At 34.4% G+C, this 72089-nt stretch overlaps 2 protein-coding genes across 2 annotated transcripts; one reads left to right on the forward strand and one right to left on the reverse strand.

The window, feature by feature from the left end:
• The first annotated feature begins 6776 nt into the window (after positions 1–6776).
• On the forward strand, positions 6777–12866 carry CSN2 (casein beta). The gene is made up of 7 exons (XM_042936713.1): positions 6777–6830; positions 8832–8894; positions 9610–9636; positions 9733–9759; positions 10801–10824; positions 10921–10965; positions 12306–12866. The coding sequence occupies exons 2-7, from the start codon at positions 8844–8846 to the stop codon at positions 12864–12866; spliced, it is 735 nt and encodes a 244-aa protein (XP_042792647.1). The 5' UTR covers positions 6777–6830; positions 8832–8843.
• A 10708-nt stretch (positions 12867–23574) lies between these two features.
• CSN1S1 (casein alpha s1) lies at positions 23575–52946 on the reverse strand. Its single transcript, XM_042936714.1, has 12 exons — positions 52905–52946; positions 36873–36935; positions 34798–34818; positions 30515–30547; positions 29683–29706; positions 29510–29554; positions 28471–28512; positions 27090–27107; positions 26612–26653; positions 25455–25613; positions 24797–24838; positions 23575–23958 (listed from the first exon to the last, which is right to left on the reverse strand). Exons 1-10 carry the CDS (start codon positions 52944–52946, stop codon positions 25455–25457), a joined length of 489 nt encoding a protein of 162 aa, XP_042792648.1. The 3' UTR covers positions 23575–23958; positions 24797–24838.
• Positions 52947–72089: the final 19143 nt, after the last annotated feature.

The raw sequence follows: 72089 nt of genomic DNA on the forward strand, positions 1-72089 counted from the left end.
ATCTTTCCTGGGAGATACTTCTGACCTCACTTCATGCCTCATCCATGATTTTCCTGAAAATATCCTATAATTTTATGTCTTCAAGACTTGCAATGTACCACTGACAGAGGATGCCTTCTGCTCACATCCTCTGATTAATGAACTTCTGCATTTCCAAAACAAAGTTGAAATTTCAATATTTCTGTGGAAATATCCTCCAAGCCTTAAAAAGGTATAGTCATTGCTTATTTGGTGTGTTCGTTAACAGAGTATTTGCAGTGATGCTGTATTTTAGTCACTAACATAGATTTATTCATTCATTCACTCATGTAACAGTTATTTAAACTATTTAATTATACATATTTAAATTCATTACATAAACTGTTTAAATATTCAAACGAAGATACATTATTCTAGGCTCTTGAGATAGAGCCCTCATGAAAATACATTTTCTTAAAGGGGATACAAATTTATAAGTATACAGGTTTACACAAACACATAATTGGAGACAGGCAGCAAAAAAACCACATGATTAAAAGAGTAAAATGTATAGTATTTACATTGTATTGTATGCTAAGAAGAAAAATAAGTAAAGAAAATGGAGTAGGCAGTATCAGGAGGAGTGTTGTGGAACATGGCCAGGAAAAGCCTCATGGAAAAGGTAAGTAAGGACTTAAGGTACAGAAAGAGAAGAGAGTGTGGTCCATGTGTTCATCTGGGTTAAGAATTCCAGACTGAGAAAACAGCAGGTGGAAAGCTCTTAGGTGGCAGCTTGTTGCAGGGAGTATGGCGAGAGTCTCAAAAGATGAGTCTGCAAACAAAGTGCAGTTAAGTGAAGGTCCTCATACTCCAGTGGAAATGAGGCCCTGACTCCAGAATGAAGCTTCTTTTTATTAGGATGATTGCTAAAGACTACGTGCATAAAGTCAGCTAAGCAAGTGTGTTAATCAATCTAGTGGTTTAGCTTTTCAAGGTTGAATTTTGAGTTAATTGGTTTTTATAACACCAGGAAGGGTCACGTGTGAAGGAGGATCTGGCCCTTGAGAATGTTAATGGCTCTAGGAGTTCCTTGTGAGCCGCAGCCATGTTCAACTGTGTAAACATGTCCTAAGGCCTTGCACATTCTCCAGCCCTTCCCTTTTGAAGTCTTTTCCTTTGATGCTTCTTTCCTCCATCTCCCACAGCAGCTCGCTTAGAGAGCTCAAGGAATAGCAAAGAGGCCAACAGGACAAGAACAGGAAGTACATGAGGAATATAGAATGTAAGATCAAAGAAGCATCAGGGGAGGCTGATGAAGTAAGATATCTTAGGAAATTTTAATGATTTTGGATTTTAATCTGGGAGTGACAGGAAATCAATGGAAGAATGTATGGTAATAAAGTGAAATACTATGAATTGCATTTAAGAGCATCACCCTGACTTCTCATTTGAAAATAGCAGAAGGGAAGAAGCAGTGAGACCAGTTGGAAGGTTACTCCTATAAAGCAAGTTATAATGCTGGGTTGAACCATAGTGGTAACAATGAAGGTCATGAGAGTGTCAGATTCTGGATACCATTTGAAAATAGAGCCCAAGGGATCTGCTAATGGATCAAATGTAGGTGTGAAAAAAAAAGAGAGATGAGTCAAAGATGACTAGCAATTTTTGGACCGAGGAATGGCAGAGAAGCATTTGGAATGGGAAGCTTTTAAGAGCAGAAAGTTTTTTGGAAGGTCAATAACTCAGTTTTAGATATGTTGTTTAACATTTCCTATTAAGACATTCAGGGAGATGGGTGATTAATCCATTGCATATACAAGTATGGAATTTAAGGGAGAGGTTGGACTTGCAGCTAAATTTGGGAGCTTAATAAGCTTAATAATGGGAGCTTGGATAAGTTCAACAGAGAAGTGAGTACAGACAATAGAGAAGTCCAAGAACTGATTCCTAGAGCCTTTGTCCATCATGTGTCCTGTAAATGAGAAGGAACCATCAGTAAATCTGAAAAAGGGTTGCCAAAAGTTAGAAGAATGAGAAGAGTGTAGTGACCCAGGATCTAAATGAAGGAAGTGTCGCAAATGTCAAATGCTGTTGATAGCACGTGTAAGAGGAAGCCCTAGAAATGGCCATGGGGTTTAGAAAAACAAATGTCAATTCTGACCTCGCTAAGAGTCTTTGTGGACTGGTAGATGTGAAAGTCTGATTATAAGGAAACAAAAAAGATGAAGGAGAAGAGCAACTGGAGATACCAAGTACGGACAAATTTAAAAAAAAAATTATACCCTGAACCCCTGAAAAGAAGCGGGAAAGAAACAGGTAACGTTACCAAGGAATGGGGTCAAGAGAAGGAGTATGTTCTTTTTAAGATGAAAGAAATGGCAGAAGGTTGGCAAGGATGTATCAAAGAGTGGAGAATGGGGATGCAATGCTATTTCCTTGAGTTAGTAGGAGGGGTTGGTCTAGTGAGCAAGTGTAGTGTTTGGCTTTGCTAAGAGCAAGAATAACTACTCAAGAGTAACAGACAAACAGGGGAGCCCCAGTAGCTCAGTAGGTTAAGCGTCTGACTTGAATTTCGGCTCAGGTCATGCATGATATCATAGTTCCTGAGATCCAGTCCCAACGTCAGGCTCCAGCTGATAAGGCGGAGCCTGCTTGGGATCCTCTCTCTCCCTTTCACTCCGCCCCTCCTCTCTCTCTCAAAAATAAATAAATAAACTTAAGAAAAAAAGAAGAGTTATTCTGTCCAGAATGTAAAGTTAAGAGTGATTAGAATTAAGAATATGTTTCGTAAAAAAAAAAAGGATATGTTTTGTGAATCAGCACCTTGGGATTTATGCTTCCATGATGTCTGCCAGCTTAGAGAACATTGTTCTTATTTTATGATTCTTGAGTAACTTTTTAAAATACATTTTAATAACTATATTTCAATTAAATATTTTTTTTTGTTATATTCGAATAATCTCATGGGGAGAATTAAAATACTGCATCTAAATAAATAATGCTAAGATATCTATTTTTACCTAATAAATTGTCAGGGTTAATCAATTATATGTTATATTGTGCATAAGCCTGGATCATTATACAAATCTGCACTATTTATTTTATTTCCTTCCCCCATCCCCGACCGTGTTTTGGAAGTTATTAAACAGTTTCTCAAATATTACTCAGGAAAAAGTTTTTTAGTACCAGCTCTATCTCTAAATAGTTGTAGTATCCTCAGCAAATAATGCAAATTCTCAGATCCTAAGTATCCTTGTTTGTAAAATATATTTAAAATATCATATGAATGATATCTAGAGTCTCTCCCAGTTCTTACTTTCTGAACATTTTTGGTCCCTTTACTGTACTCTTTATCCTCTTGTTGTCGTTGTTGTTGTTGTTGTTGATCTGCTTTCTTTCTTGAGGATGTTATTTACATGGCTTCAGCTATCGACTTTTGTGCCTCACCCAGATCTCATGCTTGCATATTTCAGATTCATTGCCCAATATAGGAAAGAACTTCAGCTGAACAAATTCTGTTTATAACAAATAGTCCTAGAACATCTTGTTTTTATTATAGCTTGCTCTTCACTCACGGTTGCTACATCAGATTTCAGTGGATGAAATTCTCATTTTACTTTAAGTAACTGGCAATTGTTAAATTATGCATTGGCAAGGTTTGGATCGCCCACATGATACTTGGCTCCTTACTTGTCCTTGTGTTCTGATGCTTACCGGCTAGTGGCATCAGGTGTTATCTTACATCTATGGCTTTTCAATTTTCCCTTGGGCAAGCCTCTTTCTCTAGTGTATTGTTAGTGATTTCCTTGATCACTTGCCTACTTTTCTGGTCCATCTGAGTCCATAACTATACTGACTAAAGTAATTCAAAATTGGTGAGGAAGAGTTATAAGAAAATGCTGTATTTATTGCATAATATGTACAGCATATTGCTGAGAAAATAAAAAGGAAATGTTCAGTGGGTATGGCATGCTTGCTTTTTTATTCCTTTTCTTAGAAATTACACATTTTTGCCTATGGCCTTGGCAACCAAGGACTAACACATAAGGGCACCCTGGGCAGCCAAGGCCTTTTTCACTTGGACCTATGACAGTGGGGACCTTTCATTATTTCTTTCCACACCTTCATCCTGGTTCAATATGAACATAATCTTAGAATGAATATTAGCTAAATAATTCCAATACACAGTAGATGTTGACTTAAGTTTTCCAAGCAATATAAAACATATATGACAATCAGGAGTATTTCCCTCCCTCGTACATGTAGCATGATATGAATGTGTGTTAGAGTTATGCTTATATTCTACTTGTTCACTTTAAAAAGCATCTGTCTGTGCTTAAGTCCTGATTATATCTATTGTTGGCAATGATAAGAAAACAACACTGTAAAAATAAGTAGCGTTAAATACAATTAGACAATTACATTATGAACATCAACCACTAAAGAGGCAAAGAAACCTGAAGACTGCTCTTGTAAGTAGGTGCATATTAAATACTTTCGTGGTGTGCCTCAGACTATTGCAGTGCAAACCCTGCTCCTCTCTGTGCTTCACTTTCCTTTCTGCCTTCTATCTTCTGTTCTTCCACAAACATTAGCTGACAAACATTGGCCTACTGCCAAAAATATGAACCCAAAACCTGAGCAGTCCTATTTGAATAAATGTGTGCTGTTAGTGTTTGAACTCTGGGAGTAGTTACTCTCTGAATGTTACTCTCCACCCCATTGTCTACAGAATAAAATTCATAATCCTTAGGAGCCCAGGATGTTTTGTCCTTCTTTATCTGACCTCTTCCTCTCTTTCTGTTTCATCTCCATTTATTGCCTTCCTTGGCAACACATGTACTTATGACTATACCTATGACTTCTCTGAGCATCATATTTAACTAACAATACCTTCTGGACACCTTCAAGCTTCATTTAACCTTCTAATTTAACCCTCTAATTTCAGCTTGGTTTCTTATCTTGGTTTACAACGGAGCTAAATTTTCAATCACAAGGCATATTCTGTTCATTTCCCTGATTTCTCACATTTCTCATATTTTAACAACACTTTTGTCTTCTCGTTGCCTAAGATACCCAGTACCATCTTTCTAGTTGGCATCGTCGTACTGTCTGTCTTAGACTACTGTAATAACATGTTACTGTAATAACCTCCTTTACTGGTTACTGGAGATATTGTCATAAAGTTATAAAATTCAAGAAATTTTACAATTCTTCCTTGTTTCCAATATCTAGTATCTTCCCTCATTTCTAGTGAATTGTGTCACACTGCATGATTGAAATTCAAAGACATTGTGGTCTGACTCCATCAAACCCCTTCAATGGTAACTTATATTCTATACCTTCTGTGTAACCTGAAGTACAGAACCTATCAAAATTGGTATTTTTCTCTTCAAACTCCTGTCTTTCCTTCAGCCAAAATACTTTATTCCCATTTAATCTCTCTTAAAATTCTACTTATTCTTTTAAGGTCTAACTAAAATAGCAGCTCTTTAGTAACCAGATCCTCCTGTCCACACTCAGCTCCGGTGCCCCATTTCTCCAATTCAGGCATAAATAAATTCTACATATTTAACCACATATGCTACATTCATAGCTAAATTTTATTTATTTATTCAAATTTTTATATTTATTTATTTTTGAGAGAGAGAGAGAGAGAGAGAGCACAAGCAGGGGAGGGGCAAAGAGAGAGGGAGACACAGAATCTGAAGCAGGCTCCAGGCTCTGAACCATCAGCACAGAGCCCTATGCTGGTCTCGAACACACAAACCGCAAGATCATAATGGAGCCAAAGTCTGACTTTTAACAGACTGAGCCACCCAGGAACCCCGATAGCTAAATTTTATAACAGAATTTATAAAGGGAGTTAAAACATGGGCACTACATATGATCAAATAGAAATAAATGTAGTCAGACAGATCTAGTAGTTTTAAATTATACCTTTGCCATTAACAAGCAATATTATTTTGAGAAAGTTACTCAATCTTTTGTTGTCTCCATTTCTTTAATCAAAATGTGAAGAGGAGAACTACCCCATGAAGCTTTTGTAGAGATTATACAAGATAATGTCTGCAAAATGCACAGTGCCTGGACTAGGGGTGATACTAAGTATAAAAATAAAGGCTATTATTATGCCTGAAATAGAAAAAGGTAATCAATATTTATCAGGTAAATAAGTCTCCATGACATTTTGTAATATTTTTGTTAACAGATTTGCCAAGCTGTTCAGATAGATTCTTTTTCTGAGATGTTTCATTACAGAGGAAATTTTATTCCTCTTGTGTATGGAATATTGGTTTGAAGTGAATGATTTGTTTTTCCCAAATCAAGTAGTCCTGGAGTTTGCCTTACATGACCAAGCTATCATCATGGACTTGTATCTTGTCAGTTTCTCCACTGCAGCGTAAAACACTAATAACTGTTCAGGTTAGCATGAAATTATGGCCTTTGTGAAGACCCTGAATATCTCTGATGTTCATATAGAATTCCCCTACAAGTGAGATCATGAGGACCCACCAAGTGCTAAGTAGATTTAATTGCATCCACAATGACTTGTGAATTGGGCCAGAGACTCACTGTCTTCCAGCTTTTGTTTCAGTTATTAGACAATTACATTTCCTGGACAGATTTCCTTTATTGAATTGTGAATTGCTCCCTTGTTAAGATGATCCCCAGAATTTCTGGGTATAGATAATAGGCAGAAATCATTTTCCAATCATGTGGACTACTTGGAATTGAAGCTCACTATTGATTTTATCTCAAACCACAAAATTAGCATACCACTAAATACAGTATATAAGCCACCACAGAAGCAGACAGACCATCATCCACTGAGCTTCCCCTTCACTTCCTGTCCTCCACCTTGGAAAAAGGTAAGAATTTCAGATATAAATTTGATATATCCTCTTTTCACTTTTATTTCAAAGTAGGCTGAGATATATGAAGAAAATAATTGCTTAAAATATAGTCTTTCAAATAAGCATATTTAAAGTAGTACTGGCACTATTTCCAACACTTAGGTTAAAAAAAAAGTAGAAATGTCTATAAAGATTTGGTAAAAATTATGACTGCATAAGCTCTATGAGTCTAAAAAAATGTAGTAATGACGATTACTATTTTTTTGGTACAAAGGCAGTTCACAGGCTACATTAAAAAATCTATTTCTTGAATTAATAAATCTTCTAACCACAACAATAAAAGAAAATATATTTAAATTATTTTAGGGGGATCTGAATAATTAATGGGTAACCTTTATCCAACAGCAATTTTAGAGGTGGCACATTGAGTCAAGAAACTTCAGGAGTTGTTTGGGGATGTGCACTTCTTGAGATGTTTATAAATCTTTTTTAGAAGTGGGTGTTCCTCAAACTTATGTAGAGTAGCCAACTTTCTCGTTGATCATTTAGTCTATAATAGTTCAAATATTATTAAAATAAGCATATGAAATACAGAATTAAGTAAAGAAAGAAAATGTTTTATTTTGTAAGAAAATTCTAAATGGGACAGAGATGACTTGGAAACAAAAACAAAGAGAAGATTTGAATAAGATTGGTCAAAATGAAGTTCTGGCTAAAAAATTGGTATATAAAATGTTAATTATAAAATACAGAAAATGAAATGAGATCCTTCCTATACATAATGATCTCTAATGGAGTACCATATTCTTTTTTGAAAATTAAAAAAAAATTATTTGGAAACTTATGGTGCTCTTAGGCAAGGTAAAATTATGAAGATTTATATAGTACCCATGAGCAATCTCTAGAAAAAAATATTTTTCCTGAATAAAGAGAATAATTTTCAGCCTTCAAATGTTGGAAAGGATATTTTGCAGATAAATTAGGGAATTTTTTCGTGAAATGTTTTTAGTTCAGAAGTTTAGTTTAAATAACTGAGATTGAAGATTGTATGTCAAGCTATCTTAGTAGCACAAACATTGTTTTGTACAAGAAATTATAGAAATGCAGCAAAATCAGGCATTTAGTACATTTTGGTTAAAAGTGTTAACATACATGTTGTATTATAAGAAGAGGTAGCCTGGAGTGGGGATTGGGCAAGAGGACCTGATACTTTGGTAAATCATCAAGAAATCAGGGAGAAAAAAAGCATAGTGTATTGTCTCTAAAGTTGTGTGTCACAAAGGAGAGGAGGAATTATTGGATATGTAGGGATGAAGACTGAGTAGTGGGTATAAATCGAGAAGAAACAAACCAATCAGTGGAGCATCTGGATAAGTGGAGGAAATAAAGGAAATGCTCAAATGAAATCTCAGTCTTATTGGAAATGAGATATGATTAAAACAAATATTCATGGGAATGGTTTGGTTCACTAAAAAAAAGTAAAAACTAAAATATGATCTTTGTATATATTTTCTTTGATCAGTTTCCTCCCAATGGAACTGAGGATCTATCAGGGTTGAGATCTTAATATTTTGATCACTGATACAATCCCAGCACCTAGACAGTATCTGGCAATAAAAGGTGTTAAATAAATATCTTTGAACAAATGAATCAATTAATAAATGTTTCTGTAATTACTTATAACTTTTTTCTAGTATTTATAACTTTTTTCTGTCTTTCAAAAAAAAATGCAAGAAAACCATAGTACTGTGAATGAGATGAAAACGAGTGAGAAAGGGTGGAGGTGATACCTGAGAAAATCTGAACAGTTAGCCATGAAGTATAAAAATAATATGTAAGAGTAAGGAGCCATGGGAGATTTTGACCTTGATAAAGTTTTTATTAGTATTTTTTTCCTAAGATGCAGAGATTCTTATTACATATTATCTTTAGTTTCGTTAACAGGAAAGTAACCCTAGCTAAATAAGAAAATAGATTGACCAATCTATTACCATTCCTTCATTTCCCCATTGACAGGACTTGATAGCCATGAAGGTCCTCATCCTCGCCTGCCTGGTGGCTCTTGCTCTTGCAAGAGAGGTAAGAAAGTGTCTAAATAATTAAGATTGCAATGGACTATCTGCCTATGTGTAGAGAATAACATCAACAACATTTTTAAAATACAAATAAAGCAGAATTCCAACAGATTTGTTTTGACATTCACCCAGTATTTCAGCAGTGTGCAGTAGGGGCACAAATCTGGGCCAAATGCTTTCTTTATCACTGTGCCACCGCTTCCTTAGGGAAAAGCAAGTGGACTTATTAGCAAAGAGACAAAATGAAAAGAACCAGATATAAAAATGACAATAACAATATTGCACAAATATGATGGCGTGCATGTACAACCCAGATAAATATATCTTATTCCAGTGATAAAATACGTGTAGCTCTCGTCTTAGGGCACTGGGTCCACTTCTACCTGTATCTATCCAAAGACAATGATAGGATGGACTATCAGGCAATAATCATAATCGTGAATGTATTTGTAATCATAATAAAGTGTTTAAAACAAACGAAAATTACTTTTTTCTGTTGCCCATCAAAAACTGTTGATTCATGTAAAATAAAAATGTGTTAACAAAGTTACTAAACATAAAAGACAAAAACAATGGCCTTCTAAGTCTCTCAATATAGCATTTTTTATTTCTCAAATTTGTGAAATAGCTGCATAAAGAAGATAAAAATTAGATAGGAAAAATGTTTAGCGATGAGTTACATATGGAAACCAAAGTAGTGTTTTATTTTTCCTTTACAGAAGGAAGAACTCACTGAATCCACTGAGGTAAGATATTTTTATTCAGAAAAAAATTTCCAACCATAAATTATTAACATTCTGCAATAGTTATTGATTGTTTTATTTTTTGTTTTTCCTTTACAGACTGTGGAAAGTCTTTCAAGCAGTGAGGTAAGACAATGTTTTCAGAGGAAATTTCCCAGTCTTGGAACAGTAAAATGCTGTTATCTTTCTATTTGGTACATTAGGACAGTTAGGTTAATAATGCAGCTATGTTCTGACATAAGTTTTGAAGTAAATTTCCATTGTAAATGTTTATGGACAGAATAAATGTCTGGAAAATTCAGTATCCTACTAGCACTTTCTAAGTTGGCTGACTACTTGAAATTATGTCATTGTGACCCCCTCTTTTTTTTTCAATGAACTTTACAGGTTTTTTTTCTGTCTTGAGCTCTTTTTACACTGACCTGATTCACTGTTCTGATATTTATTGAGCGCCTTATTCACTGTTCTGATATTTATTGATATTTATTGACTAGGAGCTGTGGTCCAAAACAGGGATGTCCATAAAAAAGAGCTTGCAACATAGTGTGTGAGCAGACATGCAAATGGACATATTTTGTAATGCAATAGTCACTATATTAAGTAAAAGGCAGTGAGAGGTAGTGTAGTCCTAAATCTGCGTGGAGAGTCAGGTAGGTATTTACGCTGATATGTCATTACCTATTAGTTAAATAGTATACGTGGTGTCTCTACAAGGTTAACGGACCCTTAAGGGGGGATATTTATTTCTTATGATTAATTTGAAGTGTAAACATAATAAGTAAACTAAGAATGATTAAAACAATTAAAAGATAAAATTCATATTATCAATGAATATGATTCTTTTAGACTCAGATAGAGTGACAGAGATCATTTGTTGTCCTAGGAAGGGAGTGTGGTGATAGAGAGAAATTAGCATCTATTAAATACCTCTTTTTGCACTATGTTCACTAATTTTCTTTTCTTATTTAACTGCATTCATCTGTCTTTTATACAACAAGCTTATGCAGAACAGCAAAACATACAAGTTTCAGCAATTACCCTGAGTTTTTACTATTATCAAACAAGGTGTACACGTTAATCTATTACATGTTGTCATTTTCTGATTTGTATTGACAAACAAGAAGCATTCATGAAACTAAACCTAATTTTATTTTTATCTTTCTGAAGGAATCTATTACACACATCAACAAGGTAACACCTTCATATTTAAGTGTACTTATTTTCAAAATTTCCAACATTTAATTTTTATAGGTGGTAACATTTCTTTACATGTGATTTGGTTTCTAGCAGAAACTTGAGAATCTTAAACGTGAGGAGCAGCAGCAGAGACAGGTAATTTATTTGTGATAAGTATATTTCTAAAGTTATTATGGAATCTAATACACACAAAATATGTATGTGTTCACTCTAAAGACTGATAATAAAATAAATGCCAATGAGGAAATTAAATTCCGACAGTCAATATATTTTGAAGACATAAATGCATTTTTTCAAACTCAGAGTTAATATGCAGAGTATAGAATCAAAACCTAAGGGTAATTATTGATTTACTCATATTTCCAAGTGGGGAACTAGGTTCCCCTTAGTCTCAAGATGGATATTCGGATGAAAGAGAACAAGAAGGCAATATGACACATTTATTAGTTGTATACCCTTGGCCTCAAGTTTCTCTGTACTTAATTTTCTTATTTGTAAACCAAGAACATTCATAACCCCACAGTATTGATGAGCTGACACACAGTGTCACTGACACACAGTGACACAATATTCACTGACACACTGAATATTCACTGATTTTATATAACATTTTGTATGTTTTATATTAACATTTATGAATGGTGAAGTTCTTCAAAGAATTTCCATTACACAGATGAAAGGAGTGAGGTACAGAACAATTGAGTACACAATTATCTGACAATATCACACAGTAATTAAGTAGTAGAGCTTGCTTAAAATTAAAGATTTTCTTAGACAACATAAAATTCTTCATTTAATTAAATTACATATGGTAACATATTTGGTAACATATTTATCTAATAATAATATTTCATCTTCTCTATTTTATCAATGAAGTTGTATTGTTTGGAACTTACACCAAATATTTTTAAATCAGAATGAATTCACAAATTGATGCCTCTTGAAAGACTCAAAATAACTACCTTCTACCAAGGGAAGTAGTGCTGGAAGGTGACTAGTGTAAGAAACTCCTTGAATTAAGCCATAAATTAAGATTTCATTTTCATTAAAACAACAACAGCAAATAAACGTTGGAGTTATCCCTCTAAGTCTTTTTAAATAGATCTTTCATATGTGAAAACAATTTGCTCTATTATGAACACATTATGTTGAAAAGTCCATACTTATGAAGACCAAAGTGGATAGCTATCTAGGCAATTCAGAAAAAAGGTGAAACGGGTCTTGAAATCTCCAAAACTTGATTTCAGTTTGATCTGTGGATTCACCTATGAAAGGGAGTAAATGAGAAATACCTCAATGAGCGTTGTACTCAGTAGTCTTCACCTGACTGAAAATACTTTCTTAACCAAGACCCGTAAAAGATTTTCTTTCTCTTTCCACTCAGTTATGAGTGTTCAAAAGACAGGAGGTTAATTCATCACAAATGACAGTTATAGCTGAATCATGGACTCAAAGATTCTTTTCCTTCTTTCCAGGAGGAACGCCAGAATAAAATCCACCCCTTTTTCCAGCCACAGCCTCTAGTCTATCCTTATGCTGAGACCATTCCTTCCCCTGTCCTTCCACAGAACATCCTTCCCCTTGCTCAGCCTGCTATGGTGCTGCCTTTCCTTCAGCCTGAAATAATGGAAATCCCCAAAGTTAAGGAGACCATCTTTCCCAGGCACAAAGTGATGCCCTTTCTGAAATCTCCAGTAGTGCCCCTTTTGGACAGCCAAATCGTGAATCTCACTGATCTTGAAAATCTGCACTTGCCTCTGCCTCTGCCTCTGCCTCTACTCCAGCCCTTGATGCACCAGATCCCCCAGCCTCTTCCTCAGACTACCATGCTTCCTCCTCAGCCACTGCTGTCCATCCCACAGCCCAAAGTCATGCCTTTTTCCCAACAAATTGTGCCCTATCTCCAGAGAGACATGCCCGTGCAAACCCTACTGCTGTACCAGGATGCCACCCGTGAGGCCCAACCTGTGACTGCCCCAGTTTACAATCCTATTATTGTAAGTCCAAACTTAATAATTCTGCTGTCTCACTTATGACATGAATAGAGTGATAGAGGAAATGAGAGCTCTACAATGAAAGAATAAATGAATAATGAATAGGTCTAAACTGCACATTGTTTAGATCAATGATTCTCAACCCTAGCAACACAATAGTACTATCTGTAGGACTGTTTCTTTCCAAAATCCCAATGTCTAGGCCTACCCACAGAGATTCTGATATAATTGTTCTGATCTTTGATGTAGAAGATACCATCGGGAACAAATTATTTTGGAGATTCTGATTTAATCGATCTGTTGAGAATTTAGGTAGAAGATTAAGGTTTATTAAAGCTGGAATTAAATCTGATAATCTGATTAGGCTTGGAATAAAAAAGGTTTATTATTTTCTACAATTTTGAAGTTTTCCTTGTGCACATCTATTCTGCAGGTGCCTTTTTTTCACATCTTGTTTTGATATATGTACATATGAGGGTAAACAATTGAGATGCTTATTTTATCACTCAGAATTCTTAGGAAAAGCGTCTGTTTCTTTGCATAAATGTGAACTTTTTATTTAATTATTTTGCTTTCTTTAATTTTTTTTTTTTAATTTTTAAGGTCTAAGAGAATTTCAAAGTTAATGTCCCCTCCTTACTTTTGGTAAGTTTTGGGAGTTTGCAGATTAGACTGATTATTTTCATTAATATCTTTTTATATTTCATTCTACTGTCTAAGTCCAAGATAGTGACAAACTTCATCAATATGCTTACTTATTTATTAATGATAAAAGCATCATGGATGCCTCGACGGTTAATCATTATCTACTGACCTGAAATTTTGTATCTTTTTTATTTCAAAGAATTTGAAAGTTTCATTATGTGCTATAGACAGATTTGACTGGTTTGTGTTCAAGTGCCTATATTCTGATGCTTGGTTATCAGCATTTTTATAAAAACTGAAAATAATTTCTTCTACTTCTATGTGAATATATTTGAGATTATTTTAAAAGATCTCTTTCATTCTCATTTCTAACTTAGGCGTTGTAACTTCAATTGTTTTTATCTCACTTAAAATTTACATATCATCCTTTAATTCATGAATCAAAATAAAATGAATTTTTCCAGGTGTGAGGTTTAAAAATGGGTGAGAATATAGCTCTGGGATTCTTAAAATATGAATATTTCTGTGATCATGGTAGACTAGTCTAGTCTAGTCTAAGTATCAGTGGGCTGATATTTAATCATATCGAAATTTTTATATGCCTCCACGGTAGGCCTTAATATTTTGCATTTGTAACAAAATTTGTCTTATAAATTAATCACACCAAAATTACAAATGAGGAGGGATGAATAGTTATGTCATATAACATAACTAGTTCTATATTTGCTTTATATTCTACAGAATTGACTGCAACTGGAAATGTGACATCCTTTCAATCTTTACATCGTTACCAAAAGTGAATAATTTTGAATCTACATGGAAAAAATGAAAATTTATTCTTTTATTTATTTATGTATTATATGTTATTCATCTTAATTTGAATTTGCTCATAAACTCTACATTTTCCAAATTTTAATTCACTAATACCATAGAAGTTTAATTTTGAGTTGGAAATACCATAAGTATGTGAAAAACATGTGTAAAAATAGTTTCTGGAATTGTGCTTGTTATTTGAGACTCTATTTCCTAACCAGTCATTTCAATAAATTAATCCTTTAGGCATATTTAAGTTTTCCTGTCTTTATTATAATTTTTCAAGCCTTAATTGCCCTTAAGATTGTTATTAATTTAAGATTTTGGTGTTAAGAGGCAAGTGGGTGGCTCAGTTGGTTAAGTGTCAGACTTGATTTCAGCTCAGGTCACGATCTCATGGTTTGTGAAATTGAGCCCCCTGTCAGGCTCTGCCCTGACAGCAGAGTCGATTTGGGATTCTCTCTCTCTCTCTCTCTCTCTTTCTCTCTGCTCTTTTCCTGCTCATGAGCGCACATGCCCTCTCTCTCTTTCTCTCAAAACAAAATAAAACACAACAAAACAAGGATTATTGGTGTTAAAAATAGCCATGGGAAAATTGAAATTGAATAGAATGCTTTGAATTGAATGGTAAAGAATATCAAAAAGTAGAGGAAAAGATAGTGTGATCATACCCTATTTTGGTTCTGGAAAGTCTTGGTTTACACTTAGTGTCCCAGTTAAACTAGTACACCTGTGACTTTCACTATCTAAAGTAACCAACATCGAGTGTTAAATTTTATAGTCACTCTAAGCAAAAAAACACTTCAAATGAGAAAGCTGATTCACAGCTTTGCTGTTAATGGTAGCTAAGTGGGACTGTGAAAGTTAGTCCTTCAGAGCTTCAATTTCCACATCTGTAAAATAGACAACTCAAAGGTTTTTAATGAAGTTTTAATCTGATCAGTGTACTGCACAGTCACAGGATAATTGTTCTGTATGGTTCCACATTACTGACTTCATTTACACCAGAGAAGCAAGAGCCAGTATCACAGTCAGAATGAGCTGGGTTACATGGTTTGGGCCAGTAATGCCCAAGAAAGTAAGACTTATATGAAGGTCTGATATCCACTTTCTCTGATCGCAGAGTAATTGTTTCATTGCAATGAATTTTTCCTTTACCAACAACTACACTTTTATGCTCAATTCCATCCCCTTTAGTTTACACAGTGACTCATTAGCAATTGTTTTCCTTACCTAAGGATCAAATGTAAGTCAAACTTATGCTATATCTTTCATTTTTAAAGAAAATTCCATCTCGTAACAATATACCTCCAAACTCCTCCCAGTTCTTTAGACTACTCTGTGACAATCTGAATATGTTATGGTCTCATTAACCTGCCCCCGTCAAGGTTTTGTCCCTCTAGAAATCACTTTTTTCCTAGGTTGCCAACAGCTTTCTTCTTGCTACTCTTGTGTTCATTTTACCCAACCTCGTAGAGCTGTTTAGTAGAGTTGATCATTGCTTTTTTTTAAAATATCATACTTCTCTTCGTTTGAAATCTTAAACTCATCAAACCCTTGCTTTCTTTCTTAACTCACTAGCCTTTATTTATTTATTTATTTATTTTTTTGCAGTCTCCTTTCCGGCATTTCTTTTTCCAAACTTTAAGGGTTGGAGTACCCTAAGGGTTAGCCTTAGTCTGGCTGATAGTGTTTGGTTCCATGGCTTTAAGTCCATCCATAGGTTGAAATCTTCTAAATGTACATCTTCAAAAGCATTCTTTGCTGAGCTCCAAATTCATGCACTCAACTTCCCTTTTTGGTCTCCACACCTAATTATATAATTAATATCTCAAATCTGGCATGGACAAGCATAACTCTTCAGCTGGATCCAGTCTCTGACTTGCTCAAATTTCACTGGGCATATTTCAGTAAGAGAAAAAAATGATACACTAGTACAAAGGAAACAGACTTACTTGAATAAGCACTTCACCAAAAGAAGGTTTCTTAATAGCCAATAAACATATTAATAGGTACTCAAAATCACCAGTCCTCAGGAAAATGCAAATTAAAAGCTACCATGCAATATCACGATACAGCCACCAGAATGATTAAAATGAGAAAAGAAATTTGGCCATATCCAGTGTTGGCAAAAAACAAACTATAGGAACGCGAAGCAATGTTGATGTAAATGTAAACTGGCATGAGCATCTTGGAAACCTGTGTCAGTCTTTGTCAAAGGTAAACATCTTTATATCTTATGACTAGAGATTTTATTCTTAAGTATATACCCAACAAAAATACATATGTGTGTGTGTATTTACACTAAAAATACATATATATACATATGCACTAAAAATATGTACCCAATATTCCTAGCACCATTGTTCTTAATATCCAAAATTCAAATCAACACTAATGGGAATCAACACTATTTTGTATAAATTGTGATATACATAGAATGGAACATTGCAATTAACATGAATGAACTGCTACTACATGGCACAACATGAATGAATTTTATATAAGGAAGACTGGATGATAGTAGACAGACACCCCATAAATATTATATATTAGAATCTACAAAATATTGATTTCTAGTGCAACAAGTTAGGATAGTAGTTATCTGAGGGGAGGCAGAACTTGATAGGGAACATTAAGTGGTGCTCTCAGATGCTTAGTGATATTCTTTTCCTTAATCTGGATGATGAGTTCTTTGTGATAATACATTTTGATGTGTGTGCTTTTCTATATGGCTGTTTGTTGCTTTAAAAATTTAAATGTACATTAAATGTAAAATCATGTATTTCTTTATTAGTGTCTTGCCTACCTTCTTTTTCCCTAAAAGTGGGGGTTTCTCTGGTGCAGAATCACCTCTTTGCCTCTGGACTTAAATACCATTCCATTCTATGGCAATAGACCTGGTTTCCTCCGAAGCTATGGAGTGGCTGCATAATGATACTGTAAAATGTGTTTTAGACCCTACTATGGTGAAATTTGAAAAATGGAATGCAGGAGATGGGAGAGAACTTGCAGATTAATTCCTGCTTTTTTTCCCTCTGTATATTATTCAGTGGTGTGGTTCTTTACAGCCTCTGTTAATTACATAATAATCATGTGAAGTTTTTTATTGCTGAAAGGATTTAGAGGACTCAAACAGTTTCCAGTGTAATAAAAACAGATTTATTACAGGGAAAAACAGAAGACAACAACACAGGGAAAGGATGTGCAGTGAAAAAGGTGCTAAGATCTGGGGAGCAACTTATTTGTCCTTCCACTGCTTGATACAGGATATGCTTTATCTCCAGATCTTAAACCACTAATGGAGGCTGTGCAAAGCATCTCAGTACCAGGAAGCTCAAAACCACTTGTCGTGAGGGTCTTTTACAAAAAAACTTGTCCTGCAGGCACATTTTGGCTACATGACTAGTCATACCTGTTGAAAACCAGCCCCATTTCACTCCCCAACTCCTAGATTCCACTGAAACCTGGTGTAAACCATATGCAATTATTAGTAAACAATCCTGACAGGCTGATGTATCCTGCCCAAAGCAACTCACAGACATATCTCTATAGTATCATTTGCCTTTCGTTATTAAATACCATAGTGTTGGCCAACAGCCAGTGACTCTAGAGATAAGCATACAGTCATCCAGACCAACTGGGATTAATCAGTGTTATACACAGTATTTCTGGAGAAAAATTTGTGCTGATGAAGCATACCTGCTGAATAGCCTTCAACTTGTAGTGAAGTGGTGCTTGAATTGCTTTGCATCTTTATTCACCTCCATTTACTTAAGGTGCATATATTTACATAATTTATAATTGCTTCCAAGCAAACTCTTCTTATAAGAAAAGGCAAACTTGGTCACAGAGGAAATATAGCTGTGTGAAGATGAACACAGAAATTGGGGTTAAATAGTTACAAGATGCAGCCACAAGTTAAGGAATACCAAGGATTGCCAACAGCCACCAGAAGAAGCTGGAAAGAGCCAAGGAAGGATCTCCAGGGCCTTCAGAGGAAGCATGGCCATACCAACACGCATTGATTTCAGACCTCTAGACTCCAGACTAGGAGAGGATAAGTTTCTGCTATTTTAAGGCACCCAGTTTGTGTTCCATTGTTATATAGCAGGAAACTAATATAATGAGGCATACAGATTTTGGTTACTTCTGTTCAGAAATTATTTGAAAAGCTTTGACAGAATTATTTCAAAAATGGAGAACCGAAAAATTTCTGCATTACTGAAATTATGGAAAGCAAAGTTTGCAAATGGGAAGACATTGGAATCGAGCCCCCCCAGGGAAGAAAAAAGTTTTTAAACGATGAAAGCCCGAAGAATGTTCGAGACTTAATTCTCAACTTCTACAATTGCAATTTGGTGTATCTTAGTGTGCAGGAAGAAGATTTTTGTAAAAAAAAAAAGTGAGCATAGGGGTGTCTTGGTGTCTCAGTCAGTTGAGCATCCAACTTTGGCTTAGGTCGTGATCTCATGGGCCCCACATCAGGCTCACTGCTGTCACTGCGGAGCCTGCTTTGGATCCTCCGTCCCCTTCTCTCTGCATTTCCCCTGCTTGCGCTCACTCAAAAGTAAATAAACATTAAAAAAAAAAGTGAGGATATATTCCAAGCCAGGAGTGTCATAACACTCAAAGGGAGAGGTCCTTGTTCCAAGCAGAGCCAATTAACATTCTTCTGCTGATGTGTGAATACTCAGGGAAGCTACAGTGTAGTCATTTCCAGATGTAGGACCTGAACAACCATGAAGCTCTGAGATGTGAGCAAACCGTCTTTTTTATCTCCTGCAAAGTAAGTCAGTCCAAAGAAGAGTGAAAGTGAAGGATGAACAAAATGGTGAGTGACCACCTTCAAGTTCCTAAATACAACTATACTTCACTCTTGGAATTTTTAGTTACATGAGCTAATAAATTCCTTTTTTTTTTTTTCATTAATTTGAGGTAATGTTTACATATGTCACTGGCACCATGATATTCCTGACCAAACAGAACAAAATTCCTGTATATCATGGTTCTATGATAGTGGGTCTTTTATAGTTCTATAAACTATAGAACAGGCCTTCATAACAAAATACCATATACTGAATGGCTTAAAAAATAAAAAAAAAATTGCTCACAGTTCTGGAGGCTGGGAGTTCAAGTTCAAGGTGCTAGCAGATCCTGCATCTGGTGAAGGCTTTCTTTCTGGCTTGCAGACAGCCACCTTCTTGCCATATCCTCATATGGCAGAGAGAGAGATAGAGAGCTCATCTCTCTCACATCTTTTCTTATAAAGGCATTAGTCTCACTCATGAAGTTTCCACCCTCATGACCCAGTTGCCTCCAAAGACCCCTCCTCCAACTACCATCACATTGGAGATTAGGGTTTCAACATATGGATTTAGGGTAAACACAAACATTCAGTCTATAGTAATTAAAATAACACAAATTCACAAGCTTGTAGGTCTCATGTGAAATTTAGGAAAGTGAAATACCAATTATTAGGAAAAATGAAATCTACTGGAAGATATGAAAGATTTAGACCCCTAACTCCTAAATGATCCTGAAGATCTGTGTTTCTTTTTCATGATAAAATCATGATTTCTTTGTTTACCATAGCTGATGGTGGCCTTAATTTTCTGCTTCTCACTGTTGCTTCATCCTTGATATGGCCTGTCAGTAAGAATAAAAAAAAACTTAGCAAGTTCTTTCCTTAATGTACAGTAGAGTACATAAACTAGTGTTGTAGGGGCTGGATGTGGCCAACAAAGAAAAGGGGACCGTGTGTTTTGCATTTAAAAAAACTAAGGGAGCTTAGGTGTCTCAGTTGGTTGAACATCCAACTCTGAGCTTTTGGCTCAGGTTATGATCCCAGGGTCATGGGATCAAGACCCACATCAGGCTTCACACTGAGCATGGAGTCTGCTTAAGATTTTCTCTTTCACTCTCTCTCTGACCCCCTCCCCAACTTGTGCTCTCTCTCTCTCTCTCTCTCTCCAAAAAGAAAAAGAAAAAAACTATGCCATATTAAAAATCAGAAAATTTTACACAAAATTTATATCTCTAGTTTCTCTTATGAGTCTCAATATCTGGTCACACTTGATATATGCCTGTGTGACATATATCACACAATGGATTTGAAGGAGTAGCAAAAGAAGACATATACTCAGTTCACAATTAGCATCATTTTTCCCCTAACCTTTTTCCCCACTTATTTGTGTCATCTGCAGTGTTCCAGAAGGTTTGGTAACCATATTACAGGAAACATTAAAAAAATATCTGTAGATAGATATGCTTAATTCTAAGGACCTACCACTTACCCATTTCTACAGACAATGCATAGATGACTGTTTTTTAACCTTTTTCTTAAAGAATGGACTTTTATGGGGTGCCTGGGTGGCTCAGTTAGTTGAGTGTCTGACTTCTGATTTTGGCTCAGGTCGTGATCTCACAGTTGTGGGATCAAGTTCCACATTCAGCTCAACACTGAGAGTGGAGCCCACTTAAGATTCTCTCTCCCAATCTCTCTGCCCTCTGCCCCTCTCCTCCGCTTGTGTGTGCTCTCTCTTTCTAAAATAAATTTAAAATAATAAAGAAAGAATGGACTTTTATAAGTCTTTTTTCCCTAACTATAGTGGACCGAGCATTCTATTAGGAGGCTCACAGTAATTAAAATTGGATTTCTGACCTTAAGGTAGATGAAAGGAGCCCAGTCACAAAACAAAGTGATAGTAGGTAAGTTCCTGAAGCAAGGAGATAATTAACATTTTTAGAGATTTAGTCAGGAAGTGGTGGTGGTGATAATTATTGTATGAAAAATGGTCAAACCAGAAGTGATGGCTGTGTGAAGCTAATCAATATATCCCTAGGAAAAATTTAATAGCAATTTCATCAGGGTTATTTTTGATATATAAATATAAAAATATTTTGGTGAACAGAATATGTCTGGTAAACAGATTGTTGGATAAGCTACCAACAGAAAGTGATGATCCACCCCAATTTCTGAATAAGAATTAACATGGATCTATAACACTTGAAGTAGGAAAAGTCAAAGTTCTGTAGGGACTTTACTATAATATCATATTTCCAATCCTAGTCCTTGTCTTTGATCTATGAGTTTTGGGCACTTACATAAAAAAAGGGAACTAGTTGATCTTCTTCCAGACTCTGAGATCCATTCTGTGTCTTACCACTCATTGCTTACAATGGAGAATCTCCTGATGATCCGTGATTCATATTGAAATTTATTTGAGTCAAATAATACTTGATGTTGCCCGCACAGTTTGTCTCCCTTCAAACCTAGTCCAAACCATTAATGGTAAGTCCTCTGCTCAGAGTGTATATTTAGAATAGATATACTTAGAAACTGGTTTAATCTCTATATTACCTCCCTGATGTATGGAGTAATAAGGCAAAAAAAGTACTGAATAGAAACCATTCTAACTTCTTCTATAATAAAATAATGATTTTGCATCTCTGGGGAAATTGCAGCAACTATTAAAGAGTAAAAAATGTGGATGGGGCACCTGGATGGCTCAGTTGGCTAAACGTCTGACTTGATTTTGGCTCAGGTCATGATCTATCTCATGGTTTGTGAGATGGAGTCCTGCATCTGGCTCTGCGCTGATGGTACAGAGCCTGTTTGGGATTCTCTCTCTCCCTCTCTCTCTGCCCCTGCCCCACTTGCTCCCTCTCTCTCTCTCAAAATAAATAGATGAACTTAAAAAAAACACTAAAAGATGTTAGGATAGTGGATTGTTTCATTATTTGATTTCCCATTTGGCCTTTTCAATAGCTTCTTGGAAAGTAACAATGGATTATAGCAAATTTAATAAGATGGTGACAATTCATTTTTAAATTATTATTATTTTTTATTGAAGTACACAACATAGTGTATTTTATTCAGGTGTACAACATAGTGATTGGGCAACTTTATATGTTATGCTATGCTCACCGCAAGTATAGCTACCTCCTGTCACCATACAACACTATTACAATATCAGTTATTATATTCTCTGTGTTGCACCCTTTGATTTATTCATTCCATAACTGGAAGCCTGTATCTCCCACTCCCTTTCACCCATTTTCCCATCCTCTCCACCTTCCTTATAGGTGGTATTTTAAATATGGTGTCACATAAATCCTTGATATTCACATTTTTCCCCTTCATTTTGCCTTTAAAACCAAAGAAGAAAACAATACCAGCAACAGTTTGCTTTAATCTTATAGAACAGAGGCTTCTACCTCATAGGACAATTTTAAGGACAAGTCTACTCTAGTTTTGTACTACAATTTAGCTTGCAGGAAACATGATTGTCTTATTCCATGGTTCACTGGGCATTCATTAAATTGATGACTTTATTTCCATAGGATTCATGACATGAGAAATATCAAGCATCCTTGAAGCGTTGGGAAATAACATGACGAAAGAAGCTGGGAGACACATTTTATGAAAACACAAGGGCCTGTACTCTCCACTAATTTCTTGCAGGTTCAGTAGTTGGAGTAGGTTGGCAAACCTCCAGATAAAAACAAAATGTTTCACATGTACTTCTTAACACAGAGAGAAGTCAGAAGAATCGATGCTAACTGGTTTTCTTTTCATTTTCAAGGCAAAAAATTCATCTTTGGGTGTTATGCACATAAAATATATATTATTGGTAGGATGCCGAACAGTTGATGGCTTAGGGCATGCCACAAGAGGCCTTATCTCTTGTATGTTAGGATCTTATAGATACAATAGTTCCAAAAGGGTCATGACGTGTTGGGTTGGCTGTAAACCTGGAATATACCCTGAAAAGTAAATCTCACCTGGGGCTTTTAGGATATCAGAGCAAGTAACAATTGTCATTTCAAGAAATAACTCCTCATTGGGCTCTGAAGGATATTGAACAGGCCACCATGGCTACTAGGTGACCGTGTGTACTAAGGTGACCTCTTAAATGGTCTAATCTACCTACATATAAACTCAGCTATAATCAGGTGGGTTGAGCACAAACAGGTCCTGGTGGCATAAATTAATTGCATCACCAGGTTGTTCAAGTACCCAGTTGACACACAAATGCCACACTGCTGTTCCTCTCTGCAGCCACACCTCATGGGAAATATTCTACAAACAACTGACTTCAAGTGAAAGATTTTGGACCTCGTTTATAATTTGCCAGAATCAGAAGTGACATTTTAACCTTTTTCATTAAAATGTGATTGCAAGTATCATAGAAAAATTTAGTGAGAACAAAATATTATATACATACTCTGAAAAGGATTATGTAAATGTTGCTGAATGAAATAATGACAGAAAGTATGGACTGTGCCTTAAAAGTATAATTTATTGAAAAGAAAAAGAAAAATCTCAGTCACTGCACACAATTACATGAAATGATGGCACTTACAGAAGAAGCAATTCAAAGACTTTTTAAACAAAATTTCCATCACAGAAACTTAGTAAAGACTTCAATACCCTCTGATTCAGTGGCCTTCACACCGGCATGATGTAACTGAAATTTAGACAATAAACTGTTAGGAAAATTTAGCTTAAGGAAAATGATGATATTCTATCTAATGCACAGTAGAGAACTCAAGAAGAAAAGACTGCCTTCAATTTGGGATTGTCCTGTTCTAAAATAACAGTCGAATCCTTTGGCTAGGATGGTTTTACACGATAGAGGCGAAATTTAGAGAATGGAATTTTCAGTCACATCTGTAAAGAGAAAAGGAAATATGTGGTTAGCCATACTACATATTTTGAGTTAAAGACACACTTTTATGGTATGCACATTTTAATTTCCATTTTTTCCATTTTAAGATAAAGTTTACAATGTTATTTGTGCTTTCCTGTGGCTGACATATATATCCATTGTTCCTGATTTTTACGTTTTGAAAATAATTTATTACTAGATAGTATTTTCTTTTGAAGTAATATAAAAGATATGGCAAGGCAACTGGAAGAAAAAGTTTTCATGTGGGTCAGAGTTTTATCATTTTCTTTAGTTTGATCTTTTGGAAAGAAAGTTGCCACCATTGTAAAGGGAAGTGCACAAACACACATACACACACACATTTAAAAGCTCCAATCAAGTGGGAGAAGGTAATTAAAACAAATCTGTTGACTTTTCAGTCCGTTTGCCTATTGACAAGCAATCATTTGGTTTCACTAGGTGACTTGCTAAGGATTTCTTCTGTAGTGAGCACAAGGAACAGGATACAACTGTTGGGTTCACCTGAGTGAGTCTCAATGTCACATCTTCATAGAACGTTAGTAACATACAAACTCCTATACTTGTATAGGATTTCCAATATTGTAAATTATATTAGTTAAAGTTAGGTAACTTTTTAAGTTGCCGTTTAAATACAGTATGAGCAGGAAACAAAAATTTGCACATTACTAAGCCAATTTAATTCTTTAAGTGCTAATGTGTTCTGAAGGAACTAGACTTCAGCAGAAAAAAAAAAAAACTTACAGCCTACAATCATATCTTTTTACCTTGTCTTCAAATGAAAATAGGATTAATGGTTAGACAAGTAATTTGCAAACTTACCAAGTACCATAATTGTGGAGTTTCTGAGAATTTTTAATTTTTCTGGAAGAATAAAAATTGTTAAAATTATGTGATCAAGGTAGTCAGCAATAAAATTTTCTTAGCCCTGCCCCCAAAATGACCACTACTTATTTGCTGTGTCTATTTTCCCAGCACTATACTTTGCAAAGATGATTATATTTAATCACATTCAGAGTTATTAAAATAAGCATTGTTATACTTATTTCAAGTAACCAAAAGTCAGAATTTGAATTTAGAACTATTGGATACCAAAATCTGTGCTCTATTGTTATGTGTATTATGGGTATAACCCAAAGGAAGGCATTTGAAGATTAGTAAAAGTGCAAAAAGAAAAAAACTGAGTTCTATATCAGAACCCTTTATAGTTTTAATTTGGAGAAAAGTTTTTTTCTACCCTTATCAAGAATGAATTTCACTTATAGAATAGATAACGCTGCTCCAAATGTTCCTGACTGTTGGACTGTTAGCCATAGATACCTGAAAGTATTGTCAGTTTTCCATTTCAGAAAACTCTCACATGAGTCACTAAACACTGATTTTCCATGAATATTCTAAAACTGTTTCTATGGTAGGTTCTGTAAGTGAATTTCTTTTATTTCCTTTGGTAGAACATCAATATTTAGGTAAATGAACTTACCTACCACTCTGGCACAACACCAACGTTTTCAGTGTTCTCAGGGGCCGTAAGTTTAGTGACGTCATAGAATGGTGTGTAAGCAATATACTGCATGACTTGTGGAGGGTAATACCACACAGCATAGGGATAAGCATCAAGTTGGTAGAATTGTTGGAAAGGCTAGAAGGAAAGACCATTGAGAAACAATAATGTATGAACAATTGCTGTTTTGAATCTCTGAAAATGAATCATTCCAATCATTTCAGACATGGCTGTTAGCAACACAAGAGATAATTACTCGGTGAGATCTTTGAAAGAAAAAGAGAATATGAATTACAGATTCTGAATAAAACTTCAAAGGTGGAAGAAGCAACCTATTTGAAATACTTTTCATGTAAGAGAGTTGGGAACTGACACTAATTTTGTCCATTGTATTTCTTAGAGGCAATTTCTTCTAAGACATATGGAACATCCTCAACGATCGTTATTAAGAATCGCTAAATGGCAAGTAGTGACTGGGGGGCTTCGTGACTGATATGGAACTGACCTTATTGTTCACAAGAATCAGAATTGTTATGGCAGCACATAGTTCATAGTATCTGGTTATTGCCTTAAAAATGAAATCAGAATCCCTAGGAAAACTGTGGAACAATGGAATTTAGGGCAGGGGAAAGGTTGGTATTTGCTCTGTATTACTAACAACTTCATTTCACAGATGAGAAAACAGGATCAGAGAGTATTTTTACAGAGACATTCAGTATCTCTCCAGATGGTTTATTCAAAAGAAAAGTGTGTCAACTAGTTTGAGAGTTTGAGATTCCTAAATATAAATTGAATTTTAGAATCGGACTATGGGCATAAAAATATAAAATTAAGAAATATGTTAAAAGAGAAATTAATGTAACCATGGAGATTAACACTTCTTGGTGCTTATGATTATAAATACAATGCCCACATCAGCTGAGACAAAAAGCAGAAAGCAGCTCCTTTTCCAAAGACTACTGACAAGTAGTGCTAATCTCCCCTGTCAATTAATACAAATTGTCCCAGAAGTTGGGAGTGAGAAATAACTTCTGAAGAAGAAAACAACCCCTTCAAAGTGTGAGGCTATTTAAAAGCACACATATTTAAACTTCATAGTATATCATTACTCTGTAATTTATTAATCAAAATATTACCAATTGGATGTGGTTGTTTTCAGTCACTCTGCGCAGTTGTTGCTGTATAAAAGGAAATATAGTACATTCTAAATTACTTAGACATCTTCTGGTACAACACGTTCATTTTTCAATGTACCAAGAATATATCATCATCCATGAAATTTAGGATAAACTGCATTATATGCCAGAATTATGAAAAAGTATAAAAACACTTTTTAATTTGTAACTTTAGAAACATAATATTCAAATGGTGCATGGGTGGCTCAGTTAGTTAAGTATCCACCTCGATTTTGGCTCAAGTCATGATCTCACAGTCATGAGATTGAGCCCTGTGTAGGGCTCAGCACAGAGCTCAAAGCCTGCTTGAGATTCTCTCTTCCCTCTCTCTTTGCCCCTTCCCAGCTTGCAAGTGCAAATAAGCAAGTGTATTGTCTCTCTCAAAATAAATAAACTTTTAAAAATATTAATATATTCTAGATTTAATAAATAATCTTACCTGGTCACGGAGAGCTTCCTAGGAAAGAGAAAATATTTTGTTTTAGTATATTGACTTTATTAATTTATGAATAACAAACATTTATTAGGTACTTTCACTCATTCAGGGATAACTATGCTAGCCACTGAGGACACAATGGACATTATGAAATACAATGAACATTATGAGCAAGACCAATATAGTAATAATATTTGTGGAGGTAACAGCTTAGTCATATACCTAAAATAATAAAACATATTATTCCTGTAATTTCTCAGATCAGTAATGGTGAATTCCGGGGGGGGGGGGGGGTGGTTAGTGATATATTTAAATTTATTTGGACTTTATTTTAAACATAAGCAACTTAGACACCAAATAAGAGTAACAATTGGGCCCAAATCAAATTCATTATTGGCTATCCTCTTCCTACACCGATAACAGAAGAAAACGAAAAATATAATTTTACTAAATTACGACAGGGCCTTTTCCCTAAAGTCTTAATTAAGTTGATTTGTTGCAACTAAAGTAAAGGTTTTTTTTTTTTCCTCCCAAGCGAATGACTTTATAAAAATCAAAAGGATCAAAACTAAATAGTGTTAAGAAGTTTGTGCTGATGGGTATATTTTTGATCTATTGATATGTTTTAGCATAAAAGCAATTTATGGCATTATGGTTGAAATGTACATCTTGATAAGAGACCTTCATAATGTTTTTAGAAGTCTCATGAACAAAGCAAATTTTATAGAGTCTGAAGGGTCAGAGCAGGAAATTGGACTTGCTACAAGCCAGATTTAGGGCTCGCTGAGTAGGAGATTGATAATCCGATATTCAAAATAACACCAGGAAGAATGTTTCCATTTCACACATAAGGAAACAGGTCCAGGGACAGTGAGTACAACTTGACAATTCTTAGAGAGATTTGACAAAAACAATTTGAATGTTTAGGACTCCTGATTCCTCCTACAGAGTCTATACTGTTTCCTTAAATGGGAAGTTTATTTGGCATATCTGTGCTTTCATGAGCAGGAATAGGAATGTTTCTGGAATCTCCATACAGCACTGAATTTGGGAAAATAAATACATGATAAAGTCCTAAATATAATGCATCATCAGAGACTATAAGAGGATTTGATGTAGAATTTACTCAAAGTAAATTTCTCCTTGGTTAGTAATTATGAATAAATAGACAGCATTAGTATGGGCATAAATAGAAAGAAATGGCTTTGATAGTAAATATATAGGCAGTCATATGAATAATTTTCCAATTATTGTTAACTACCAAGGCTAGAATAGTTTCCTGAGAAAAAAATTGAATACATCTTTAGAAGTGCACCCAACATAAAATTTAATGTATTTTAATTCTGCAGAATACAATTTTGTATTATAATAAATAAACTATTACCAGTTGCAGTTGGTTGTATTTGCTCAGTCTATGAAGCTGTTCCTATTCAAAAGAAAAAATATTCTCAGTTGCTTGGATACCATTCAGTCCAACCCCATCATTCTTAAGTAATGAAGCTAGAATCCTAAAATGCTTTTTCTAGAAGTAAAGAATGAGGAACTATTAATCTTACTTTAGTGTTATTTCTACAACAATTTGGACTAATTGAATTATTTCTTTTTAAAATATTAGAAAACTGCTTTCTTAACTTATTTTTATTTTTTTAATTTTTAATTTAATTAATTAATTAATTAATTAATTATTTTTGAGATCCCACGACCTGGGATCGTGACCTGAGCTGATATCAAAAGTCAGGTACTTAACTGACTGAGACACCCAAGTGCCTCTTAAGTTATTTTTAAGTTAAAATAAATTAAAATACAATCAGATATGAGTATTCAGGCAATTTTACTTATATAATATCTTGTGTCAGAATACTAAGAAAATTAAAAATGACTTCTGCTTTCTGACCAAAGCTTTTAAACTTGGTCAAATGAAATCAAAATATTAGATGAAGTGGGGGAAAAAATGATGATGCTTCTGACATTAGCCACATTTAGTGATCATTTACTTTGAACTATGGATTATATTAGCTGCTTTTATATCATTTAATATTTATTATCATTGTCATTTTAGAAATTAGATTATAGACTTATAGCAGATAAATAAACTAACATCACATGCTGGTAAAAGGCAAAGCTTAGGGGCAAACTTAAGTCTGGCCAAATCTATGGACTGTCATTTTAATACTAGGCTATTCAGATCCAAAGCAGACTATACAGTACAAATATTCAACTTAAAGCATGTATTAAAAACCTGGAATTAAAAAACTCATTAATTTTATTTTCAGAGAGGAAGCAGTCATTATCTAGAATCCATTAGACTACTTACTATGGATTACATTTTAGCAGATAATGAGAAAGAGAACAATTTATCAATATAACATTCTTACTCATTTCTTGGTACATTTGCCTTTGATAAGCTCATAATGAAATTTTACCAGATAGCGTTGAGAGAGTATATCTTCCTTTGAAACGTGCTTCTGCTAAAAAACAAAAACAATAACAAACATATATGTGTGTGTGTGTGTATACATACACATATATGTATATGCATATTGTAGCATATATTGGGTAATATTTCTATATTTTAAATTTGATGAATAACTCTTACCTGAGTGTTATTGGGAACAACTTCCTTCAAAAAAATAGAAACAAGCACACTTTTAATTTTATGACATTAATTTACATTTAAGGTAAGAATGCTAATTAACCAAACACTATTACTAAATAACTGTGGTTAACTGATTTTAACAACAAATTTTTGCATAACTGAGACAAGGTGAATAATTTGAGGTATATACTGTATTCAAGATTCCCTTTCTTCTCACTGCTTTCAGCAGGAAGATTATTCAGAATGTTGAAGGTGGATATAAAATATTCACCTTTAGTGAATTCACAGAAACTTGGGTTGGTCTTATTTTGTAATTTGGATGAAGGTCTCCCAAAGTTAAGGGAAAGACTTCATCATCTTCTATGCCTGCTATTTTTTCTTTCTTTAGGTTGACAAGGGGCAAAGAATGTGTAATTAATTAACCCCGAATGGGTTGATTTCTACACAGAATATGACATGTTAACATAATTGATTTAGAAACATAGCCACCATTGTAATTTTTAATGACAAGATTGAGTTCTACTAATATGGGTAGATTTCAATAAATATGAAACCTGGGAAGGGCAAAATAACTAGGGAAAAAATGTTTGGGCACCACAGATAGCCAGATACCATTGTTTGCCAACAACAATCTTGTCATTTTGTCTCTGACAAAGAGTTGTTTTCTTACATCTGTTGGGGTGATATTCACATCTTAAAATTGAAATAGAGTTACATATATGGCACCTTGTACAATGAGACCTTATGAAATATGTAACCTTCATGGTTCAACAAGCTTTCATAAATGTTTTCTAACTAATTGGGATATTGAATTAACATCAAAATCACTTACCTCGCTTGATGAACTGGTGCTAGTTTCCCTTTGCTAAGAGAAAGGAAACCAGTGTCATTGACCCTGGTATTTTTAGAGTTGTAAGGAAACTAGGTCTATACTTTCCTCTTGGGTTGCTGACTCCTGGTTTCAGATTTGAAATGAGTGATATGAAAAGCTTCAGGGCCAATATAATGTATTTTCTGAAGTGTCAATTTTATTTAAAATATATGGAGAGAAGAGGATAATAACTTACCCAATAACTTAAAAAAACATTTTTTAGTAAAACAAACACAGGTATATGATTGAGTAGAATGCAAAATGTATATGGATATTTTTTGCATGTGATAAATATGAAATTTGAAGAAAAAGCCCCATTCAGCTGACCTACCCAGAGTTAAGCATTTATTCTCGTGCACCTTTGGGGCTATTTTGAAGTGAATAAACTGGAAACACTAAAATACAACGACCAATTGGGGCACATGGGTGGCTCAGTCGGTTGGGTGTCTGACTTCGGCTCAGGTCATGATCTCACAGCTTGTGAGTTCATGCCCCATGATGGGCTCTGTGCTGACAGCTCAGAGCCTGGAGCCTGCTTCAATTCTGTGTCTCCCTCTCTCTCTCTGCCCCTACCCTGCTTGTGCTCTCTGTCTCTCATAAATGAACAAATGTTTAAAAAAAAAAAAATTTAAATAAAAAAAATGCAACAACCAATTTCAGCATGGACCTAAAATTATATTAGCTTTTAAAACATCTACCCTTTGAAATATGTAGTTTCCTTTTAAGGCATGTATGTTTATATTTATATATGGATATAACTTTTGTATCGAAGTGCAAATTTTAAAAGACTGATTCTAATATTCAAAAGACTATTCATCTCTTCAGAGAGTTGATTAACTATATATTAGGGACTTACATGTTTTTCCCACATTTTTAGATTGGGTAGCAGAGCCAATCCCCGGTGATCCCCAGTGATTGCTGCAATTAATTCTTTCTGCCCAAGGACTGCCCTCAACATTGAGAAAGCTCATACCCCAAGATGGCAGAGGTAAGACTTTTGTTGGAGCCTCATGTTCCATTTGTTAACAGTCATGCACATTTTGCTTTTTACTCTTTATTTTAATAAATAAGCAATGTTTTCACTGATCATCATATAAATGACATATTCCCTCTTCCAATTTTAACTTTATCTGGCACGACATTGTACATTCTTGGACTTGAGAAGTTTAACCTTTCTCACTTTGAGAAGATAGTTTTGCATGAAACAAAGCATATAGTGTGTACCACGTGTGATATAAAAGTGTAGGATGTCTTACCTCAGGGCCTTCCATAACATGTCCCTTAGGAAAAGAAAAAAGAATTAATTTTATGTTTCAAATGTAAAATAACAATTGCTGAATAAAAATAGACAGCAAAGATAATAGAAAATTGAGGCAATAGCCAAGTTATAAGGAAAATAAAAAGGCCTGCCTACCCTGGCCTGAGCTAACCAAAGGATTTACCTCCCTAATCTGCATTTCAGAGTTTAATAAAAATTATTTTGGATTCTTATATGTTGTGATAAACCAATGTAAATAATTCTACATTTTACTTTAACCAGTATAAGTTATTTTTTCTTTAATTTGGCTTTTTCAAGGTAAAGAGCAGCACTGGATTAAAGATCATGTGGTAAATAAAAGTGCACAAACCATTGGCTCAATGACACATACATACTTAAGCAAAATGGATTTTCTCCCTCTATATTCCATAGCAATATAGTGACATTATCAATAAAATTTAAGCTGAAAATATGAGTGCTGGTGTAATTATCCAGCTAATTCTGGCCAATGTGTGATATATCTTTTTTTCTTGAATTAGAAATATCTCTTTGTTTTGACTTAGAATTATTTACTTTGTGTGGGTATGTAAAAGGAATGTTTTTACTTCTTCATTTTCCTTATATTAGCTTTAACAGCTTTAAAACAAAAGATCATACGTCAGTTGACTTATTCTTAGTATACTTTCTGCCAAGAAAAGATAATCATTCAGGTATGAAGGATAGTTAGATATATTTATCTCATAAATTTTGAGCACCTGTGTGGTCTCTTTATACCAAATCTATTAAAAATCTAGTAGACAACTCATATTTTAAAAATCATGTTTAAATAAAGCAAATCATCAACTGTGACTATGTAAAACATCCTTTGGAGCAGATATATTGCTATATATAGTACCCTGAATGAAGCATTTCTTCAGCTTTGGTGATAAGTTCAAACAATTGGCCAGTCCACAATCACATCCATGCAAGCACACATCCCTTCCTTCCTTCCTTCATCCATCCATTCATTCATACTAATGTTTCATCTCCCCATAGGTGTAAAGTAACATCAATAAAATCAGTATTCTTTAGAATTCTCAGCAGAAGTCACATTTTGAATGTCTGAAAAGTTCTAAGAAACTATAAATGCCATAGAAAAACTTTTTTCTAAACTTAAATAATTTTCCCACTGCAAGAATACATTTTTTTTTTTGGCCACACTATTTAAAGAAAAATTTTGGTACCTTGGGTTCATCATTCTGTGTTTCTCTCAGAAGTTCTCTTTGCTGAAATCAATAAAGGGTAGCATGTAAAATATATTTTTGAAAGGACAAACTTTTAAAATAATTTAAATACCATTGGTGTTCCTTACCCTGCTCAGTTCACTGAGGTGTTCCTTAGGGATAGAAAAGAAAAGAGAAACAACATTAGTGAATAGGGATGTAAGTGAGTGAACATCTGTAAGAAAGTGTACCTTGCATTGTGCTGCTGCAAATTAAAAAATAAATATGTTTCTCATGAATGCACTAATATTTCTTGATATGTCATTTTTAACATCAGTTTATTTTTGCTAAGCTTTCTTTGCTTAAGCTGTATGGCAATATGCACTTAAAATAATAAAAAATGAGTCACCTCTTGATTTCAGCTCAGGTCACGATCTTGCATTTGGTGAGATCAAGCCCTGCCTCGGGCTCTGTGCTGACAGTGTGGGGTCTGCTTGGGATTTTCTCTCTCCCTCTCTCTCTCCCCCTTGCCCCTATTTGCACTCATGGGTGCACTTTCCCTCTCTCTCTCTCTCCTCTCAAAATAAATAAATAAAAATTAAAAAAAAAAGTTGTCCCAGTATATTTTGTTGTTATCTTTTATCTTATTTCAGTCATAGTTCTGAATTCTCTTGATCTCACCTGTCTGGTTCAATAAACCTAGTGTCTATTTCCATAAGAGGCAATAAAGAAGTGGACAGCACAACACTTGCGTCCGTTTGTTAACTTTATGGTGTATCTTGTGGAGATCTCCTTACCTGTCTTAATTCTCTTGGTGTAAGCTACAAAAGAAAAGAAGGAAGGAAGGGAGGGAGGGAAGGAGGGATGGAGGAAGAGAGAAAGAAGAAAAGTCATGTTAAAAACCATTCAGGCAAAGTTGGGTTGCCTATCAACTTTTTAAATAGTGGTCATGAAGTCAAATTTCTATTTGTGTTTTATTTGACAATTAAGTCACTAAATTATAGAAAATACAATACATAAAGGAGTATTGTTTAGAGACAGAATGTTCCATCCATAATACGTATGGAAATTGTATATTCTACCTAGGTTATGCAAAGGAAAGCATAAGTGTTTTACAAAGAGGCAAATGCATAGGCACAAATTAAAATTTAATGTAGCTTTTTAATATTTGAACATCTGGCTTTAATATTCTTTGTGGGTGCCTGGGTGACTGAATGAAGGAAATATTTGGTCAAGCTAAGTGAAAAAAAATTTATAAACTAAAATTAAAATACATTTCCCAAAAAAATGTGTTTGTCTTTTAAGAAAAATAAATGGATAACACTTACGAGAGCAAACCTGAGAGCCTGTCTTTCTTTGAGAATCTCCTATAGAATTAAAGTGTGAATGATCAAAAAAAATGAAAAACATACCAAAAAAAGGAGCATGTTTGTCCATTTGAGCACAAGTTCTCAATTTTAATTAGGTAAGCCAGCATATTTCTTAGGTAGAAGAAAAGATAATTAGTTTTAATTTTATAATCTAATTTTTAAAACTAAAGGAGACACGCTACTTGGTTGTTTCTTTTTACTAGGCTTAGAGACTTAGTAAGTCTGTGCTTAACAAAATGTCAAAGGAAGAATTGAATAAGGATTTAGTCGAAACAGAGATTTGAGAGAGTAATCCAAGTAGCTGAGTACTTGGATACATTTGAAGGCAAATGAAAAGTGGAGCAGGGAAGACATTCATCATTCATCATAGCTAACAGAAAAAGTTGGGAGCTGGGGGTAGAGAAAGAGCCTTACCTCTCTGCTCTCTGGTTCATTCTGCAAAGAATAAAAAAATAAATTAAAAGGTATTATTAGTTCAATTAGTGGGCAGAGTGGAGGTGTAATGACTCTTGCAAAAACGTGAGGTACAAGTACCTAATTGAAGATCCAGTGTGTAAATGAGACCAAATTATAAATCACATGTTGGAGTTCAAGTAGAAGAGAAAAAAGCAGGAATACATTAAAATAGATCATGTTAACATATTCCGTTTAATTATTTCTCTTGAATATTAAGATTTTTATTAACCATAAATATTTATGTAAGTTCATGTGCCCTCCTCTCTAAGAAAGTTTGTGAAAACAAATAAAAATTTCTCAGCACTTCAACTGAGTTTATTATATCACAGTGAATGTGAAACTGTTTTATAGAGAAGAGAACAGGTCTAGAGTCTGTGTGTTATCAAGACATCATCACTTACATTATATAATTAGAGGGAGTTCTTGGAATACAGAATAGAATACTCACTCGAACGAGTTCTGGCTGTCTATGAGGATGTTTCTGTGAAAAACAATAGTGAATTGTAAACAAAACAAAAGAAAAAGTAATCAAAATACAATAATAATAATTTCACAATAAATATGTACTATGAATTTAAACATTACTACTTAAGCAAGGCTTTTATTTTAATAGCTAAATTTATCTGAAACCACGTTTCCCTGGTAGCAAAATGGGGGGAAAAAGTAACTATAACTATTTAATTAACAAATATCAAAACAAAATAGGTTAATTATGTTCTCTCTTTGGAATATGACAGAAAATTGGGAAAAGTATGTAAAAAGACTAAAAAAAATTCTTAGTTTAAATTAATCCAGAATGATAAATAAGTTATTTAGTTTTCTAAACTACTATTACATGATCGTTCTAAAGGTGATTTTAAAGCATTACAAATTTGTGGAGTAAAATGTATGCTTTCCTAATTAAATGTTGCTTGTCTGGATTTTATTTTTATCATCAATTTAATTACACAAAAGATTTTCTCAATCTGAACCTTGACTCTGGAGACAAGGCTAAGTTTGATTAAATGATAGCATAAACATTTCTGATGTTTTCTTGGGAATAGAGATGTAGAATCTGTTTTCTGAGGAACTTGTATTCATTTCATTTGTAAAGACAAGATAAGAACTACTCCCATGACACATTCCTGGGGACTTGGATCTTTTTTTGTAACTCAAAGTCAGAGATTTCTTTCTGTTGGTGCTTAGAGTGTAGCATAAACAAAATTCTCTTGGTTAAGAAGTTGAGTTACTGGTGATTACTCATTATCCTTATAAGGATTTAGAGAATAAGAGTCTCATCAATAGAATAATGTGCCAGCACTTCAGAAACTTTTGCTTCTATATTTATTTGATGGTTGTGATGTCCAAATATCTCAAATCATTACTTGGTGAGTTTCCCTCCAGGTCATCCTTGTTTATTCCTCCCTCCTTCATTAGAAAGAAAACCAAATAACATTTTGCCTCACGTAACTAACAGAATAGCATTTCTTTTTACTTTTGAGAAGAAAAATAATTTACATTATCTAGTTTCACGGTCGACAGTGACCACAGTAACTTGATTTCTGAATCAGAAGAATCAGCCTTGTTTTTCTATACCTTGGGCAAAAATTTGTTGCCACAGCTATCTCAAATGAAGGTTGACTTCATTTCCAAAAGCAAAATACACTGGACTATGTGACTTTATGTTATATTTGATAAGGAAATACAGCATCTATTATATGTCTACAAATAAGCTAATTCTATAATGGACCAAGGGAAAGAACCTAATTACATTATTTGATGCTATTTATTATGTTGTACAATAACTAATTTTTTTGTTTTTGTTTTTACTTTTTATTAAATTTTTTTTATTGAGTAGTGCTTATATTTCAAGTCAAACATTGGATTTGGACTTAAGACTTGTGAAATATTACCATAGTTTTAATATCAAGACTTTACTAATTAGAGATCATCCCATGCTTTAAGATTATTATTCTCCATATTTCATGTTTGATAAGATATAAGATCATTTCTGACAAGAATCTGCAACTTTCTAAATTCTCTACTGTACTCACAGGTCTGGCAAGAGCAATAGCCACAAGACAGGTAAGGATGAGGAGCTTCATGGTGGTCAAGGCCTAGGTAAGAGAACAAAATAAAAACGAGTTAGGTCTTATAATAAAATTTGTTTCATGAAAAAGAAATCCTTGATTTTCCAAAAAAGGAAAATTTATGATAAAATAGGTCCATTTGAGGAGTGGTATTTTAATTAACATTATTTTTAATTTTGCTATTTAACATAAATTTAGTTTATGATTCTAGTTATCTTGCTCTGTGCTTATTTTAAGAAATATCAATTTCTGACCAATATTTTCATCCACTAACATTCTAAAAGAAAAAATTTGATTTTTGGGTATGGTGTATGGTTTTGTCTGAGGAATAAAGGATTATCAATATTTACATACAATTTTTAAAAAACCCAAACTTTTCCTCTTAGATCATCAGATTTGCTAAATGAGTAATAAACTAATTTATTTTATCTGAATTTTTTTGAAAATCTCTCCTTTAAGTCTATTTTAGAGCATTCTGTTCTTTTGGAATCTTTGTGAAAAATGGTATCAGTGCATTTGTAGAAATTATTAATCTCCATCAGTTATTAAAAAAAATCTAGCTATCACTTCATGTTTGACTACACTGATCTATCCATGACATGACTGTATGAAGATGATTGGACAGATTCATAAGATTCAGATGTCTTGTTATGTTTGATTTCCAGAGTTCCATCAAACTGCAAGAATCTGTAACTACTGACATTTATATGTAGTAGAAAAATGGTTTCTGGGGAAATTATTTTTAAAAATCATGTTATACATGTTATGCCTTAGTCAACAAACTAATACTGACATTTTTATATATACTGCTTCAGTTGAATCTAAAAACAAACTGTTGAATCTAAACACATTAGTAAAGAAGGCATATTTATAAGCCCAAAATGAGTTTACTATCTTTACCCATTTGTATCCTTCCAAATAGCCAAATTTAAACATCTTTACAAAAGTAGTCATTTATGTGTCTAACATTGATGTACTCTTTATATAATTAGTTTTATTAGCCACGTGACATGAAATAAAAATGGTCGTGAAACATTCTACCAGAAATGTTATAGTAATTAAAAAGATCAGAAATTATTTTGCATAGCAACTTTGCTATTGGACAAAATAATTCAAACTGCGTCATCAAAAGTGTCTATTGAAATTATGTATCTACTTTTTCAATATACAAGATTTTAGTTACCAAGTCTTAAAAAAATTATTTGATCTTTATAAAGCTATAGTAAGTTTTCACCAAAATCTCTGAGATCAATGGTGTCAAAATTTGCAAATGCATTCTAAACTACCATTAAATCATAAGAAGGTATCAATATTTGCAAACACATAGAAAAGTTACAAATGCATCTTAATGAAAATGAAAGAAAGATTAGACAGTGTGAAATCATAGTAAGTTTGTGATATGTAAACACAATACCTTGAACTCAAGCCTGGGAAGAAGAAGCAACCTGGGTTGATGATCAAGGTGATGGCAGATGTCTTTGCTCCACAGCTATTTAAACCAAGTGATTAGTAAAATGCTAATTTTGTGGTTTCAGTTCAACCAATAGGTTATTTAAATTCTAAGAATTCTCTCAAATAAGAAATTCATTTTCAGTTCAATTTCTCTCCCAAGAAATTCTGTGGAGAGCTTCCAACAAAGGAGTGATTCATGCTCTGATAACAGAATATAGAGGAAATGGAATATCATTACTCAAAATTAAAATACAAACATATCCAACTTTATGGTTATTATAGGAACATGATTGTCTGTTAAGTGAATAATTGGAAAGACTAATATGTAAGTAAAATTCTCTTTTTATCTTTTGAAAAATCCAATGCCTATAAAGAAAATTCTCGGGATGAATTAGAGTCTTCAAAATTTTTCAACTTTTGTTAACATGCTAGGTCATGGTAAGAATTCATGATTTACTTCACCTTTTAAAACTCAATTTGTCATACATTAGTTATTTTAATTATTCACTTTGTGGGGTAACTTACATTGTATATGCTCTGATTTTTTTTTTCCAAAAAGGAAATGTAATTTTCCTATAAATTTTGGTGGCATGTTAACTTCATCACATCATTTTTTATTTGCTTTGCTTTGGAAGTTCTAGTTGTGATATCATACATTAATTTAGTTACTAGATTGTTTAGCTAAAAGTAATAATTATTGAAGAATTAAATTTTTAAATGTTGCAAAAAATAAATCATACCTCTGATTTTCCATCTTTTAAAGTAAATAAAACTAAAAAAAAAAAAAAAACAAAGTCCCACTCTCCAATCCCCAATTTTACTCCTAGAATGAACTTGCATCACACATTTTAGAAAGAAATATTATATGTTGAAGAAAATTTCCATACATAGAGAAGGTTTTTTAAAAATACTGTTAATTGTAACTGCATTTTTATAAGGAAAAAACGTACCATATATTCAAAAATTTTTTAAATACTATAATGATATTTACATCTTATTCACAATCATGTGACAGGAACATTATTCTGTATTAAAAAGAAATTCCAGAGTGGGTCAGGCTTTCTACAATGGGAATCAGAGAGATTGGTTTTCCATATTGAACCTCTCTACATAGTATCTTTCTTGCTGACTACATCATATCAATTTTAACAGCTTACTAGTGTTTTCTATTCACAGGCATACCTTGGAGATATTATAGGTTGGATTCCAAACCACCCCAATTAACTGAGTATTGTAAAAAAGTGAATCAAATGAATTTTTGATTTTACAGTATATATAGAAGTTGTGGTCTTTTAAGTGTGTAATAGGATTATGTCTAAAAACCAATGTACATACCTTAATTTAAAAAAAAAATACTTAACTGCTAAAAAATACTAACCATCACCTGACCTTTCAGTGAATCATCATCCCTTCACTGGGGGAGGGTCTTGCCTGGATAGTGATGGTTGCTGACGTATTAAGGTGGTGATTGCCAAAGGTTCGAGTGGCTGTAGCAGTTTCTCAAAATAAGAAAACAATGACATTTGCCACTTCGATTGACTCTTGCTTTCATATGTGAGTTTTCTGTAGTGTGTAGTGCTGTTTGATAGCATTTTATCCACAGTAGAACTTCTTTCAAAATTGGAATCAATATTCTCAAACCCTGCTGCTGTTTCACCAGCTAAGTTTATTAATATTCTAAATCCTTTGTTTTCATTTCAACAATCGTCATAGTATCTTCCCCATGAGCAGATCCCGTCTCAAGAAACCACTTTCTTTGCTCATCCATAAGAAGCAACTCTTCATCTGTTTAAGCTTTATCTCTAAATTGCAGCAATTAAATATAATAATAATGAAAAAGTTTGACATATTGCAAGAATTACCAAAATGTGACACAGAGACATGAAGTGAGCAAATGCTGTTTGAAAAATGGCGCTGATAGACTTGCTCAAGTCAGAGGTGCCATACACCTTCAATATGTAAAAAAAAAAATGCAATATCTTCAACATACAGTAAGGTGAAATGCAATAAAATGGGCTATGCCTCTACTCCGATTCATGCAAGCATCTTTAACTGCATTATAGTGCCTTGTTTTTGTCTTTTCTAGATAGCATATCCAGAATGATTGACTTATTTTGCCCCTTAGAATTACACTATATAAAAATCTACTGTAATTTATAAAAAACTACTGTATCTTCATTTGTTTATTTATTTTTTGTTCACTTATTTATTAACAGAGATGAAGGAACTGGACAAGGTACTGTGGATATAAAAGTTGAGCAAGATAAGGGACTCCTAGGTGGCTCAGTTGGTTAAGCGTCCAACTCTTAATTTTGGCTCAGCTCATGATCTCATGGTTTGTGAGATAAAGCCCCACCTTGGGCTGTGTTCTGAGATCATGGAGCCTGACTGAGATCCTCCCTTTCCCTCTCTCTCTGCCCCTCCCCTGCCCCTGCTTGTTCTCTCTCTCTCTCTTTCTCAAAATAATTAAAAAAAAAAATTTTTTTTAAGTGTTGAGGAAGACAAAATCCCAGGCCTAGTACTATGGTGGGTACTCAACACACAAAAAGCAAATAATTTTAATATTTTTGATAGTCCAAAAATAGAGATTTGAACAGGATCTCCAGAGTACCTATGAACAGTTGAGACTGGGAACATACTTTTTAGAAATGTTTGATAATAATAAGACTTGTCATCAAAAGGAGACAATCAAGCTTTTAGAAGTGTCTAATCTGCATCATTAAACAAGCCATCTCTTAGTGAACTTGTGTATCTATCATGAGATTTCTCACAAACTCAAAATCCCAATTTTTCTGTCTATAATCCTCTATAGATAAGGATTAATTTCCACTTTGTCTGAATTAGGTATTGAAGAAAGTTACTAGGTTGTAGTTTTTATTTTTTATTTTTTAAATGTGTATTTATTTTGAGAGAGAGAACATGAGTTGCAGAGGGGCAGAGAGAGGGGCAGAAGAGAATCCCAAGCAAGTTCCATGCTCAGTGCAGAGCCCAACACTGAGCTTGATCTCATGACCCTGAGATCATGACCTGAGCCAAAATCAAGAGTTGGACACTCAATTGACTGAGCCACCCCTCCTCGGTGCCCTGGTTGTAATTTTTAATAAATCATTCTTATCATTGTAAAATGTAACTGTTTCCTATAACTTGAGAAAAGATGGTTTCATGTTTTGTACATTTGTGCAATGCCAAGTCCTACAAAATTTTAGCCTAAGTTCATTTGCTTTATATTGATGTTTTTCATTTGCTTTACCAGTTAATTTTGTTCAGTTCCAACCATTAAAACAAAGCTCAAATTTGAAACACATGTTTAGGTCATTTATAGTCAGATAAGCCTTTGCCCCATGAGTAAAGAAATGAGATTATTACCTGGTTATCAATTTTCTATTGCAATAGAGTCACATGGACGGTGAACATATAACTGATCATTCAACAAGGAACATTCATAATAATGAAAAGTTATGCTCTCAGTAATTATAATAGAAAAAGAGACACAAACTAGGACTATTTTAGGCACACCGTGGCATGACCACTCTAACGATATCACACAACTGGTTTTGGAATTCCAACAGAATCCCTAAACAAAAGAAAATGGAAGGCGGTAGATGAGGGGCAACTAAATAGAAAGCTTTCTTGTTTTCTAGTTTTTTGATAATGGAAAAATTATTTCCTTCTTGAATTCATACTTATTAGAAACACTAATTAGCATAAAAATGAAGAGAAATGTCAGTAGCCATTAAATGACACAGATTTTGAAAAATTAAAGTTAAATGGTAAACTTTACTATGCAAGGCTTTGTATATTGTTGCAGCAGGTTGTGGTCCAGACTCACACCTTCTTTGAAGGACTCACTTTGTATGAGACTATCAATAATTCAGAACATAAAGTTTCAAAATTAGTTTGTCATAATTCTTTCAGGAATGTTTGGTTTTATGACTGGTGACTCTTCTAGGAAAGTGTCCTTTAATTATGTGACTAACAGCTAACCTTCCAGAAGGAAATCTACTGAGAAATGTGAAAGATACTTTTTTTTTTTCTCTGGAAACCCACACGTCATTTGGAACCTAACAGAAGACTCACAATGGATGCTTGGTAACTACTCTCAGGTATTGTATGACTAGAATCTTGGAATTCAGAAGTAAAATAAGAGTCCTTCTCAGGGAGTTGTTGTCTATTATGAATGTATGACATTACTGGAAATATGGAATCTATGTTTACTTTTGTGTTCGTATCTAGAAAAAATCTCCTTTTTAATTCTTTAGTATGTTCTGAAATAAAACACACAACTGGAGTAAAGTGCTTTAATGCAGTGGTTGCAAACAAGGCCCTGGGGTCACACTGTCAATTTAAATCCTGGCACTCATTAATCTGCTACTATCTTGGGTCAATCATTGTGCCTCAATGTTCTCATCTGTTTAATAACATCCACTTCCTACGTGAGAAAAAAATGAGATTACATACCTGCAGTACCTGAAACAAAGTGCTCATTTAAAATTATCATTATTAGAATATGATTTTATAAAAGCCTCAACTATTTTGTGCCCAAATTATCCTCTTACTTCATAGATTTGTAAACTTTGTGAATTTATGAATGACATCTTTATGTTTATATGTCATAGAAAATGTATGGAAAGGTAAAGACAAAACTTCTAATAGTGACCACAACTAAAGAACTTTTGGGATGGGACATGAAAAGGGAATAGAGAAGAGAGCTTAGAATTTTTACTAATGAAGTGCTGTACTATTGTATATTTTCACAGAACACAGTGAATTAGAAGGTGCTTCTCAACTTTTAATGTACTTATGAATCACTAGGGTATCTTGTTAAATTTCAAATTCATGCTCAGTAGATCTGAAATGGATCCTGAGATCCTGTATTCTTAACAAATTTTCTGGTAGTGTTATTTCTGGTGATCCATGGGATACACTTTGACCAGCAAGGAACTAGGAGATTTGAAAATGTAATATATAGTCTCCTCCTTTAAACTTACCAATGATGAAATTTTGCATATAAAAAAATTAAAAAGTACCTAACATCATGTAAAGACATGTAACATATATAGCAAAAACAGATGCTAAATAATTCTGAATCATATTTCCATGAGATTTTTACCTTCATAACAATGTCTAGAATAAAGAATTTTCTCACCTCACCGTAGATTCTTTGTGTAGGTAGGATGTTCTATTAGCAACAGTTTGTCTATGTAATACCAATTCTATCACCTTCTGGATACCTCCAACCGAAATTCATTCATTTTGCCACTAATGACACTTTTACTTACTCAAGACATATGGGAAAATGAAGCTAACATTTAACTAAATGCTACCTAGTGAGTTCTTTCTAAAAGACTGGGAAATCTGATGTGTAAAGGGAGTTTTGCCTATCAGAAATATACCTTCCTCTGGCTTGACGGAACATAGTTTTCATAATTGATATGCCTTCCTGGGTCTAATCATTGTATGTCCTTGTCTAACAATGTTTTTATGGGGATATATAATGTATTTAACAGACATTGTCACCTAGCATAACCATAATTTCCCAAACAGATTAGTAAGCCATCCATCAGTAAAATGGAATATATTCATTTATTAATTTCTATGGTTCTTAACAATGTTTTAAAGCCTTCTTACATTTATTATTCTGGTCGCTCCTCACAAGAATCATGCACTGTTGGGAAGGCAAGAATTATTTTCTCTTTTATGGATGAGGAAACCAAGCCTCCATAAGTTAAGTAAATTAATTTCCATACAAGGTCATGCATCAACTAACAGGTAATGATGGCTTGCTTCTTCCAACGTGAGAGCCTGTGCTCTTGCTAATATACCACTCAACAAGAGCATTTAATGTATATAAGTTATTGTATCTTTAGATAGGAGATAGAGGAAGTAAAATCCTAGCAAGAACAGAATGCCTAACATGCATGTAAGATGAACTGACTTAAACCACCAGAGCATAGTCTGAGAATAAGAGGAACTATCTGAATAAAAAATGTCACAGTGTTGCTAACAACAAGCTTCACAGTACTTCTGGGGAAGTCTGCAGACTGTCAAATATGCAATGTCCTTTTAGCAAGTACACCTTTATCGGTATTAATGCTTCTTGATTAGCTAGACTTTAATAGCTAGTAAGATTGTTTGTCACTGCTATGGAAGTACTGAAGTGCCTAACAGTGAATATTAGACTAGAGAGGGCAATTTTAGAGTTGAAAAATTTTAAAGATAAAGAAGCTGTTGTTAATGACAATAAGAAGCTAATGAGTGAAGTGAGGTAAAGTCATTTTTTATCATTTATGATTGAAATATAGTTGACATATAATGTGATAGCAGTTTCAGGTGTACAACATCGTGTTTTGACACATCTACACCTTACTCAGTGCTCACCCCCATAAGCATAGTCACCATCTGCCATCATACAACCTTATTATGATATTATTGACTATATTTCCTATGCTGTACTTTTCATCTCCATCACTTCGTCTTATAACTAAAAGTTTGTGCTTCTTAATCCCCTTCATCTATTTCGTCCATCTCTCTACTTCCCTCCCCTCTGGCAACCACCAGTTTGTTCTCTGTTAAGAGTCTGTTTGGTTTTTGTTTATTTGTTTTGTGTCTTAGATTCCACATATAGGTAAAATCATATGGTATTCGTCTTTCTCTGTCAGACCTATTTTTAGGTAAAGTGTTTTAAAGAGGTCAGGAGTTTGATTGGACTATTTGTGTGGGCACTAATATAGGCCACCCAGGATCATGACAGTTTAAAGATTGAAAGAACCCTCTGCACAAGGATAGCATTAGGGACTCTGATGGACAGTAGATGGCAGCAGTGAGATGAAGAAGAGGTCCAACTGGAGACTAACAGGACTTCCAGGTAACAAGGCCCCTAGAATACAGTCCCTGCAGAAAGTCCTCAGGAAATGGAAGTGGTGGTGGAATGACCATTCCTCCTCCTCTTGTGGACCTCCAGATACAGGTGGCAACAGGGAAGGGACACCTCCCCCAACTTGCAGGAGTTAGAGGGTATTTTTATGTGAGAAGATTCAGGTTCAAATTTCTGTCTTTCTTGGAAGTCAAGGAGATGAAGGGGTTTCTAGTAATATTACTGAATTTTTGTAGACACAGTGAAAGGGACTGTGAGGAGGCTGTGGAGCTGGAGCGTTTCCGAGAGAGAGAACTCTGAGGGAAGTGAAGAAGAAGAGATAGCAAGCTGGGGATTGTTGACATGGCCAGTGATTAAATTACAACAATGAAGGATGTACTATAGTGGAAAAGATCCACAGAGCACATGGAAAGTCATAAAAATTTAAGAAGTAGAAATTATTTTAGGAATTAACCTCTAGACGGCTGATACAATAAGTACAATAGAAATCCAAAGGACAGATGGCATCTAATGGGTTGATCTAGTCAAGAATTTGAAATTACTATTAACATTTGGGTAAGATTTGGAAAGTTGAGAAGTGAGAAGGAAGTTTACAGATGAGGGAAGTGCTAATAACAAGTGGAGGCAGGAATTCAAACTCTAAAATAATTCTGTTGGGACTACGAAGCTATACGTTTTTTAAAATGTTATTATATTTTTTAAGTTTATTTGTATTTATTTATTTTGAGAGAGACAGAGACAATGCAAGCAGAGGAGGGGCAGATAGAGACAGATCCCAAGCAGGCTTCAAACTGCCAGCGCAGAGCCCCATATGGGGCTCAAACTCAGGAACGGTGAGATCATGACCTGACTCGAGATCAAGAGTCAGATGCCTAACCGACTGAAGCACCCAGGTGCCTCAAATCTATACATTAATAAAGTTTATATATTGAAAAATGCTACAGTTGTTGAGGAATACAAGAACTTTGAAGGCATAAAAAAGGAGGTGCTACCTTCAACATGAAAAGAGTAGGAAAGGAGTCTTGGAAGATGAGTAGAAGTGTATGAGCCGAGGAAGTGGGGAAGTGAGGAAAGAGGGGAAGTGAATTACAGATGAAGGTGGGGAGGTGTGTTGAACTGTCTGTGCCGCAAGCACAACATGGAAGGCTATGTAGTACAAAGAGAAATTTGGATTTGATATTGAGAACTGGAAATTCTTCTTCTGATGAGGAAGGCAGAAGCCTGAAAGGCTGGCACTCTCTCCCTGGGCCTGGTGATGAAGCTCTGTAATGTTCTTCACCTTTGCCCACCCTACCCACCCCAGCTCTTTCCTGGATGTCATCACCTCCTCTTGTTTCAGATCAGGATGGTTATGGATTGTTCTAGCCCAAGTGCCTCCGGGGCCTTCCTCTTCCTCTGCCTACAAGCCTTCTGAGGACACAGGAGTTGGGTGCCTCCCTGTTCCAACAATTCACATGCCCTGTTTCTGGTCTTTAGGTTCTTTCCTTTCCAAGCACGTTGCTGAGGAGACAAGGAAGAACATTCACTACTGTGTACTGTTAATTGTAGTGTCAGTCTTCTAATGCAGTTAGATCCTTCCAACAGTAATACAGCCTGACATTTGTTGAGCACTTTTAATAAGCCAGGGTTCAGGCACTATGTTAGCACTTTAAAAAAAATAATAAATCTTTTATTTAAATTCCAGTTAGTTAACATACAGTGTGTGTTAGCACTTTTTAAAGATTTCCTCCTTATAAAGATTTTTTCATGACAACCCAAAGAAGTAATTATTTTTATTTCAATTTTAGAGATGGAGGAACTAGGGATAACAATAGTTACACAACTTACTTGGGCTAAGACAAAAATGGTGTATCTGGCTTGAACCAGGCTATCTTATTCCAAAGTGCCCCCTCCTATTTATTTTTTAAAATATAGCCCCCAAAGATTTTCTGTGTTTTGTTTTTTAAATTCTCATAAGCAAGTAGATTAATGAAACCCTGAAGTCAGTTTTACAGGTTTCTGGTATTCAGCTTGTAAGCTGAGATACAGAGTTTGAGTCACAGCCTTCATTTATTGTAGGACAGTTGCAGATTTGAGTTTAGTGGCTATTTGAGTTTAGTGGCTATATTTACAAAATTTTATTTTGTTTTTTAAAGTTTATTTACTTTGAGAGAGGCAGACAGCACTTATTTCACAAGTGGGAGAGGGGCAGAGAGGAAGTGTGAGAGAGAATCCCAAGCAGGTTCCATGCTGCCAGCGCAGAGCCTGATGCAGGGCACGAACCCAGGAAGTTGTGAGGTTATGACCTGAACCAAAACCAAGAGTCAGATGCTTAACTGACTGAGCCACCCAGGTGACCCTATATTTACAAAATTTTTAAGAAATCAATAAGAGAGAAAAGAAAAAGATAAACAATTCATTAACCCACATGCCAAAGATACCTAATCATTGGCAAAAAATGTGAAGCATGTTTTTAGCTATTGATATCTATATATCTATATATCTATATATCTATATATCTATATATATATCTATATATATATAGTTGGTTGGAATTGTTCCCCACATGATGGAATATTTTCCTTTTCTTTCCTTAGGACTCTTTTAAGGCTCTATGGACCACAGATGGAAAAACAATGTTCTATGTAATCTTCTATAATGACTCCACAATATTCCATCTTATTAATACGTTACAATTTATTTAGCTACCCTTAAAGGGGCATTTATATTTTCAAAGTTTGTTTTCTGCTATTATACATATGGTTGTGACATGTATACATGTACGTGAATTTTACTGCACATTCTCTAGCAATGTTTTTAGCATATATTTCTAGAAGAAGACTTGAAAATTCCTGAATCAAAGAGTATAAACATTTCTGATCTTTGATTCACATTTCCAAATACTCTTCAGGAACACTTTTCAGTTTATAAAAGCAGAATTCATGTTGGAAAGTGCCTGTTTGGCCAGGAGTTTTTTATTTTATTTATTTATTTATTTATTTATTTACTTATTTAATTTATTTATTCATTCATTCATCCATTTGAGAGAGAGAGAGAGAGAGCAAGGTGGGGAGAGGGGAAGAGAGAGAGAATCTTAAACAGGCTCCATGCTCAGCGTGGAGCCCTATACTGGGCTTGATCCCATAACCTTGGGATCATGACCTGAGACAATATCAAGAGTCAGATGCTCAACCAACTGAGCCACCCAAGCGCCCCAAGGCCAGGAGTTTATATCAAATATTTTTCATTTAATTTTGGGGTTAATGACTTTGCTAATTTATTAAATTGATGGGCAAAAGTTGTATATTAATATTAATTTGAATTTCTTTTATTATAAGGAAGGTTGGCTATTTCCAAATGCATATTGTCCATGTCTACTCATTTGAATTATTTCATATCCTTTGTCTTTCCCTTGGGGAATACTTTTATATTTTTGTAGGTTTTTATTTAATCATAACTATATCTTTTATCATTAATTTTGTGGACATGTTTTCACAAATACAATTTGCCTTTTAATGTTACAATAGGTTTAATGTTGAGATGTTTTCAGTGCTTAATCAAACAAATCAAAATTTTGTTGAATGGTGCTTCTTTTTTCTAATTTTGTTGTCTTTAAAATTAAAAAATATGTGTTTTTTGTTTCATATTGTTATATTTACTGAGTTATATAATAAATGTAGATTATTGTAATGGATTTAAAAAAACTCACGTTTTTGTGGTTGAAAACTCATACCTTTTCTTGAATCCAAGGGGAAAAATCCTAAGCACCTAAACCTTCAGAGGCAGTGGGTTTGGCCTCACACCCAGTTCTAATCCTAGCTTTCTTATTTTTAAATTTATGCCTGTAATATCAGTTTCTTTTCCATGTTTTCCTTCTTTACATTTAATTCTGTGTTACTAATTTTGAGGACAAAACCGGAAGTCAAAATAGTCAGCTCTATTTTTGTTTAAGTTAACACTAAAGACACAGGTCAAGGACATTTCATTTGCCCTGAAATTATTGTGTCATCTTGGAGAGTATTAAGATATATCACTGAAAATAAGAGAAACATCCATCACCTACAAAACAATGGCTTTTCTGATGAACAGTGAGAAATGTCTAGAATGGTTGAATCATTATATTGTATACCTGAAACTAATAAAACACTGTATGTTAATCATACTTCGGTTAAAAAACAAAAACCATGGCTCTTCTGTGATATATCCAATATGAGTCTTAAAAATGCCTTCATCTCAGATTGGTTGCATAGTTTGCCAGAGTTCTTCAAAACAATGAAATATCTGTTTTATGATATAAAATTAGAATAGTGTCTTTTTTTTAACTCAGAAAAGCAGTAACTACCAAAATTCTCTAGCACAACATATAAATTTGATAAAAAACATCAAACAATTTTGGGCAATTTTTACCTAAATTATCATTCATATACAACATGTGACATATGAATCTTTATCTTAAAATTAGAACTGTATATATTATTTAAACTTATTAAATATTATTTTTTTAAAGCATAATAGTTGTTTCCAAAGGCTCATTTTAATGTCATGTTCACATTTTAGGGAGAGGGCAATATAGGATGTAATCTTTACTTTGTGGAAAAATGAAAAACCATCGGCCCATGATGGGGTGATGGGTTACTTAAGTTAAGGCACCACGTCCACAAACCGAGACTTATATGTAACGTAACTGCAGTTTCAACCGTCAACCAGGAACATAACCACTAACCAGTCAACATGGAATTTCCTGGTCAGTACTAAGAAATTTACTGATAGACTCCTTCCTGTCACTGCCAATCAATTTATTTTCTTTCTTTCTTTCTTTCTTTCTTTCTTTCTTTTGCCCTCTCTTTACCTTTAAAAACCTCTCTTTTGTTTAGTTCAGCAGAGGTCCTCTCTGCTTGCCAGAAGGAATACTGCCCATTGACAAATCACCTCATTAAGTCAATTAGATTTTCAAATCTATTCGGTTGAATTTTGTTTTTTAACAACTTATACAAATATAAGGACAATGATTTTTCCATGCTTTCATTTCTTTGCTCTTAAAAAAAAAAAGCAACACTCTTTATTTCTTTACATTATCTTTTTATTTTTATTTTTTTTACCCTTCTTATATAATAGAAGAAAGGTTGAGAGTAAGGGCTATATGTATAACAAAATAATTCCCTTTAAATATTTGTCGCCAATCAGTATTAAAATTTAGATTTAATTTTGGAAAGAAGATATAAAGTTAAAAATAAAGACTAATCAAAAAATGAGGAAAAATCAGAATGAGTATCTTCCCAGAAGCATTTGATCACTCCCTGTGGGTATTTACCAAATACTGAGAGACAGTACCCCCTGGATCTCTTGCTTTTCTGAATGTCTTGCAAATAGAGACACTGGCTGCCTTTATTCTGAACTATCTTTTCAAGAATGTTTTTATAAAAAACATCTTAGGAAGTCTTCTTTCAGAATAAAGGGCAGGCTTGTATACTGTCCAGTTATAATAAATATAATGGCTCTTTCCAGGGTAAATATCAGGCTCATTATAAAAAAAAAAAAAAAATTGAGTTCCTAAAATTTGGAATTCCTCCCCTGTAACACACCTACTGTGTATGCAGATATCACTTGCCCCTCTTCACAAAGCACTGTAAAAACTGGGGAAGACCCAGTGTAGATGTTTAGACTCTACTGTGATTGTTGTGTGTACAGGAGTCTAGTCTTCTGCCAGTATCTCTGTAGCTGGCTGTCTCTTTATTTTACAAGATAAAGTCATAAGACCCTTCAAAATTTCTGAAAAATTTTGAAGTACTTAACAGTCTACTCAGGGAAACTTTTCAAGCAAGCTAACTTTGTAAATCTTGTTTCAGGCTCTTGATTTTGGGAAAGAAGAAAACAAGGAAGGAGATGAATATCAGAAAAACCATCAGAAGTGAGATCAAGCTTTTCCCTGATGAACGACTCTGGAAAAAAAAATAAAGGAAAAATAATGAGAGAAGTAGCAAAACACAAGACTGAAGGCACCACCTGACTAGAATGCCAAAGCTCGTTTTCACTGACTAAAGGAAATTTACCTTGGAAAATGATTGTCATGTAAACAATTTTCTATGGTGTTTTGAAGTATTATTGATATTACACCACCAAATCAATAATGGAGTAAAGAGGTTTTACTGTTTCTTTTTTTTTTCTTTCTTAGTTCCTTTTTTTTTTTTTTTTTTTTAAAGTAGGTTTCATGCCCAGCACAGGGCTTGAACTCATGACCCTGAAATCAAGACCTGAGCTGAGATCAAGAGTCAGACACTTAACCAACTAAGCCACCCAGCTACCCTTTAAGGGGGTTTTTCAATACAATTCAAGAAATTGTCAATCTCTTGGCATCTAGAAATCAACATGGCAAGTTTGACAATTTGATGATATTTAATAAAATGTTTAAATAGGAAATCACTCAAAAAAGTCATCAAAACTCTTAAAAAGTTGTGAATCAAGGCCTTCAGTTTTATTGATAATTTTATCACATTTTGGTCAGTTAGAAGTCAAGTTTTGGGGGACCACATGGCCTTTGGATTTACATTAATTGTTTTGTACATTAATATGAATAAAAATGAGATAGGAAAATTCCCAAAATGAAGAAAGAAGCGATAAAAGAAAATAGGGATAGAAATAAACAAAGGAGATTTTTTTAAAAGGATTAAATGGGCAATGAACTTATATTTGTGAAAAGGCTCTCCTTTATTTTTTTTACCTTCTTTAGTTCTGGTTTTTTTTTTCCCTCTTATTCTATCATCACATTTGGTTAGCCTATAGTCCTTTTTTTGTTCTTTTTTTTTTTTTTTTTGCATTACTTTCAGTTGTTTTAATTTTGTGACTTTACTCTCTTCCATCCAAAATTCTGAATGAAGGAATCTATAAATATAGAAATGTTAAGATTAGTACCGAAAATACATAAAAATCTCAAATTTATGATACAAACAAAAGATGTATAATAAATAAGCAAGTCCTATGTTACTATGATTTTGTGGCATAATAATGGACTCCCCCATCACAACTTTACCTGTTTTTTTTTAATTTAATTTAATTTTATTATTTTTTTAGAGAGAGAGAGCATGTGAACAAGAGAGAGACAGAGAAAGAGTCTTTTTCAGATTTTTAAAAAATTTATGTATTTATTTATTCAGAGAGAGAGAGAGACAGAAAGAGAGAGAGAGAAAGACAGCAGTGGAGGGGCAGAGAGAGAGGGAGAGAGAGAATCCCAAGCAGACTTGGAGCTGTCAGTGCATGGAGCCTGACATGGGGCTTAAAGTCACAAACTGTGAGATCATGACCTGAGCTGAAACCAAAAGTCAGACACTTAACCAACTGAGCCACCCAGGTGCCTCACAACTTTACCTGTTTTAAATTCTGAATCTTGGTAAAGATAGTATGTTTCAACTAATCACTCCTATCAAGATGTAGATTAATTGTCTGTATGCAGTTAACTTTGTTTTGTTTTTTACAATAAGCAATTTAGAAAAGATTAGAATTATGCCAATGAGAGCCTTAGGGCACCTAGAGTGTTTTGACAGGTTAGTAGCAGAAGAAAGTGGTTGGATTGTGTGGGTCTGTAGGGGGTATACTGTTATGGGACATCCTGGCATAATGAAGTTAGTCAGTGTTTAGTGGTATTGACAAAATAATGCCACCTATGTGATCAGAGAAAGACTAGAAATGTGTCTAACCTGAAGTTTCATCATTTTGTCTAATTCCAGGACCGTAGTCATGGTCTCTGCATCTAAATTTCCCTGTGTTTGTTATAGAACTAGGGAGCCAGAAAATTTTCAAACACCAGAAGATTTGATTCTTGGTTACAAATCCCTGAAACTGACTCTGGCTACATTGAAAATAAGGTTATTGAAGAGGAGGATTCAGAATTAAAGGATAATTTAATGTTAAGTGATCAAGTAGCTCTAAGGTGGAAGATAGTACAGCAAGGCCATCTAGTGGAATAGGCTGACCCCTGTACAGCAGTTGGATCAAAATGTATAAACTTAGCACTTTTGGGTTATTCAGTCAAGATTCACAATTCCAGGTAAGAAGTTCTGATTATCCAGCTTGGGTCATGCTGGCTATAACAAAGCATGAAGAATTAGGATCTTGTTCTTTGAGCTTCCATAGTGAGAAAATCAAGTATGTGCACATGCTTTCACACTAAGACTACACACAATAGAGGAAAGAAATATCTCCAAAAGGAATTCAGAGAGCTATTTAAAACTGGAAGTTTGATGGTTTACACAATATAAGCCCTACTCAAACATGGAAGGAGATTATCTCAACTGTACTAAGAAATAAAATAATTAGTAGTTTTATATTTGTAATCTATAAATCAAGCCTGGATTCAGGGCTTGATCCCATCATCCTGGGATCATGATCTGAACCTCAGAAGAGTAACCGACTGAGACATTCTGGTGTCCTATGGCTTTTGATTTCAAAAGAAACATTGCTCAGGAAGTGCTTTGATTTGAATAAATGTGGCTTCTTTTCAAATCTATGAAAAGAAATCACTTAAAACAGTATTTATATATTGCATTTATTATGGAAAGTTGTTCTTATCCTTGTAACTGTGAGAGTAATTTTTGTAACATGGGGTTTTCTTCAAATTCCATGAAGATTAAATGAGAAACTAAATATAATCTTTAAGAAACTTATACGTTTTGCCACAAGAAGGGCCTTCTTTTCCTGGTAGTCAGGGTTATTTCATTTTAAAAATCCTGCTTAAAAAAGTTAAAATTGTGGAACAATCAGTGGTTTTCTAACCATCTTGAGGAAGTTACTTTTATTTTTCTCTGCAGAATTCAATTGATAACTCTGAATATACACTTTTTAAACTAAATAACACTTTGTAAAATGTTACCAGGTAAAGTTAAAAATAAATCTGTGATCAAATATATTTGGTAAGTGTTGGTTAAAGATGACTATCAAAGTCTTTCTTTTTTTTTTTTAACTGAAAAAGATTTCAGATCGTTTAATTCACTAATCTGCTTTACAAATCTCAAAGAGAAAAGCTATACAATGTAGTATTTCCAAAACATATTTGAGAAAGGAACTCTTTTTTTTATTTTGACCTACCAATTACAGGTTCTTGCAAATTTGGGGAAATACCAGTACAAATAGTTAGAAAGAGACCTTGTTGATGCATCATAGTTTTTAAAATAAATTATTTACTTTGATTATTACATCATTTCACCTGTTGTTACAAGTTCTGCACAGACTTCTGTTTTTATACTGATTTCCCAGCTCCTCAGTGGTTTACACTGTCCATTCCCCGGTAGTCAAATACATTTTTACTGACTATTCTGAAATAAAATGATGAATCCCCCAGTGGGCTAAAAAAGTTTTAGTTAGCAAGTTGAGGGTTTCCAAGACATAGAGTATTCTTTGGCCATGTTATAATCCAAATGTAGTATAGACCACAGAGAATTTGAGAATTTGTAAGATATGGCCTAGAACTTTAATTTTCCAGGATCTGTTTAGTCTATAGACTGTATTATCTCATAGCTGAGAGAAATTGTAATTCTGATGGTAATAAAAACAAATCAGTAATTGGTCAACAAATGTCAATGACTATACAAGTAGATTCAACTAATATGTTACTGTTGAGTGAATGAACAAACATCTGAATATACGACTAGTTAAAATACTCAGATCATAGTCCTTCTGATAACAGAAGGTCAAAAGACTATATCTGATAAAATTGACTGCTTATAGAAATTTAATGTCCTAAGACTCATATTTTGTCCCTTAAATTTAGTATTCAGAAGACCATTCCAGCTGTAATATTCTAACAGTAATAGAATTTTATATGATATAATCATAGTAGTATAATTATTCTGCATTATATTTATATAATATAGCAATAAAATTATGTTACATAGGCAAAAATTATAGATTAGAAGTTATGAATCCATTTTATGGAATATTTTTTAACTTGTAAAACAAAGTTTTCTGGCAAATATTATAGAGATAATGCTGATCTTCCTTGTGAAAGTAATATCTGCAAACTTACACAATACAAAAAACATTGTATAGTGATCATATTTTTCTTAGAAAAAAATTTGTAATCTACCAAATGTACCTGGGTTGCCAAGATACTAAATTTTGCACCATTAGAAAATTCAGACTCCACAAATTTTGAGTTAATTTTTTTTAATTTGGACTTTAGTTAATAATTTTTGATATCTTGAAATTGGGAAATCTTATGAAAACCAAGGACCAAAAGCATACATGTCTAGGCTGGATGGTACGATCCTAATACTTCCCTTTTCATAAAGAACACTGAGGAAAAAAAAAAAATATATATATATACACATACATACATATATTCTCATATATACATTAGAAAGATATACTGTCATACATACATTAGAAAGGTAATTTAACAATACCTGAATCTAATATGTATTTTTTTATACTATCGGTGTTTTCTTTTTTCTTAAAGCAGCCTACTCCTGAAACCAATACTACACTGTATTTTAACTATCTTGAATTTAATAAATAATTTTTTTAATTTAACAAAAAAAATAGGCAGCAAGGCAGAGGCTTCATTGAAGTTTTGAGTATTTAAGACAGAGACCACATTGTTGGCATATACCTGGGAAGGGTAAAGTATAAAAGTTAAACCTGACTTTTTGTGTTATTGTGTACATTATGCTGAATTAAAAGAATACAATTTCATCTCCAAATCTTGGTGTTATAAGTAAGAAGAGAGAGAGAGAGAGAGAGAGAGAGAGAGAGAGAGAGAATGGAGCCCAACAAATGGCTCAATTCCACAATCCTGGGATTATGAGCTGAGCTGAAATCAAGAGTAGGGCGCTCAACCGAATGAGCCACCCAGGTGCCCTGAAAAGTTGTCTTTAATATAAATTAAGTGCAGACATTTCTTCTTTCCTTTGTCATTCCTAAAAACATGTTTAGTTTTGTTTAGTTTTGTAAAATCTTAGCAAAATCTTGAATAATAGAGTTTAGGTTAAAGAGGTGTTTAATTGTTTTGTAAAATGATGTAAAAGAATATCTGTTACTGGTGAAAAACATAGGTCCCTTAGGACCTTGAATCTAGCTAGATATGATAGGATATCAGCAATTCTGGTTTCAAAAGAGGCAAACTATAACATATGACAGACAGTGGGGGCCAGGAAGAATGAAGTCTTGTGAAAGACTTTCCATTGGTATTTACTAATGCATGTCGGGTTCATTTATGATGATGATTTACTTTCAAAGTTTTTTTGTTTGTTTTTCTTTCTCCTGTACTGTAGTCCCCTCTGATATTATTAAGTGGTGAGGAAATTCTGACTAAATCAACAGCCTTGTGTAATTTACATCTTGGGGAGCAGAGAGGGCATGTGTTTGTGCTTGGACAAAAATAACACAGTAAGAAGAATCCAACGTAAAGAAGTTTTGATGCAAGCAGCAGGGTTGATGCCAGGAGCAGCAGTTCAGAATGAGGATTTAAAAATGTTTAGAAAAACCATTAGCAACATTCTGGAGGGGTCTCAATTTCCTATGGTGACACAGGTTGTGATTTTATGGTGTCTTCTTAAGATACTTTGAGAAAATAATAGACTCTGAAAGGAGAAAACTTACTATGTGACTTTGCGGACTTAGATTTCATGAATCTCCACTGAGAAGTAGAGATCAAGGATAAAGACTCCTAGCGTTGTTATAAAGATGAAGGGAAATAAAATAAAATGAAAGATCTGGAAATATATCACCAATTCAGAGGTGCTCAGTAACTTTTAATTCATTATTCCTCACTCCTCCTTTCCTCTTGAAGAATGCGGTGTTCTCATTTACAAAACCGTCCCTGATTACTTCAGTAGGAAGTAGCTTATGCTCACTTTCAACTTTTATAGTACAATGGACTTCTATTAAGGTATTTAAGGAATTGTAGCATCTGTAATGATATACTTTATGTAGCCTCACTTCATAATACCCCTTGTCTTTCCTCCCTCCCTCCCTCCTTCTCTTCCTCCTCCTCCTTCTTCTTCTCTCTTTCTTTCCCTGAAAGGTTAAACATTATTATTTATGCTTGTAACCCTCGAAGTATGTTACATCTAACAGAGATGCAATATTTCTAAAAAAATATATGGAAATAAATATATTAAAAACTTCGAAGTATTACATTTCTTGGATTGAGATACACCATGATTTTTGTGTATCAGAGACAGCAACTTCAAATCTATAATTATGGGTTTGAGCTTGCAGATGTAAAGCAAATATGATATTACTATGCAAACAATAGCTGTTCACATCTTTTTCCTCCTCTAGGGCATATCATTCTTATCAACCAGAATTATTCAATGATTCAATCATTTAATGAACAGTCTGAAACTTGGTATGTGTATTAGTCAATGAAGAGACAGAGTAGGAAAATAAGAAGAGATACAACAGATAATAAGAAGATAAGAGAAGTAATCTCTGATAATCTTTAAAACTTCTAGGAAGCTTTCTATAAAAACTATTTAACTACTTTGTTATGAAAAGGGGAACCACAGGCATGAACCCAACTGATGATATCGTAATTAAAATTTGAATTGAGCTATTGGCCAAAAAATTTGCCACTCAGAATTAGGTTTCAGATTTTGTTAGGGTGGTTTACAAACAGGAATAACCCACTAGCATTTATCTAAAACCAAACAAATACTATTTCAAATACGTGTACTTAATTCTAGAACTCAGAAATAAAATAAAAGTGATAACCTTTGAAGTATGTGTTCATGTGACCAAATCTATTCTTTCAGAAAATGTTGTTCATGCTGGTGTTAGACCTAATTTTACAGAAACACTTTATTACCTGAAGTAATGAATAAATTGGTAGCAAAGAGAATTACATTTGCCATTTGACAAATGCTTCCCCTGTGGCAGCCACCTTAATCTCACAACGAAGCCTTCGCCATACTGGTCCCCATCAGCCTGCTGTGGTCTTCCCTTCCCCTTCCCCTTCCCGTTCCCTTTTCTTTGCTTTCCTTTTCTTTTCTTTTCTTTTCTTTTCTTTTCTTTTCTTTTCTCTTTCCCTTTCTTTTCATCAGCCTGTACCATATTCTAATGTAATATATAATTTTTGTTTTGTGTATTAAAAGTTTATGTTCTGCTACATTCTTATAAGTGAAATATCACAAGATAGGCATCTTTGCCAGCGCTGTTCACTAATGTAACCTAAGTTCCAAAAAAATGCCTGACCTACAGTATGTAGCCAATAAATAGAATATCAATAGTTAAAAGAAAAAAAAAAAACATCGTGACCAAATGTTAATTTAGAGATTCTTAAATAATATAGAGGTTATACTGCATTATACTGATACACCATACCTTACAAGACTATTCTTATCCTAAGAAATCAAATTTAGGTTTTTCTTTCTTACTTATGCTATTGATTTAAATAGTGTTTAGCACTGTGTGATGTGTGGATGTGTTGAATCACTATATTGTACACCTGAAACTAATATTACACTGTATGTTAACTAACTGGAATTTAAAGGAAAACTTAAGAAATTAAAGTTAGTGTTTAATATGTACAATTTCAGGAGTACATTAATTACTTTATGATCTCAAAATATGTTGTTTGTGGATCTTTCTTTATAAATTATATAAGTTTTATTTAAAAACATTAAAATATAGATATGATGATGAAAAGAGTTTATTTTTTTTGGCATATAACCATTCATGAGTCTGAAATAATAAAAAAGGTTAAAATGAGGCATTAGGAAATGTAGATGTCACAGATAAAGTGCCTGGAAAATAAATACAATACATTTCCTAGAAATGTTCTTAACTAACTGGCGATTATTTAAACAAAGGTAGACTTAGAACCAGGAAATTCTTTGCTAAGCACATTTCAGTGGCATGAGGTCTACAGTGTCAATATCTATTTTCAGCCAAGATTAATGTGTAAATCTGAATAAGAACATGCCGCTCTTTGAAACTAAAATATAGATGAATTAAACTGTAATCTAAAGGCAGAGTAATCACTTCACATGGGCTCTTTAAATTTGGAATCAAAATATTGGAGAGGAAAGGGCTAGAAAATTATTATCTAATTGAATTATATAATGCAATAGAATTCAATTTTGATACTCATCACCTAATACTGACATATCAGTTCTGACAGTTAAAAATATAATTTGGCAAACCTTATTAATACTTATCCTCCTCAGGATGTTGAGGCAAATTAAGCTCAGAAAAAAAAAATTATGTTTAATTACTTAATATTTGAAAAAGAAATAGAGGCACAGAAAAATGTTGATCATGATAGATAATTAATAATGCTATGATGTCTCATGATATGAATGTGTGCACTGATCAATTGCTTACATAATGAGAAAAAAACACTTCCATTCTGAAAACATAATTCTAAAAGTGATATTTTTATATTTAATATTTATTAAACAAATGGGATTGTGAAATATGGTTGAAATTTCTAATTAGCAACCATTGATCATACCTTACCAGTAAGTATGTGACAAGTAAATGGCTAGCATGGAACCACAAAGCAGCTACTGAGGCCCCTGGCAGTCTCAATCAGAAACCAGTTTCACCTGGGGCACCTGAGTGGCTCAGTTGGTTAAGTGTCCCACTTCAGCTCAGGTTATGATCTCATGGTTTGTGAGTTCAAGCCCCAAGTCAGGCTCTGTGCTAACAGCTCAGAGCCTGGAACCTGCTTTGGATTCTATATCTCCCTCTCTCTGCCCCTCCCCCATTCACACTCTGTCTCTCTCAAAAATAAATAAACATTAAAAAATTAAAAAACAAAACAAAACAAGAAATCAGTTTCACCAAGTTTTTGCTTTTGGACCCAGTTCTTCTATCTTAAAATGTATTTTTTTTCTGATCTCATCGGCCCTTTTCCCTTACTATCCAGATGAAATTTGTACTATGCTTCATCCCTACCCCCCCCCCCCCCCCCCCCCCCGCCAATTCAGCTGATGATCCCAAATCTTCCTTGATCTCTTGAGGCTTCATCCTCAAATTCCCCTTTTGTAACCACTTGTTTAAAGATCGGGTATTTGATTTTGTGAATAGCTAAATGGTGATGACATTCCTAAATACGCTTACATATGCCTTTTGGACTCAGACTCAAAAATCTCAAAGATGTGAATAGAGGGGAATTTAATATGTGAAAGGATTTGGGAATTTAGAAGAAAAGAACCTCAGAAATAAGATTTATAGGAGGAAAAGCAGGAGAGGAAATAAGGAAGATGAATTTTTGAGACTGGCTTATTTGGCACACTTTACAGTATCTGAGATGTCCAACTAGTATCCCAAAGGCAGAATAATTTATTTTGCTTGAAACATTTAAATGTTTGCAACATTAAAAAAAAACAAAACTTTCATACATAGTTCATTAATTGTAGCCTTTCTTGATATATCAGATAACTTGACAAAACTGGTCTTCATTTTTACTGGGCTATATTGACAGAAATTGGGTTATATGTGCTTTATACAGGATATGCACTTTGATTTAACACACTTACCATTACACCCTTTTAAAGTATATGTAGCCTGCTTCATTCATTTCCTTTTGCTGTTAAACTGCCTAGCACCATAGAAATTAGAGTCTGCACAAAGCCCAACCACTAAAGTGTTATTTACTTAATATCTATTCAAAAATACTTGTTAATGATCCAGCGTGTGCAAAATATTATACTAGCTAATACAGCTAATACAGAGTAGGCAAAGATACTTTAAAATATGAGCTTTATCTTTATAAAGACCAGAGTGTAGGAAGGGAGGTAGATGAGCACAACATCAGCTGAAATAAAAGTAGAAAAAGATAAGCATTACAAGAGATGTTATCACTTCATAGAAGAGAGAAAATATATTTCTAGTTAGAATATCCAGGAAATCTTGATGAACAGAGTAGAGTCAGAACACACACTTGATTGACAGATCGGTAGGTAGATATTTATATTGTGTTGAGAAGGTAAATCTTATGTCTCTATAAGACTGTTACTATTAGTCATTAAAGTAATTTAGGTTTATTTATATGTATATATATATATGCATATAATTTGTATGTCTGTGTTATATTTATATAACATTTGTATGGTCTTTATAGATATAGAGATTATATTGATAACAATCACTTGTGCTTGTGTGTGTGTATCAGAAATTTTATTAGCAAAATCCCTGAGATTTTTATTTTTATTTATTTATTTTTGTTGTTTTCTTATTTAAATTCTAGTTAGTTAACATATAGTGTAATATTGGTTTCAGGAGTAGAATTTTGTGGTTCATCACTTACAACACCCAGTACTCATTGCAAGTGCCCTCCTTAATACCCATCAACCATTTAGCCCAACCCCCCACCCACATCTCCTCCATCGACCCTCACTTTGTTCTCTATAGTTAAGATCTCTTATACTTTGCCTCCCTCTCTTTTTTTCCCCCTTCCCTTATGTTCATATGTTTTGTTCCTTAAATTCCACACATGGTGAAATCATATGGTATTTGTCTTTCTCTGGTTGACTTATTTCATATAGCATAATACACTCTAGCTCCATTCACATCAATGTAAATGGCAAGATTTCATTCTTTTTGATGGCTGAGTAATACTCAATTATTGTGTGTGTGTGTGTGTGTGTATATATGTATATATGCCTATACATATATATACACACACATACCACTTCTTATTTATCCACTCCAGTCAATGAACATTTGGGCTCTTTCCATAATTTCACTGTTGTTGATAATGCTGTTATAAACACTGGGGTGCATGTGCCCCTTCAAATCTGTATTTTTGTATCCTTTGGGTAAATGCCCAGTTGTGCAATTTCTGGGTCATAGGGTAGTTCTCTTTTTAACTTTTTTGAGGAACTTCCATACTGTTCTCCAGAGTGGCTGCACAAGTTTGCATTCCCACCAACATTGTAAGAGGAATCCCCTTCTCTGCATCCTCATGAACATCTCTTGTTCCCTGTGTTGTTAATTTTAGCTATTCTGTCAGGTGTGAGGAGGTATCCCAGTGTGGTTTTGATTGGTATTTCCCTGATGATGAGTGGTGTTGAGCATCTTTTCACATGTCTGTTAGCCATCTGGATGACCTCTTTGGAAAAAGGCCTATTCATGTCTTCTGCCCATTTCTTCACTGAATTATTTGTTTTGGGGTGTTCAGTTTGATAAGTTCTTTATAGATTCTGGACACTAATCTTTTATCATATATGTCATTTGCAAATATCTCCTCCCATTCCGAAGTTTGCTTTTTAGTTTTGTTGACTGTTTCCTTCACTGTGCAGAGCTTTTTATTGTGATGAGGTCTCTATAGTTCATTTTTGCTTTTGTCTTCCTTGCCTCCGGCAACATGTCTAGTAAAAAGTCGCTCTGGTTAAGGTCAAAGACATTGCTGCCTGTGTTCTCCTGTAGGATTCTGATGGTTTCCTGTCTCACATTGAGGTCTTTAATCCATTTTGAATTAATTTTTGTGGATGGTGTAAGAAAGTGGTCCAGTTTCATTCTTCTGCATGTAGCTGTCCAGTTTTCCCAATACCATTTGTTGAAGAGACTGTCTTTTTTCCATCGGATATTCTTTCCTGCTTTGTCGAAGATTAGTTGACCAAAAAGTTGTGGGTCCATTTCTGACTTCTCTAGTCTGAGAACCCATTTCTGCGTTCTCTATTCTGCGGCAAAAGGTCAGAGTCCAGGTAGCTGCCCTCAGCAGCTGCCTCTGCTCCTATGCTAATGAATGGGGCAGCTCAACGGTACCCACCATCTCTTTTGTCCCTTTTCTAATTGCATCTTTTCCCAACTGCACTCTAGAAAGGGGAATAGTCTCTCCCAGTGTGAACCAGGGGATCCTCAGACCATGCTATATGCTCCCAGGCCTCTGCCCTCCTTCTCCCCAGGAGCACCTCTATGACCACCAGGCTTTGAGCTCCGCTGCATGTAAAAACTTGTGATAATCAGCTCCTCCATCGATGATTTTGGGGAGATGTTTTTCTTGTGCAACGCCCTGCACCCTGCTTGCTCTCTTTTTCTCTTTCTTTCTGTCTCTGTCTCTCTCTCTTCTCTCTCCCTCATCCAGTCTCCCTCCCTCTGCAACACTGGCAATTTTTTTCTCCCCCAAATCACATCTGTGCACCTCCTACCTTCCACTATGTTGCCTCTTTTCTCCCACTAGTTGTGCAGTTTGTCTCTCAGTCCTCAGATAGATTTCCTGGGTGTTCAGAGTGATTTTATATTTATCTAGCTGTGTTCAAGGGAAAAAGCAAGCATAACCACTCCTACTACTCCAGCATCTTAACTCCCAGAAAGAACTCCAAGATTTTTAATAATTATATTATACTCCTTCCATGCACCTAAAAAAAAAAAATTAGATTGCTTACTATAATAATTATAGATATTTGTTGAATAATTAAATTCCAAGTACTGTACCTAAATTATGCCTTTAGAATTTTTTTTAAATGCTTATGTATTTATTTTTGAGAGAGAGAGAAAGAGCATAAGCAGGGGAGGAGCAGAGAAAGAGGGAGACACAGTATCTAAAACAGGCTCCAAGCTGTCAGCACAGAGCCCGAAGTGAGGCTCGAATTCACAAACCGTGAGATCATGACCTGAGCCAAAGCAGGAAGCGCAACTGACTGAGCCACTCAGGTGCCCCTAAATTATGCCTTTTAATCCTTATAAGGACCTTATGAAATTATGTCTAGTGTATAGATGTAGAGTTTGAGTCTGAGAGAGGTTGAACAATTTGCCCATGACAAAATAGAAAGTGGCAGATTCAGGATTTGGACCCAGATATACAGTCTCAGAGCTAACACTACCGTGGTATTTAATGACTGTATTTGCAGTAGCAACTTTTTTTCATCAGTAGAAAGAGAAAATATTCAAACACAAAGCTATTACAACTGAACTACTCAAGGACACATACTTTTCTTATCCAGTTTGTTAATAGACATTGACCCTTCTTCTTAGAAATGAATAGTACTCCCCCCAACCCCCCTGAATTATTGGGTGACTGTGCTAAAAAACATACCAGACTTTGAAACATTCTGGGAACTATTTTGCCAAATATTAAATTATTCACTTGAAATAAAAAGAATTGCATCTTAATACAACTATATGGAGTGTTAAATAAATGGGAATTTAAGGAAGAAATAATGTATTATATTTATCAACTGGGTTAGCAAAACTGTATCTATTATGATATTATCATTAAAATTTTTATTTATTTATTTTAAGTAGTCTCTATACCCAATGGGGTTTAAATTCATGTCCCTGAGATCAAGAGTCACATGTTACTCCAACTGAGCCAGTCAGGCGCCCCCTTTATGATACTCTTCTTAACAATGAATGTTCCCAGGGGTCTAGGCCAAGGTGTATTTGATTCATCATGTTTTGGTAACCCTTACATTCCATTAAGTGCAAGTTATATCAGAGCTACTTTTTTAGTCTTGCAAATCAGTCTCCTCTCCATTCTCTTCAATGTAATCTTCACACCCATTCCATCTCCCTCCATTTGTTGGACTAACCTTGACTTTTTCATACTGCAGCTACAGTGAAGTTTCTAATCTTAAATATGAAACTGTCACTCTCCTGCCTAAACTCCTAAACCATCCATAATCCCTAAGACTATTTAGGTGCCTCTCCTCTGTATTCTTAACCTCTCATGCCTTCCTTATCACAACACTTACCTCACTACATTGGCCATTTACTTATTTTTTCCAGAACCGTAAATTCTTTGGAAGAAACAATAACAACAAAGGTTTCTTTATTCCATATTCTACTGCTAGGCCTTCAGCAGTTTATTGAAATAATGTCCTACACTTACTCTGTTTACATTCTTACCTCCCACTCAGTTTTTTATATACCATAATTTGCACTTTGCCTCATTATCCCCCAAAACTGCCTTCTCCAGGGTCACTAATGACCTCCTTCTGGCCAATTCCCAGCGGATACTCCTAGTCTATCCTGCTACTTTTCTGTGCAACATTTGATGCCACTGATTCTCTTATTTTCAAACAGCACTCTCTTCATATGTTATCCTTAAGAAAACATCCTTTTGATTTTCCTCTTCTCTCACTGGTTTCTTTTGCTAGCTCTATTTCCTTAACCGTCCCTTATATATTGATATTTTCAGGGTTTTTTTCTGAGCCATTATAGTAGATATTTCTTGTGTGTGAGTGGTACTCAACTTCTTTGGAATGCTACCTCTGTATTTTGCTGATTTCTCATATTATGACTCCTCATCTTCTGAAGGTAGAAACCTAAACCTAAAAATTTACTCTGTGAGCCTCCCTTGCTACTATAGTGAAGCATGTGACCTAGGTTCTGCACATCACATCCACTCTCAAGGTACTATAATTGGAAATTCAGTGAACATGAAGAAGCAGGTATCTGGGGGAATTAACTTCTTAATATGATGGCTGAGGGCTCTAGCTCTTTTCTGGCAGACCTTCTGGTGTTTATTCTCCAGCATCATGTATACAAACTACCAGTCCTCAGGGGACTGGCATGATCTGTGTAAGCTTCAGTATTTCCTTACAAATACCTTGATTGTAGGCTTTAGCACTGTTCTGTCTAATGCCAGGCCTGGATCTCTAAACCAAATTCTGTAAATTACTAAAAATCTTTCAGGGTGCTTGGGTGGCTCAGTCGGTTAAGCATCTGACTTCAGCTCAGGTCATGATCTCATGGTTTGTGGGTTCAAGCCCTGCATCGGGCCCTGTGCTGAGAGCTCAGAGCCTGGAACCTGCTTCAGAGTCTGCGTCTCCTTCTCTCTCTCCCCCTCCCCCGCTCACACTCTGTCTCTTTCTCTCTCTCTCTCTCTTAGAAATGAATAAACATTAAAAAAGTTAAAAAAAAAATCTCTCGGTGTATGTATCCCTTTCCTGCTTAAACACAGAATAGGTTTTTATGTCAACAACTGAGAATAGTGATCAATACAGTCTTGGTTTTCTTTCTTCCTGCTTTCCTCCCTTCCTATCTTTCTTTCTTTTCCACCCTGCAATTACTCTAAAAAGATCCCATGACTGCAATTTTTATTTTTATGTTAAAGACACCTGAATCATATGACCATGCAGACTTGTTTCATAAGCTCCATATCTGTATCTAAATTATGCTCTGTACCTCTCTGCTTCATTTGTTCATTCCACAAGTAAGAAATATGTGTTCACCACATGCCAACATCAGCCTAGGCTCTAGAAACCGAAAGATGAGTTAAAATTAGACTCAGTCTTGTCCTCATGAAACCTGACACTTAGTGGATCAGGAGACATGATCAGCATATACGTGGCAAAGTGTAATTTTGACAAGTGTCGCAAAGGAGAAGTGCATTGTGCTCTGGGTGCTGTGAAAGAAGTGCTTGATGTAGACAGGCGAGTAAAAGCATCTTTCCTTGACGAACTCACTTTTAAAGCTGCAGTCAAGAGAATGGGAGAGCTGAAATGAGTATCGAAGAGCATTTCTGGCAAAAACAGAACATGACATGCAGAACCTGTTGAGGGAAGATCAAGATGCAGTTGAGGACTGAAACAACCTGCTGTTTGTTAAAGTGGAGCAGAAGGGGAGATGGGAAACAGGAAGGTGATATATGATATATGAACTTGGCCATTAAGGGATTTGTAGGCCAGTTTAAAGATCTGGACTTAACCCTGGGAACAGCAGGAAGCTATTGAAAGGTTTTAAGGAGGATTATGGTGGGAGGTGACAAGATCAGACGTATGTACTAAAAAGCTCACTCTGACTTCAGAGAAGAGAAGAGAATGCAGTAGCAGAAGAGTGAAAGCAGGTAGACCAGAAGTTACCCAAATAAGATATGATAATGTTAAATAAGAGGGTTGGTGGAGATGGAAAGAACTGGACAGATTAAAGAGACTTCATTATGTGTATTGAACTTTGCAGCAAGGATATAGAGGGTAAGGAAAATAACACATGCATGGATGTTAGTGCCCTTCACTGACACCGTGAACTCTGGAAAAGATCAGGAAAGCCTTACAGGCATGTCAAACCCAGTAAGCCTAAAAAGAGCATGTCGCCTTCTGCCTGATACTAGCTCTTGTTTCTCTGGATCATTCCCTCGATTGCTCAGTTCAGACACACCTCTGTCTCTTTTCCAGCCACCAATCTAGCATTAAATGGTTTTGAGTCTACCTACCAAATGTTCCATTTCTAGGTGAGCTGCCATCATCTCACTGGAACAGTCATCTCTTCACTCTTGTCACCGCCTTGAATATTGTTTCTGTCTGCTCTGTGTTCCACACATTAGCCTAACAAGTCTCAGAAATGCAAAGCTGATTGTGGTGTCTGTCTTATTAAAACTCTTCTTTCCAATGGCTCCCCATTGTTTATAGGAAAATCATTAATCACCTAAACTCACCTATAAATCCCTGCATGATATGAGTGTTGCTGACTTCTTTAGCCCCACCTCTCACCAACCAGCATACTCATCCTTTTCTGAAGAATACAACCACTGAAAACTTCTTTTGTTTTCAAGAATGCATGAAGCTCTTACCCCTCCATCCCTATGCATGTTATTTCCTTCACCTGGAATATTTCCATGTTATATACTTCAATACATCCCTGCTCTTCCTGGCCTACCCCTGCTCTGTCACCACTTCCCCTCCACTATTTAAGTGACTTTTCTTTGAGGTCTTTTGGACAGTGTTTAATTTCCACATAATCAGCATTGTATTATATTGACACCATGTTTTAAATTTCTACTTACACATTTATCTTCCTTTCTCGATTATGAATTATTTGAGGGCAAGGACAGACATCATTGTTTCATCAGCAACTTACAGCACTTAAAATATAAATGGAACTGAAATTGAATTAGCTATTCAACCCTAACCCCATAGCCTTGACATAAACTCAAGGAAACAAATAAGGACATGTATGTAGGTAATAACATTTATTTGAGTATTTTGAGGTCTAGTACCTAATGATTTTAAATATCTAGGATCTGATCCATTGATGATACAAATGTCTAGACAAATAAAATTAGTAATATTTTTTTTCAGCAAAGATAAAATAATTCTTATGATAGTCATATATTTGATTGTATGTATTCATGTATTTGATTATGTGTATTAAAGTATTTTGCTATGATCTTTAGTGTTTGACAGGTTACTTTTCAGAAAATTTTAATAAGTCTGCTTAATACTATTTCAGTCCAGATATCGAGTCCCTACCTGCCTAATTAAAGATAATTTATTGCAGGACCTATTTAGTTTTCCCTTTTATTTTATTTATTTATCTAAGCATATTATGTTGCTCTTTGGTGCCACCTAATGATCAAAGGTGATACTCCTTCTGAAAAGAAAGGAATCAAAATAAAAATAGATCTATTGTCCTTTCTCAAATCTATAGGGTAGAGAGGGGATTTAGTCTCCCTTGGTTGTCTGTGTGTGTGTGTAACAGAGACAGAGAAGAAGAGGAGGATAAGGAAGTGGAAGGGAGAAGTGGCAGTACTTTGTAGTTTCCCTAGTCCATTAATTTATTTTTTTAAGTTATTTATTTATTTAGAGAGAGCATGAGTGGAGGAGAGGCAGAGAGAGGAGAGAGAGAGAATCTCAAGCAGGCTCCGCACTCTCAGTGCAGAGCTCCACGAGGAGGTCAAACTCACAAACCTTGAGATCATGACCTGAGCCAAAACCAAGAGTCAGACACTTAACTGATTGAGCCACTTAGGTGCCCCAGTCCATTTATTTAACGTTGGTTTGCTACCACAACTCTTTCCCAGACACAAAATTTAAATATTTTCATTTAGAATGGTTGGAAAACACCTAACCTGAAAAACAAAACTTGGAACCTCTTCAAGACTTGTAGCATCTTTCACAAAAGTGTGTGGAGTTAAAATAAATCTTGAAGTCTGGGTTTCCTCTTAGCTTTCAATGTTTCTTCTCTGATGCTTCCATTAAGAATCCTTAAGTTTTACCTCCTCCTACTGGAACTAAAGACAATATCACTTGTAACACCATCAGAAATTAAAATATCAGGGTGCCTGGTGGTCCAGTCAGGTAAGCCTTGGACTCTTAGTTTCAGCTCAGGTCATGATCTCAGAGTCGTTGGATTGAGTCCTGCATTGGGATCTGTGCTGACAGCATGGAGCTTGCTTAGGATTCTCTCTCTCTCTCTCTCTCTCTCTCTCTCTGCCCCTCCTTCACTTTCTCTCTCCCTCTTTCTCAAAAATAAATAGATAAAGTTAAAAAAGAAATCAAAACATTAGCAATTATTTTTTCTTTGAATATTTAATAAACCTCTGAAACTGTCAAATCTGATACTTATTTTCTCTAAGTACTAAATGGCTTAAGTTTAAAGACTATAGTCTTATTTAATTGCTTATTAAATTATTACATTTCTTAATGTTATAATATAGCATTCAATAATCATTAATGAAATGTAATCAAAATCATGTTATTGATGTCTTCTTTTTATTTCTTGCTGATTAGAATCATATTTGTCAGGGATGTCTCCATTTCATGTATTTTTTAATTTACTGGCAAAAACAAAGGTGTTTGTAGATTTCTTCATCACTTTCATTTTATAAATCAGTTGTTCTTATTTGCAATATGGTTTATATATGTGATACTTTTATCTTAGTTCATTTTGCTTTGATTTCTTCAATTTTAATCTTTATTTTTTTTAAAAAAGTTGTTTGCTTTTGTTTTTCTGCTCTAACTACTCTTTCATTTTCTGCTTTTACTTGTATTTGAGTTCTGCATACACAGAGTTTATTCTGATATATTTTTCTTTTTCTAACTTTTTTTTTTTTTTTTTTTTAATTTTTTTTTTTTAACGTTTATTTATTTTTGAGACAGAGAGAGACAGAGCATGAACAGGGGAGGGGCAGAGAGAGAGGGAGACACAGAATCTGAAACAGGCCCCAGGCTCTGAGCTGTCAGCACAGAGCCTGACGCGGGGCTCGAACTCACGGACTGTGAGATCATGACCTGAGCTGAAGTCGGACGCCCAACCGACCAAGCCACCCAGGCGCCCCTTTTTCTAACTTTTAAGTTGAATTATTATCTCATTAATTGTCTAATAGCCTTTTAATCTTAGAACAGAAAATTCATATTTATGGAAAAATTGTGAACATAGATTTCTCATATACTGTATGCCCAATTTTCTCTTCTATTAACATCTTGTGTTCGTATCATGCATTTGTTACAGTGAATAAACTAGTATTGATACATTATTATTAACTGAAGTCCACATTTGATTCAGATTTTCTTAGTTTTTACTTAGTGTGTTTTTTTCTGTTCCAGAATTCTAGCTAAGGTACCAGATTACATTTAGTTCTTATGTCCTATGTCTATGGAAGAGCTGTTCTGACAGGTCTTCTTGGCTGTAACAGTTTTTTCCTTTTTGATGACCTTGATAATTTTTAGGAGTAACTCTCAAGCTATTTGTAGAATGTCTCTCAATTGGCATTTGTCTGATGTTTCCTCATCATTAGAGTGGAGTCATGAGTTTTGGGAAGGAGCAGCACACAGGTCAAGTGCTATTTTCATTTCAACATTTCAAGGATGTACACTACTAACATGATTTATCACTGTTGATGTTAACTTTAGCAAATACGACAACATGCTTTGGATCTCATCCCCTCCTGAGTTTCTGATTCAGTAGACTAGGGAAGACCAACAAGTTCCCAGGTGACCCTGACACTGATACTGCTAGTCGGGGGATCCCACTTTGAGAAATTTGTAAAGGAAAAGAATGAATTAAGGGCAGAGCCTGGCCCATAAAAGATAGTGAATTTTACTTCCTATACATTATGCCTCAATAAGCCTGACTTAAACAAACAAAATAAAAAAGAATTTTAGAATATTATTTAGTAAAACAACTAGTATGAATTCTGGGACAATCATCATGGCTCTCTTACCTTCTAGGTGAAGGATGTTGTGTGCATTCCTATCATTTCTGTGACTCTATTTCCTTACATACCAAATGTAGATGATAATTCTGTTTACTTGATAGAGTTTTCCGAGGGTTGAAATAGTACTTGGCATATGGTAACATTCAATCTATGTTAGCTAGTAATATAAATCGGTGGTAATGTCTCATAAAAATGAGAGGTAAAACTATTAGGTGAGTATGTTTTCCTAGTAAACCTCAGAAAAAGAATAAATCTGATATCTTTTTATTTTTCAAAGACAATCAGGGCTAGCAAAATGATAGGCCAGATTATTAACAATGGTTCTACTCTTAACGGAATGAGAGATCGTGATCTGAGGCAAAGTCAGATGCTTAACCAACTGAGCCACCTAGGTGCTCCTAGTCCACATATTTTATTATATAGAATAATTTTATTACATACAGTACAAATATTTCCTTAAAAATACTGAGTTCTCTGTGTTTGATAACATGATTGAGATACTTATTTTTTATATTCAAGTCTTCTTATGATCTGATAATATTTTGTTTTAGTGTATCCTAGAAATGAAAATAAACAAAACAGTTTTAGGAAACATGTATTTCCACCCACTAATAAAGCACTAATATATTTATAAATCATACAAAATACATATCTTCAATGAAACCAGTGCATCACATTTTTACTAAGGTAATCCAAGAAATCTTTGATGGAAAAATAAAAATTGAACGGGAAAATTACGTTTAACTTATATTTCTAATGTCTTAAAAATAACATCAACTCTACAAATCACACTGTTCCCTTTCTAATCAGTCATGCTAATAATAAAACACAGAAATGGCTCTGAACATGATAAATTGATTTATTGCATTTTAAACCATTTTCTTAAAATAAAGGGTAATTTAAATCCTATTTTACATCTTTACTTAAGATTATATTGCATTAATCTTAATGCATTAAAATGAATTTACATGAAAGATTAGTTATATCATGGCAGAATGTCTAAGAAACATTCTTTTACATTCATATAACATGTTATGAATATTTCAAAATTCAGTTA

Source organism: Panthera leo, chromosome B1 (assembly GCF_018350215.1).
Source record: "Panthera leo isolate Ple1 chromosome B1, P.leo_Ple1_pat1.1, whole genome shotgun sequence".
NCBI classification, from domain to species: domain Eukaryota; kingdom Metazoa; phylum Chordata; class Mammalia; order Carnivora; family Felidae; genus Panthera; species Panthera leo.

Excerpts from the sequence above, each read along its gene's own strand:
- CSN2 (XM_042936713.1), top strand. The coding sequence starts at position 8,844 with ATGAAGGTCCTCATCCTCGCCTGCCTGGTGGCTCTTGCTCTTGCAAGA. Across the intron at positions 9,760-10,800 it reads AAAGTCTTTCAAGCAGTGAG|GAATCTATTACACACATCAA; the intron begins GTAAGACAATGT and ends ATCTTTCTGAAG. Across the intron at positions 10,825-10,920 it reads CTATTACACACATCAACAAG|CAGAAACTTGAGAATCTTAA; the intron begins GTAACACCTTCA and ends TTTGGTTTCTAG.
- CSN1S1 (XM_042936714.1), bottom strand. The coding sequence starts at position 52,946 with ATGACTACGGTCCTGGAATTAGACAAAATGATGAAACTTCAG. Across the intron at positions 29,707-30,514 it reads GCACCAGTTCATCAAGCGAG|GAAGTTGTTCCCAATAACAC; the intron begins GTAAGTGATTTT and ends ATTTTTTTGAAG. Across the intron at positions 29,555-29,682 it reads TTGTTCCCAATAACACTCAG|CAGAAGCACGTTTCAAAGGA; the intron begins GTAAGAGTTATT and ends TTTGTTTTTTAG.